A 72089-nucleotide genomic window follows, 5' to 3' on the forward strand; every position below is an offset into this window, starting at 1 on the left:
ATCATTTCTCCATCTATTTACCATGAAGTGATGGGACCAAATGCTGTGATCTTTGTTTTGTGAATGTTGAGTTTTAAACCAACTTTTTCACTTTCATCAAGAGGATCTTTAGTTCCTCTTCGCTTTCTGCCATAAGGGTGGTGTCATCTGCATATCTGAGGTTATTGATATTTCTCCTGGCAATCTTGATTCCAACTTGTACTTCATCAAGCATGGCATTCTGCATGATGCACTCTGCACATAAATTAAATAAGCAGGGTAACAATATACCACCTTGAAGTACTCCTTTCCTGATTAGGAACCAGTCTGTTGTTCCATGTCCAGTTCTACCTGTTGCTTCTTGACCTGCATACAGATTTCTCAGGAGGCAGATAAGGTGGGCTGGTATTCCCATCTCTTGAGAATTTTCCAGAGTTTTTTGTGATCCATACAGTCAAAAGCTTTGACATAGTCAGTAAAGCAGAAGCAGATGTTTTTCTGGAACTCTCTTGATTTTTCTATGATCCAAAGGACTTTTGTAATTTGATCTCTGGTTCCTCTGCCTTTTTAAAATCCAGCTTGAACATCTGGAAGTTTTTGGTTCACATACTGTTGAAGCCTGGCTTGGAGAATTTTGAGAATTACTTTGCTAGTGTGCCAGATGAGTGCAGTTGTTGGGAAGTTTGAACATTCTTTGGCATTGCCTTTCTTTGGGAATGGAATGAAAAGTGACTTTTTCCAGTCCTGTGGACTCTGTCCATGGGATGCTCTAAGTAACAATACTGCAGTGGATTGTCATGCCTTCCTCCAGGATCCTCCTGACCCAGGGATCAAAACCATACCTCCTACATCTCCTATAGTGCAGGCAGATTTTTTTTTTTTTTTTTACTACGTGGCACCAGGAAGCCCAAACTGTTGTGGTAGGGGCGGGAAATATTTGCATCTGGAGGCATGTGTCTTTGCTAAGTCCCTTCAGCTGTGTCTGACTCATTGCAACCTAATGGACTGTAGCCTGCCATCTCCTCTGTCCATCCAATTCTTCAGATAAAATACTGGAGTTTGTTGCCATTTCCTCCTCTGTGGCATCTTCCCAACCCAGGGATCAAACCCATGTCTCTTATGCCTCGTGCATTGGCAGGTGGGTTCTTTACCTCTAGTGCTACCTGGGATTCCTGGTACAGTTAAAAATCAACTACCTGTGGAGGAAGGAAGAAAATGGCCTCTACCCATAGAGAATACATAAAAATCTTATTATCTCAGGATACTGCTGTGGAGAAAAGAAATAAACTGCTCTTGTAGGTGAATGGGAGGAGAGTTTGGGAGCAATTTGGTTCCCAGAGGGAAGGAACAGGTGGCTGATAAAACCATACATCTGAAGGGCAGACTCCCTGGGTTAACTGATAGTTATAAACCAGAATTGAAAGCCCTCAGCTCTTCTGACCCAGGAACAAATCATAAGCATTAGCATCAATGGTGCTGAATGTCCTGAAGACAGGGCATGACCAGGAAAGGGATCCCTTCAACTCAGAGGGACTGCTGAACTGATCAGTTCCTTTATCCCTGAGCTTTGACGCTCAGGAAACACAAACTCAGTTCTTTTTTTTTTTTTTTTTTTCTTTTCCTTTTCTTACCACTCTTTGCTCTGCATTATCTGTTATTGAGTAGTAGAAATCATTTTCATTACATTTGGTCTAATTATTCTTTATGGTGAGGAGTGAAATATATCTCAGTAATTCCATCATGGCTAGAAGTGGAAATCACATTAATATTGTTTTCCTGTGTAATTAGCTTTTGGGGAGGGTGCATGTGTGCTAAATTTGGTACTGACCTGCAAGTATGGGTCAGTATATTGCAGAAAAAAACATTCCTGGAGCCAGAGGGGATCCTAAAAACAGAACAAAAGTCATTTGGAAGTATATTGCTTCTCATGGAATTAGAAATTGAGGGACTCTTATTTGATCTCAGGGGTAGGATTAAATTCAACTTGGAGTAAATAACTATTATCTATTTATCTATTCATCTGTCTATTAATCATATATTTATGTCTATGTACCTACTATCTTCTATCTTGGCTTCCCAGATTAAGAGCCTTCTTGCCAATGCAGGAGATGTAAGAGATGTGAATTCAATCCCTGGGTCAGGAAGATGTCCTGGAGGAGGGCATGACAACCCACTCTAGTATTCTTGCTTGGAGAATTCCATGGAGATGGAAGCCTGGTGGACTATGGTCCATAGGGTTGCAAAGAGTTGGACACAACTGAAGCGATTTGGCATGCATGTACATCTACTGTCTATCTATCTATGTATCCATCCAACTATCTTTCTATTTGTATTTATATAGGGATTTAGCATATTATAAAATGACAAGCATATTGCACATATTAATATTTAATATTACACACTGAAAAAACTAAGGTAATATTACACATAAGTAAGAGTTCAAATAATTACAACAAAGATAACAAGATAGCTAAAAATTGAACTGTAATATAAAAGCTTAAGTCAATTCATGTAATATATAATAATGGCAATCTAGAATCTAAAAATATATAACAATTTAAGTAATCCAATTAATGCTCAGTTTTTCCCATAATGTCAAGTAGAAGTATGAGTTTGAGGCTTGAAATAACTAGATGATTGTCCAAATTTCTATTTCTTTTTCTTTTTTGGCATACTGATACCATCAAAGGTTTGAATTATTAGATTGCTATACAAGAACCTAAACCAGGGAGAAGTAGTTGCTTAAAATGCAATTTATTTACATCTATATTTATTTACATCTATTTACATCTATTTACAGCTATAAAGTAACTGCAGATCATATTTCCAGCATAATTCTTAAGGCCAGGTGATGTGAACAAAATCCAGGGCCAGCTTCATGGGCTTGTGACCTGTATATATTGTCACAAGGATCCGCATGTCAAAGTTTTGCCCAACTGTTACCATTTTAAAATTCTTAATAACTTTTGATAAATGTGTCCCATATTTTCAATTTTTCACTGATTCCCACAAATTATGTACCTCTTCTTTACTAAACAGGGCTTCTCAGGCTATTGAATTTGCTAAGACAAGCACACATTGCTGCATACCCTACAAATGGAAAATGTTCTAAATAGTGAATATGTGATTTTGTTTCAACAGTTGGGGTCCTGAGTCTCATAACTCATCAGATGTCAAAAATGGCAGATTAAACAAACATTCTGACTAAACTGAATAATTCAGTATTTTCCAGGGCCAGTCTTGTTAAAATTTGTTGATACATTTTGTGAAGCCTCACTGGAACACAACAGGGTTTACTTTAAAGCAGATGCTAATTTATATTTCAGCCACAATGTTTCCATTTGCTCAAACTAAAGTAAAAATGTTAATTGCAATTTATGTGGAAAATTTTATTGCTACTGTCCATTAGATTCATGGATGTTGACAGTACACAAGGATCAATCTGAGGCTTGTTACAGGATGAATACAAACAGAAGCTAAATGTAATTTAATCCCATCATGAAGATTGTCCACTGAAGCTAAAGAGAGATGGATGGCTAAGTATAAATATCTGGAATGGTAAGCAGTTGAGATGAATGGAAAACTCTTTTCTCACTAGTAGTAGAAATTAAATTCTATTTTTTGTTCACATATTATTTAAGTAATTATTTTTCTTTTCTTCATTCTATTTCATGATTTTTGATTTTCTCCACTAACATAGATCTCTTTTCTTTTATTTCAAGACTAATTTTCTTTTAAATAGAGTTCCATAAAAGTAATTATGTACATTTCATAACTTAGGATGATTTTCTAGGGATCTATGCTCAAATGTACTATTTGTGTTTTCTTTGATGGTAAGGAGAGGGAGACATTTGCCTGCAATATCCTAACATTTTTGCATATTTAATAATATTCATAGTCATCCCAAGAACGCAATTTAACAATTTTATATATGTTCTTGCTGGATGATTTTGCTGTCTGTATACCACTCTTTGGTGCACTGCTAAAGAGAATGTTCTTATTTAAACACTTGTTTGAAAACATATCTGAAACTTATTTAGCTGATAAGTTTCAGATAATTCACTTATTTTATTTGCTGATATCAACTGAGTACTCAACATAATCCCTGTGAAGATTTCATATATATGGTTCAATGTGACAGTATTATCAATGTTTTAGAAATGATACGTTAATTTTGGGGAGATGACTTGTGTTTATATACCAGACAACTTAAGCAATTATTTAACCTTACAAAATTAGCAGTAGCAGAATAAAGACTTAGACTTGTGTCTGCTGTATTTCAAGCCTATGCCCTTTCTTTACTGTTATAAGAGAAGTGGAGATGGTTGGTCCATAATGAGCTAATTGGAATGCTATTGAGTTAAAGCCTCAAAGTGGTCAGCTTCAACATTTGGAGTCAGTAGAATGGAAACAAAATGAGTTTGCATCATAAAAAAAAGTTCATGGAATCAGAGTACTTCTAAATATAGTGTATATTGTCATGAAACTGTTCTTAATTGAATATGTTTGTTATGCGAGAAATGTCTATTTAAAAAATCTATCCATTTATCATCTAAAATTTTACTAGATATATACTGTCCAATGAATGATGTAACACAGTGTAGCTACAATCCAGTTCTCTTTGATAGTCATTATTAACTAATCTGGATATTTCTCACTCAATTATAGAAATGTTTGGTAAAATCTGAGGGCATACTATAATATAGAGGTTAAAATAGCATCCTCTTGGATTGAACCACCTGGGTTCAAACTCTTTCATTATTTGCAAGTTATTTGAGCAAGTAGTGTAATCTTGCTAAGCTTAGGTTTCCTTACCAAAAAAAAAAAAAAAAAAAAAGGCTTTCTAGTGGTAATTTTTGTGAGAATAAAAATGATGTAGTAAGAAGCTCTATTCTAAAACATAAGGTGAACTCAATATATTGGGTTGGTGAAAAGTTCATTTGGGTATTCTGTAACATCTTAAAGAAAAATCCAAATGAGCTTCTTGGCCAACCCAATATGTTAGCTATTATAATCAAAAGAGGCTTAAAATTCTTAAAATTTCTAATCATATTCTGCAAGTTTCAGTCCAGTTCAGTTCACTCAGTCGTGTCTGACTCTTTGCAACCTCATGGACTGCAGCAGGCCAGGCCTCCCTGTCCATCACCAACTCCTACAGCTTGCTCAAACTCATGTCCATTGAGTCGGGGATGCCATCCAACCATCTCATCCTCTGTTGTCCCCTTCTCCTCCCACCTTCAGTCTTTCCAAGCATCAGGGTCTTCTCCAGTGAGTCAGTTCTTTGCATCAAGTGACCAAAGGATTGGAGTTTCAGCTTCAGCATGAGTCCTTCCAATGAATATTCAGGACTGATTTCCTTTAGGATTGACTGGTTTGATTTCCTTGCAGTCCAAGGGACTCTTAAGAGTCTTCTCTAACACCACGTTGCCTGCAAGTTTAGACAACCAAAAAAGAGTTTAAGAAAACACCAAGTTTTCTGCAAGTTTAGACAACCGAAAAAGAGGTGGGATAAATTCCAATTGCAAAATTATTCCAAACCACCTGAAATAATCATAATAAATACAACTGAGTCACAAAAGTGTATAGATAGAAATCAAGTACAGTGGTGCAAGGTCAAGATACTTTTTACAATGAAATCTTGCATATAGAGAAATTATGTAGGTGTCAGAGGGCTAATGTATTTCATGTGCATTTTCTATGTGTCCTCTTCTCTGCCAAGGGCATTCTCAGAGTCAAAATATTGCTGTCAAAGCAAGAGTTCCACATCATTTAAGCGTAGACCTTAAATTACATGATATATTTACATAATATTCTAAATTTCCTTTACAGAACTACTAAAATATTGTAGTTTTAATAGAGTCCTGTGGATTAGGAAATGACAATCCACTCTGATATTCTTGCCTGGAGAATTCCATGAATGAAAGAACCTAGTGGGCTAAAGTCCATGGGTCTTAAGAGAGTTGGACTGACTTAGAGACTAAACAACAACAAATAGAATCCCTACTTGGCTCTTTGTTCCTTTTAAAGTCTCTAAAATTCTTTGGTATCAACTACTTAAAAAAAAGATTTTTAAAAAAGAAATGAATTATTCATAGAGTAATTGTTTTTTAGTTTAATTACTTGTAATACTAAAAATGCATTATAATGTATAATTATATTTTCCAACATAATTACTAAGTATAATGACAATGTATGATTCTTTATGAGACTACCTGAAGAAAATTGAACTGCTCATGCATAATATTATAATAGTTAAACTTCGTTATTCCAAAGACTTATTACAATTTGTTGTTTTAAACAGATCATCTGATCATTTCACAAATGGGAAAAAAAAATGATTTTCTGTTTAGGGTGAGTGAGATAGCCCTTTGAAAAGGAAAAATATTAGAAATCTCAGTATCATGGTGTACTTCAAGCTCACGAGTTTTTATTGATACTATAAGATAGTATGATATAAGAGCAAAATTTAGTTTGTATTGAAAGACATAATATAAAAATTTTTGATGAAGTAAAACTTCCTTGTATGAATCAACTACACTAAATGAGAATGCAATAGCATGAAATTACATTCTTGCAGGCCAAGTTTGGAGTAGGAAATGGCAACCCACTCCAGTATCCTTGCCTAGAAAATCTCATGGACAGAGGAGCTAGGTAGGCTACAGCTCTAGAGGGCTCAAAGAGTAGGACTGTAGTCAGCACACACATACATAGGACCAAAGTACATGTTGGTGTTATGTAAATACTTTGAGAAAATGGTATCTCCTCATTTTGGTGGTTAAAAATTCTTCACTAAGTGATTGCTCCAGTAAATTCAACTATACCAAATTATGCAAAATCCTCCAGACTATTTTATGGTTAGTTAACAAGCTAGGAAATATGAGCAATTCCAATATTTATGAGGTTTATAATTAAGAAACAGTTTCTCTCACCTTAGAATTCAAAACAATATCATCTCAACAGTAATCCCAAATTCATATCTTCCATATAACACAGTTCAACTGTGTCTAAAGATGAATGGCTTTGAATAGCTTTATCTCATTTTTTCTACATAATAAAAGTACAAATTCAAAGATAATTCTAGTTTAATAGACAGTTTAAAATTGTCAACTTTATCACATGTGTGCCAGAGAGCTATTGAATTATTTGTTAAGGACGCTGTCCACAGCTGTATCAAATATGCAGTTTTCTGGGGTTTTTTATTTGTTTCCAAGGGAAAAAAAAAAAACTCATTACAGATATATTAAAAGTACACAGTTAAAAGGAGGCTTGTGTAAATGGCTTGGAAAGAATCTCAGTCACATCATGCATGAAAAGCACAGAACACAGAAATAATCTAAAACCATCCATTATCTATTTATTTAGGCAAATCTATTTCCAGATTTATCTAAATGCCAAACTTGAACTTTTAAGATGATTTTTTTTTTGTTTTAATCTTTGGTTTTGGGTTCAGTTCTTTCTGCTAGCATACAACAACAAAATATTTCATACACAATGGATATTGGTTTGCAGTAGTAACAATACCACTAAAATTTCTCTTCAAGAGAGGACTTTTGCTGATTATTTGAAATAATATACAAGCAGCATTGAAAAACCGAATGAGTTTCCATGAAGGACTGGTTGGAGATTTCACCCATAGAATTAAGGAATTGGCACGAAGATAATTCAGAAGGTGGTAAAATCTTCATATAAGATTGCTATTAGAGTAAAATGTTCTCATTGTTGTTGTTCACTCAGTCATGTCTGACTTTTGTGACCCCATGGACTACAGTAGGCCAGGCTTCCCTGTCCTTCATCATCTCCCCAAGCTTGCTCAAACTCAGATCCCTTGGCTCAGTGATACCATCCAATCATCTCATCCTCTGCCGTCCCCTTCTCCTCCTGTCTTCTATCTCCTTCTGCCTTCTATTAGCATCATGGTTTTGTACTGAAAGGCCAAATTTGTCTTCTACTCCAGGTATCTTTTAACGTCCTACTTTTGTATTTCAGTCCCACATGATGAAAAGGACTTTTCTGGGTGTTAGTTCTAGAAGATCTTGTAGGTCTTCAGAGAACCATTCAACTTCAGCTGCTTCAGCATTACTGGTTGGGGCATAGACTTGGATTACTGTGATATTGAATGGTTTGCCTTAGAAAAGAACCAAGATCTTTCTTTCATTTTTTAGACTGCACACAAGTACTGCATTTCAGACTCTTTTGTTGACTATGAGGGCTACTTCATTTTTTCTAAGGGATTCGTGCCCACAGTAATAGATATAATGGTCATAAATATTCTCATAATTAAACAAATGAAATACCTGTTTCTAAATGTGAGGTGAAATTAAAATCAGTTACTGAAAAATATGGTGATTACACTGACCAGAACTTAAAAAGAAAAAAGAGAAAACTGAAATAAAAAAAATAGATATGCAGAGAGATTTTTTTCAATCAACAAATTAATAGTTAATCAGGCTTATACTTCACAAATTTTTGTTTTTCTTTTTAATATGTTTGTTTTAATACCTAGAGCTAAATATAACATCACAGAATATTATAATTTGGTAAAACTGTAGCTGATGTGTAGATAACTAAACAAGTTAATCTATATTTGTTTATATCTATGAACTCGAATTAGGTTAATTTAATTCACAGAGTCGGAAGCAACTTAGCATGTGACACTTTTGGGTCTTTTCAGGTGGCGCCTGTGATAAAGAATCTGCCTGCCAATGCAAGAGATGTAACAGATATGGGTTTGATCCCTGTGTCAGGGATATCCCCAGAGAAGGGCATGACAATCCACTCCAGTATTCTTGCCTGGATAATCCCACGGACAGAGGAGCCTGGTGGGCTACAGTCCATGGTGTCACGCAGAGTCAGACATGTCTGAAGCGAGTTAACATGTGAACTCGAATTACCTGGCTACCCAATGGTGAAGATAATTGAGTAAATACAATGTTGAGATTGTGTTTAGCTTCTATAAAATGTGATTAAGTGTTACATTAGACATTTAAGAAGTATGGCTGTGAAAGAACTCCCTGGAAGTATGCCTGGTGACAGATTAGAAGGGATCAAAGTTAATGGAGTAGTTGGAAATGATACTTACACAAGATGCAGGTTGCAAATGAAAGGAATATGTAAGAAAAAGATTATGTTAAGAAGTAAATGGGAAGAAAAGCCCTCAGTCAGGCACTGACGTTTTCATAGAATGTAAAAAGCAAAGAGTATTTAATAATGTACCTGTAGAATTAAGTGATTTTTCCCTCTGGGTACATTCAGATGTCATTAGTGTTTTCCAAACTAAGGATGTGAAATGTAGTATTTGGGAATTAATAGAATTTGTTTTAAAATTCATGTTTCAAAATAAGTTGCATTTCAACAATTTAATATGCTATACCATGGATAAATTTGAGTTTGTCTGTACTTATTCATATAATCACTGACTCATCCTTGTCATATACCTTCCTATCTCTTCATATGTTCTAAGGTAGCAATGGTGCTTTCAATGGGCTGCTTGAAATCTAACGTATTTGGTGAAAGTGCTAATAATAGCTTGCCTGAGTAGCTATTAAGCTTATAAATATATTTGAATTAAAATAGTTATAAAACTGTTATATATTATTCACAGTAGAACTATTAGCTATAGTGTTGAAAAATTGAGAATAATAAGTAAAGATTAAAAGCAAAATTCCGTTTGCAATAGGTACTGCTGTGGATATTTTAAAGCTGCTTTTCTCTGTTAACTCACAACACATGGAATAATGTTTGAATAAATAAAGCTTGAATAAACTTTGGAACTGTTCTTAATGAACTTTTCATACAAATGACATCAGTGAGCCTCGAGGAATATCTAACTCTGTTATAATTAAAGTTTAGTAAGAGTCAGAAAAGAGACTACCCAAATTGGTGAAATTCTGTATTCCTGTGTTTTCAAGATATTTTTGCCTCTTCAAAGAAACATGTTCCTCTATGCTAAGGTTTATTCAATATGATTTTTACTAGCAACATATTTCAACTGAGAGATATGTAATGACATATATTTTAAAGAAAAATACACTTCAGTCATTTCACTTCTCAAGTTGGCAGTGTCTGACTAACTCAGAGAGGAAAACCTTTAAAATAACATTAAGAAAAAATACATTCTCAGTCTTTATGGCAATTTTTCTATTCGTTTAAAAATATAACTCTGTGTAAATACATGATACATATACATGATACTTGCCAGGAATAGCCACAAGGGAAAGGTAATTTCACTGAAATTATATATGGAGATTCTCAGAGGATAGAAAAATATCAAAGAATGAATAATAAATTGAAGTTTCTAAGAACTACAGTTTGATTAGTGGAGACCGTTTTAAAGTGCACTTATCCAAGCTGGGAGGGTTTGGGGGCAGGAGGAGAAGGCGACGACAGAGGATGAGATGGCTGGATGGCATCACCGACTCAATGGACATGAGTTTGAGTGAACTCCGGGAGTTGGTGATGGACAGGGAGGCCTGGCGTGCTGCGATTCATAGGGTCGCAAAGAGCGACTGAGCGACTGAACTCATGACTCATGACTGAGCGACTGAACTGAACTTATCCAAGGTATGCACCACTATTTCTAACCATGACTTGTATAGCTCAGAGATTACTGTTCACTTCAAATATGGAAGTTAATGTTTTAATAAAAGAAAACAAAAGCTTTATATAGTCCTAGAATATGGAGAAAATGGTCAAAGTGGTTTTATTTTATTCTCCCTTATGGATTTAATTGCAATTGAATCACTGTTGTTGCTTTTGAGCTTTCTTTTGTTTCTGGAAAGAAAAATCGTATATGTGACAATAAAGTTTGCAAAGGAAAGTTGTCCTGCATTTCCACATTATCACAGAGCAGGGCCCCCCACCCCTGCTACTAAAAAACTGTCCAAAGCATGTTCTTTATCACTAGCGCCCCCTGAGAAGCCCAAAAGTGTCACACCTGGGCACAGTTCTTGAAGCGGGTTCCCATGGAAAAATAAAAATCTTCAATATGGAATGAGACTAAGAACGTGGACCTTAATATTTTGTAACTAGGGGGCTAGAGGAAGGATTTAACTCTTTGGTGTTCCATGAGTATTAAGTTGGAAACTTCTTCAAGCAATATGCTTTCTCCTCCTTCCTGAATGGGTCTTAGGCCTGCTGTTTAACCAAGACAGTCTTAGAAGTCAGGCTGGCCAGTTCCACTGTATCTAATGGACAGCTTGTCACTATGGAAACATTTTGACCACCAGACATGCATTGCTTGCCTGAATTTCTAGTGTGTCTGATTTTAACCTTAGCTCTCCACCAGTAGAGAAGCCAAGCACTAAACTGCAAACACTTTCAGTAAAGCATGTTCTCCTTGCATTATTTCTTCCAAACCCCTTTTTTCAAGTCCAGAGCTAATTTCTAACATAATGATAGTGACCTCAGTTATCCTTCATCCAGACTGTGGACTTACCCATAATGAAGAGAATAGCAACCTTATATAAACTTTTGGCCCTTCCTAATAGTGGTGATGATTCTTTGTGAACTTCACAGAAATTAACAGATTATATTCTTCCAGGAAGAGAAGATCAGACTATTTCAACACAGGATCCCATGTATTTGCTGCACACAGGACAGTTACAGAAAGAAGAAAAACTGGATTTGCTTGTTCAAATCCAGATTTTTGAGGCAAGAATAGTTTTTATGAACTAGAAACATGATGAAATAAGGTTCCTATTTTTCATTCATTTAGTTCTGTATTTAGAAAGAGAATAGAGAAGTTCCAAAGCTGTTCATATTCACTTAATACCTTTAAGAGCTTGCAATTAACACCATTTTTGTTCACAAAGAAGGAAGGATTTTACTGTTAGTTTCTGTCTTAGAGTTTTAAATTAACATACTCTAAGTATTTCATTAAGTAGAATAATACTGGAAATTAATAAGCATGAATAGGCAAACATTTATTTTGAGAGTTCCTGGACTTTAAATGTCCTTGACTGCTGATTTTTCTTCTTTCATCTACCCTGGACTGTCTGCCTGCCATTTTCTCTGAGAAGAATTCTGCCATTTATCACAACAGCTGTAGACTGCTGTTATAGTGAAAAAGAAAAAAAAAGAAAAAGAAAAATCAAGGGTGACCTAATATAGATAAGGGGAAATACAGAAGAAATAAAGTGTTGGGGCTAGAGTTAGCCAAAAAATATTGAGAAAATTTTTCTTTTCTTTAAGAAAGTGAAGTGAAAGAAAAAGATTGGACAGCAAAGTTTACAAAGTGTCATTCTGAACTCTATACCCATCCACACTATATGCTGCTTAAATAATACAAGGAAAATTTGGCATTTCTCAAATTTTTGGGTTATGTTTGGACAAAGCAATCACTCTGGAGTTAGATTATGTGAATTTTAACTTTAAAATGTTTAAAAACTCAGGTAGCTGTTAAGTAGCTTCAGTCGTGTCCGACTCTGTGCAACCCCAGAGACGGCAGCCCAGCGGGCTCCCTCGTCCCTGGGATTCTCCAGGCAAGAACACTGGAGTGGGTTGCCATTTCCTTCTCCAAAAGACTCAGGTAAGCACATAGTATATTAACATGTGCATTTATTTCTTTTATCTCTCAGGATCCCATTCAATGATATTAAGTACATTTTCTCAAATGATATTAACCTGTAGGGAAGGAAATAGCAGCCCCATTCCAGTACTCATGCCTGAAAAATTCCATGGACAGAGCAGCCTGGTAGGCTACAGTCCATAGAGTTGCAAAGAATTGAACATGACTGAGAACACACAGCATAACCTTCAGGAATAAGGTAATGAAGAGAAGAGAAAAGAGAAACAACATAGCATGTTGGGGTGGCAGAAATGAATCTGGGAATCTAAGTTATGAGGATTATGGTGAGTTTGATTTTGTTAATGTTTCATGATACCCAACTGCATACATGATACCCAACTGAATTTTCAAAAGTAAGCTAACTTATGTTTTTAAAATTAGGCTAAAAGAAAATAATTGTGCATAGCAGATTAACTCAGAATTGATGTGAATAAATAAAATGAGTATAAAAAGGCTGCTATAAACATTTGTATACTTGTTATTAAAAAAAAACAAAATATGATTTTCAGTTCATTTCAGTTGCTCAGTCTTGTCCAACTCTTTGTGAACCCATGACTGCAGGACTCCAAGGTTCCCTGTCCTTCAACTCCCCAACCATGTCTAAATTCAGGTCCGTTGATTTGGTGATGCCATCCAACCATCTCATCCTCTGTTGTCCCCTTCTCCTCCTGCCTTCAGTTTTTACAAGCATCTGAGTCTCCTCCAGTGAGTCAGTTCTTTGCATCAGGTGGCCAAAATATTGGAGGTTCAGCTTCAGCATCAGTCCTTCCAATGAATATTCAGTACTGATTTCCTTTAGGACTGACAGTTTGATCTCCTTTCTGTCCTAGGGACTCTTGAGAGTTTTCTCCAACACCACAGTTCAAAAGCGTCAACTTTTTGGTGCTCAGCTTTCTATAGAGTCTAACTTTTACATCCATACACGACTACTGGAAAAACCATAGCTTTGACTATACAGACTTTTGTTAGTAAAGTAATATCTCTGCTTTTTAATATGTTGTTTAGGTTGGTCATAACTTTTCTTCCAAAAAGCAAGTGTATTTTAATTTCATGGCTGCAGTCACCATCTGCAGCAACACTAGAGCCAAAAAAAGTAAATTCTCTGATTGTTCCCATTGTTTCACCATCTATTTGTCATGAAGTGATGGGACCAGATGCCATGATCTTAGTTTTCTGAATGTTGAGTTTTTAAGCCAACTTTTTCACTCTCCTCTTTCACTTGCATCAAGGGACTCTCTAGTTCTTTGTTTCTTTCTGCCATAAGTGTGGTGTCATCTGCATATCTGAGGTTATTGATATTTCTCCTGGCAATCTTGATTCCAGCTCGTGCTTCATCCGGTCCAGAGTTTCCCATGATGTGCTCTGCATATAAGTTAAATAAGCACAGTGACAATATACAACCTTGATGTACTCCTTTCCCAATTTGGAACCAATCTATTGTTCAATGTACAGTTCTAACTGTTTCTTCTTGACCTACATACAGATTTCTCAAGAGGCAGGTCAGGTGGTCTGGTATTCCCATCTCTTGAAGAACTTTCCACAGTTTGTTGTGATCCACTCAGTCAAAGGATGTGATGCAGTCAATAAAGCAGAAGTAGATATTTTTCTGGAATTCTCTTGCATTTTTGATGATCCTATAGATGTTGGAAAATTGATCTCTGGTACCTCTGCCTTTTCTAAATCCAACTTGAATATCTGGAAATTCATGGTTCACATACTATTGAAGCCTGGCTTGGAGAATTTTGCACACTACTTTGCTAGCACGTGAGATGAGTGCAATTGTGCAGTAGTTTAAGCATTCTTTGGCATTGCCTTTCTTTGGGATTGGAATGAAAACTAAGCTTTTCTAGTCCTGTGGCCATTGATGATTTTTCCAAAAATGCTGGCATATTGAGTGGTGAGCTTTCACAGCATCATCTTTTAGGATTTGAAATAGCTCAACTGGAATTCCATAACCTCCATTTGCTTTGTTCTTAGTGATGCTTCCTATGGCCCACTTGACTTTGCATTCCAGGATGTCTGGCTCTAGGTGGGTGATCACAGCATCGTGATTATCTGCGTCATTAAGATCTTTTTTCATAGTTCTGTGTATTCTTGCCACCTCTTATTAACATCTCTTGCTTCTGTTAGATCCATGCCATTTCTGTCCTTTATTGTGCTCATCTTTGCATGAAATGTTCCCTTGGTATCTCTAATTTCTTGACGAGATCTCTAGTCTTTCCCATTCTATTGTTTTCCTCTATTTCTTTGCATTGATCACTGAGGAAGTCTTTCTTATGCTATTCTTTGGAACTTTGCATTCAAATGGGTATGTCTTTCCTTGTCTCCTTTGCCTTAAGCTTCTCTTCTTTTCTTAGCTATTTGTATGGCCTTCTCAGACAACTATTTTGCTTTTTTGCATTTCCTTTCTTGGGAATGGTCTTGACCACTGCCTCCTCTACAATGTCATGAATCTCTGTCCATATTTCTTCAGGCACTCTATCAGATCTAATGTCTTGAATATATTTGTTACTTCCTCTGTATAATAGGGATTTGATTTAGGTCATACCTGAATGGTCTACTGGTTTTCCCTACTTTCTTCAATTTAAATCTGAATATGGCAATAAGTCGGAGAAGGCAATGGCACCCCACTCCAGTACTCTTGCCTGGAAAAGCCCATGAACAGAGGAGCCTGGTAGGCTGCAGTCCATGGGGTCGCTAAAAGTTGGACACGACTGAACGACTTCACTTTCACTTTTCACTTTCACATATTGGAGAAGGAAATGGCAATCCACTCCAGTGTTCTTGCCTGGAGAATCCCAGGGACGGGGGAGCCTGGTGGGCTGCTGTCTATGGGGTCACACAGAGTCGGACACAACTGAAGCGACTTAGCTGCAGCAGCACAGCAGCAGCATGGCAATAAGTTCATGATCTGAGACACAGTCAGCTCCCTGTCTCATTTTTGCTGACTGAATATAACTTCTCTATCTTCAGCTGCAAAGAATATAATCAAGCTAATTTAGTTATTGATTATCTGATGATGTCCATGTGTAGAGGCTTCTCTTTTGTTATTGGAATAGGTTGTTTTATGACTAATGTGTCTTCTTGGCAAAACTCTGTTAGCCATTTACCTGCTTTATTTTGTACTCCAAGGCCAAAATTGCCTGTTACTCCAGGTGTGTCTTGACTTCCTATTTTTGCATTCCAGTCCCCTATAATCAAAAGGGCATCTTCTTCGCTTGTTTGTTCTAGAAGATCTTGTAGTTCTTCATAGAACTATTTAACTTCAGCTTCCTCAGCATTGCTGATCGGGGCATAGACATGGATTACTGTGATATTGAATGGTTTGCCTTGGAAATGAACAGAGATCATTGTGTTGTTTTTGAGATTGCATCCCAGCACTGAATTTCAGAGTCTTTTGTTGACTATGAAGGCTGCTCCATTTCTGCTAAGGGATTCTTGCCCACAGTAGTCGATATAATGGTCATCTGAGTTAAATTCGCCCATTCTAGTCCATTTTAGTTCACTGATTCCTAGAATGTTGATGTTCACTCTTGCTATCTCTTGCCACTTCCAATTTACCTTGTTTCATGGACCTAACATTCCAGGGTCCTATGCAATATTGTTCTTTACAGCATCAGACTTTACTTCCATCACCAACATACATCAACAACTGGGTGTTGCTTTTGCTTTAGCTCCATCTCTTCATTCTTTCTGGAGTTATTTCTCCCTCTTCTCCAGTGGCATATTGGGCAGCTAGTGACCTGAGGAGTTCATCTTTAAATGTCCTATCTTTTTGCCTTTTTATACTGTTCATGGCATTCTCAAGTTAAAAATACTGAAGTGGCTTGCCATTCCCTTCTCCAGTGGACCACATTTTGTCAGACCTCTCCACCATGACCCGTCCATCTTGGGTGGCCCTATACAGCATGGCTCATACTTTTATTAAGTTAGATAAAGCTGTGGTCAATGTTATCAGATTGGTTAGTTTTCTGTGATTGTTGTTTTCATTCTACCTCCCCTCTGATGGATAAGGATAAGAGACTTGTGGAAGCTTCCTGATGGGGGAGACTGACTGAGGGGGAAACTGGGTCTTTTTTGATGTGCACCACCATGCTCAGTAAATCTTTAAACCAATTTTCTATTGTTGGGCCAGGCTGTGTTCCCTCCCTGTTGTTTGACCTGAGACCAAACTATGGTGGAGGTAATGAAGAAAACGGAGACCTCCTTCAAATGTTTCCATGCACACACTGCTGCACTCAGTGCCTTCAACCCTGCAGCAGGTCACCACCGACCTATGCCTCTGCTGGAAACTCCTGGACATCACAGGCAAGTCTGGGTCAGTCTCTTGTGGGGTCACTGCTCCTTTCTCCTGGGTCCTGGTGTGTACAAGGTTTTGTCTGTGCCCTCCAAGAATCTGTTTCCCCAGTCCTGTGTAAGTTCTGGTAGCTCTATGGTGGGGTAATGGTGACCTCCTGCAAGAGGGCTAATGCCACAACCAGGTCTGTGGCACCCAGGGCCCCTGCCCCTGCAGCAGGTCACTGCTGACCCATACCTCTGCAGGAGACACTCAAACACTCAAAGGCAGGTCTGGCTCAGTCTCTGATGAGCATGAGGTTTTGTTTCAGCCCTCTGAGCATTTCTGGTGGGTATGGGGAGAAAAGGAAAGATATAAGCTTCTGAATGCAGAGTTCCAAAGAATAGCAAGAAGAGATAAGAAAGCCTTCCTCAGCGATCAATGCAAAGAAATAGAGGAAAACAACAGAATGGTAAAGACTAGAGATCTCTTCAAGAAAATTAGAGATACCAAGGGAACATTTCATGCAAAGATGGACTCAATAAAGGGCAGAAAAGGTATGGACCTAACAGAAGCAGAAGATATTAAGAAGAGGTGGCAAGAATACACAGAAGAACTGTACAAAAAAGATCTTCAAGACCCAGATAATCACGATGGTGTCATCACTGACCTAGAGCCAGACATCCTGGAATGTGAAGTCAAGTGGGCCTTAGAAAGCATCACTACGAAAAAAGTTAGTGGAGGTGATCGAATTCCAGTGGAGCTATTTCAAATCCTGGAAGAAGATGCTGTGAAAGTGCTGCAATCAATATGCCAGCAAATTTGGAAAACTCAGCAGTGGCCACAGGACTGGAAAAGGTCAGTTTTCATTCCAATCCCAAAGAAAGGCAATGCCAAAGAATGCTTAAACTACTGCACAATTGTACTCATCTCACACGCTAGCAAAGTAGTGTGCACAATTCTCCAAGCCAGGCTTCAGCAATACGTGAACCGTGAACCTCAGATATCCAAGCTGGTTTTAGAAAAGGCAGCAGAACCAAAGATCAAATTGCCAACATCTGCTGGATCATTGAAAAAGCAAGAGAGTTCCAGAGAAACATCTATTTCTGCTTTATTGACAATGCCAAAGCCTTTGATTGTGTGGATCACAATAAACTGTGGAAAATTCTGAAAGAGATAGGAATACCAGACCACCTGATCTGCCTCTTGAGAAATCTGTATGCAGGTCAGGAAGCAACAGTTAGAACTGGACATGGGACAACAGACTGGTTCCAAATAGGAAAAGAAGTACGTCAAGGCTGTATATTGTCACCCTGCTTATTTAGATTATATGCAGAGTACATCATGAGAAATGCTGGGCTGGAAGAAGCACAAGCTGGAATCAAGATTGCTGGGAGAAATATCAATAACCTCAGGTATGCAGATGACACCACCCTTACGGCAGAAAGTGAAGAGGAACTAAAAAGCCTCTTGATGAAGGTGAAAGAGGAGAGTGAAAAAGTTGGCTTAAAACTCAACATTCAGAAAATGAAGATCATGGCATCTGGTCCCATCACTTCATGGAAATAGATGGGGAAACAGTGGAAACAGTGTCAGCCTTTATTTTGGGGGGCTCCAAAATCACTGCAGATGGTGATTTCAGCCATGAAATTAAAAGACGCTTACTCCTTGGAAGAAAAGTTATGACCAACCTAGATAGCATATTGAAAAGCAGAGACATTACTTTGCCAACAAAGGTCCATCTAGTCAAGGCTATGGTTTTTCCAGTGGTCGTGTGTGGATGTGAGAGTTGGACTGTGAAGAAAGCTGAGCGCCAAAGAATTGGTGCTTCTGAATTGTGGTGTTGGAGAAGACTCTTGAGAGTCCCTTGGAAAGCAAGGAGATCCAACCAGTCCATTCTGAAGGAGATCAGCCCTGGGATTTCTTTGGAAGGACTGATGCTAAAGGTGAAACTCCAGTACTTTGGCCACCTCATGCGAAGAGCTGACTCATTGTAAAAGACTCTGATGCTTGGAGGGATTGAGGGCAGGAGGAGAAGGGGACAATAGAGGATGAGATGGCTGGATGGCATCACTGACTGGATGGACATGAGTCTGGGTGAACTCTGGGAGTTGGTGATGGACAGGGAGGCCTGGTGTGCTGCGATTCATGGGGTCGCAAAGGGTCGGACGTGACTGAGCAACTGAACTGAACTGAACTGATGGGGTGATTCTAAACGTGATTTTGCCTCCTCCTACCATCTTGCTGTGGCTTCTACTTTGCCCTTGTACTTGGGGTATCTTTTTTTGGTGGGATCCAACATTCTCCTGTTGATGGTTGTTCAACAGTAAGCTATAATTTTGGAGTTCTTGCAGGAGAAGATGAGCACATGTCCTTCTACTCTGCCATCTTGTAGGCAAGATTTTCAGAATCCTTACATTGCTAATGGAGAAGACAATGGCACCCCACTTCAGTACTCTTGTCTGGAAAATCCCATGAATGGAGGAGCCTGGTAGGCTGCAGTCCATGGTGTCATTAAGAGTCAGACACGACTGAGCGACTTCACTTTCACTTTTCACTTTCTTGCATTGGAGAAGGAATTGGCAACCCACTCCAGTGTTCTTGACTGGAGAATCCCAGGGATGGGGGAGCCTGGTGGGCTGTTGTCTATGGGGTTTCACAGAGTCAGACACGACTGAAGTGACTTAGCAGCAACATTACTAAGGTTAGAAAAAAGTATTCCAATAAAAGAACAAAATGAAAGTGACTTTTAAATAATAGAAAGTGTAAACAAAAATATTTTCCTGATTTTATAAAATACTATATATTATAGAAAATTTCCTAAATTTTTTTTTTTACATATTTAATTTATTGTCTTAATATGTGCTTTATCTTCTTGGTGTGGAAATTTTTTACACTTTAATTTTGAAAAACATAAGTAATAGCTGTTTTTATCTATTTTATATATTTCTGTATTAGCATAGTCACTTTTTCTTATTCTTCATCATTTTATATTACCATATAGGAAAAATTACAATGGAAACATCAATAGATACTAAATTATTAAACAGTATTTGAATGATATTTTGAATAGTGCAGATTATAAATATGACTTGATCAAACAACGAATACAAAGGTCTAAGTCTTATTGAAGTCTCCTACCAAATCACCTAGGATATTTAAACAAAAACTTCAAATGGTTGTGGGATTTTATGAGGAAGTCCCTAATGGTTCAGATGGTAAAGAATCCACCAGCAATGCAGAAGACCTGGGTTAGATCCCTGGATTGGGAAGATCCCCGTTGAGGAGGGAATGGCAACCCACTCAAATATTCTTGCGTAGAATCCCCATGGAGAGAGGAGCCTGGTGGGCTACAGCCCATGGGGTCCCAAAGAGTTGGACATGACTTACCAACTAAGCATCTTAAGAAAGTCAGTGCCTACATTTTAAAAGATGATTTACTCCTATAGCAATTGCAGTTTAAAGGATTTATTACTCATTTGTTTAAAGAAAATTAAATTTCCTACACTTTTCAAGTGATAAAGAAATCAATAAAAAAATAATGCTTAAACATGCAAACTCCAACTGCTTAGTTAGTACTATAGAAAACAACAAAAGACAAAGATACTAACAAGCTCTGTGAATTTTTAACATGAAATTGAGATCATATTTAAAAAGCTAGTCTAATAAATATTTTACTTTAAAAAATAAATAAACTTCAATTTTTTTCTCCATATGCTATTAATCACTAAACTGCATTCTAAATTTAAGAAATGTTATCTGAAAAAAAACATAGAATTTGATATGTTGCATCCTTAAACATTTATAAGAATGCCAGTAGTGTATATATCTCTGTTTTTTCACTCCAGCATTTGTATTGACTATGTATATTTTATTGTTTTCAGTGTTGTTTTGTGAGTTCTTCTGTTTCTATAAACCATGTCTCTAAAGTATTTCAGGAATATGTATCTATTCTTTAATCATTTCTCCAAAGTATTTTCAGTCATGATTACTTACTCTACTTCATAAACAATTCTGTACTGTACTGATACTTTTATTTTGTATTTATCCTTCTTTCTTAAAGTTAGTTTCTGAGTATCCTTTATTTCTACCTAATCCTTGAAACCATGTATCTCTTTTGTGTGTAGCTTTTTAAAAACAAGATTATGCTTACTATAATTTACTTGAGAATATGGATAATTATTTATCTGAGATCACCCCATATTTCCTCAAGTAATTCTTTTTTCCTATATGTTCTAACTGTCTTCTGTGTTCATTTTCTCCTTTTCCCCATGCATCTATATCTATGCGGGCTTTCCTGGTGGCTCAGGCGATAAAGTGTCTGCCTGTAATGCAGAGACGTGGGTTCAATTCCTGGGTTGGGAAGATACCCTGGTGAAGGAAATGGCTGCTCACTCCAGTATTCTTGCCTGGGAAATTCCTTGGACTGAGGAGCCTGGTAGAATACAGTCCACGGGGTTGCAACAAGTCAGACATAACCGACTGACTTCACCTTCTTTCTTTCCGATATCTATGTGTGTGTGTGTGTGACTGAGTACACACACACACACATGCTCATGTCCAACTCTTTGCCACCACATGGACTGTAGCCCACCAGGATCCTTTGTCCTTGGAATTCTCTAAGCAAGAATACTTGAACAGGTTGCCATTTCCTACTCCAGGGGATCTTTTCAACCCAGAGATAGAAAGTGTGTCTCTTTTCTGCATTGGTGGGCAGATTCTTTACCACTGAGCCCCCTGGAAGTCCCTATGCATAGTTTTCATGAATTGCTCTGTTGACTAGTATTTCACTTTAGATGGAACAAATAGGATATAAATTTTTACAAGTAAGCTGGTGCCATTAGCATTTCTAAGCTGTGGCTGTTGTCTCTCCATGTACCTTTGTGTGTGTGCATATATATGAACACACATAGTTGTCATCTCAGTTTTTCAAACAACCTATATTCTTCCTTTCATTGCTACTGACCTTCCAGTTAGGATATTATAATCACTATATTCTTTTCCCTCTGCCCCACCTTCACCAAGCAGTATCTCAGAACAGAGGCTATAGTAAAGAATTAGGCCATCTACTTGCAATCTGGAGAAGTATTTGCAGCTCTTTAATCATCTCTCTCCCACTTGGTGAAGGTGTCACAGTTTTGGAAAATATGTTTTATAATTCTGACTGTTTCTATTTTTCTTTAATATGAAGTTTTTCTTGTATTTCATTGTTTTTTCCTAAAATAATAAAAGTAGATTTAAAAAGCTTATATGATTTCTAGGGCTCCAAAGTCACTGTAGATGGTAATTGAAGCCATGAACTTAAAAGACACTTGCTCCTTAGGAGAAAAGCTGTAACAAACCTAGACAGCATATTAAAAAGCAAAGACATTGCTTTACCAGTAAAGGTTCACATAGTCAAAGCCATGGTTTTCTCAGGTGTCATGTCCAACTGTGAGAGCTGGACCATACATAAGGCTGAGCACCAAAGAATTGATGCTTTTGAACTGTGGAGAGTCCCTTGGACAGAAAGGAGATCCAACCGGTCAATCCTAAAGAAAATCAAACCTGAATATTCATTGGAAGGACTGATACTGAAGCTGAAACTCCCATGCTTTGGCCACCTGATGCAAAGAACCAACTCACTGGAAAAAACCCTGAAGCTAGGAAAGATTGAAGGCAAAAGGAGAAGAGGGCAGCAGAGGATGAAATGGTTAGATGGCATCACCAACTCAATGGACATGATTTTGAGCAAACTTTGGGAAATAGTGAAGGACAGGGAAGCCTGGCATGCTGCAGGCCATGAGATCACAAAGAGTTAGACATGACTTAGCCACTAAACAGTAACCGTGTTCCTTGCCTCAGCAATGAGAATTGAGTTCTTTCCAGAAACTCTGGTATTTCGCTTAGTTCACTACTCACTTTTTGAAAATAAAGTTCAAGGCAGACTGCAGCATCAAGATATCTTAGCAGTGGAAGGAGAAATTATTTCAGTGTTAGTAGTCCTGTCACAAAAGTAAGCAGTGTCTGTAAAACTGGTTTCTTGAAATCTAGGTTTTCAATAATGACTTTTAAGTTTGAACAAAATATTAATATGTGCACACTCTGAGTTATTTGATTATCTGATAACCAAATATTGGATCTGTGCTTTCATCCAATATTTTTATTTGTATTCATTATTCATGCCTAATTTTCAATGGCATAATGAAATAAAGTAGTGATCTTAATGTAACTGATGCTTTCTTGCCAACCAGAAGCTAAATGATACCTCTGCCAAGCCATCTAATAATTCACAACTGACAAATATTGGTGTAACCAGTTTTCACTTTCATCTGAGTGGATTTTAGAAGTTATTAATGATTAGACTATTGATTTCAACTTTTATTAGTAAAAATGATTAATGTCACTTGCATATTTTCTCGTTAAAGTGAAAACAATGACAAACATTAAAACAGTGTATGTGCCCATAAATGTTGCATGTGTGTAGAACTGCCAGTATCCCTCTATGATAATGCTCAAACTTTCCTTCAGCCTGATCTGAAAGTCTTCAAATATTTTGACCTTTTCATTTTTCTATCCCACCTATTTTTTTTTTTCCATTCCTACTTAAGCTTTTCTTTAGTTAAGAATGGTGTACTTAACTATGTATTCGATTTGTTTTTCTTTTTCCTTCCTCTTATCAATGTTTTCTATTTGCCTAAAATAAACCTTCCTCACCAAAACAAATAAAAATGAAAACTGCAAAAATTATGTCTAAACCCAACAGAGACACACTTTATGAATATATTTCTTCTTTCTTTGCTACCATTCAATCTCTGTGAAAGATTTTGAGTGGCATCTGACTTGAATCACAAACACAAATATATAAGAGGATAGAGTGGGACAAATTGAAAGTGTAGTATTGACATACATACATTACCACGTGTAAAATAGCTAGCAGAAAGCCGCTGTATATCACAGGGAGCTCAGCCTGGTGCTCTGTGATGATGTAGAGGAGTGAGATGGGGGATGGGAGAGAGGCACAAGAGAGAGGGTATATATGTGTACAGGCTCAGGTGGTAAAGAATCTGCCTGCAAGGCAGGTTCAATCTGTGGGTCATGAAGATCCCCTGGAGAAGGGAATGGCAGCTCACTCTAGTATTCTTGGGTGGAGAATTCCATGGACAGGGGAGCCTGGCAGACTACAGTCAATGGATGGCAAAGAGTCAGACATGAGTGGGCAACCAACACTTTCACACTTTTCACTACATAGTCAATTCATTTTGTTTTACAGCAGAAACTAACACAACAGTATAAAGCAATTATATTCCAGTTCAAAAAAAAAAAGTATTGGAGAAAATAAATGAATATCGTAAGTAAAAGAGAACAGGGGCCTTCATGGTATGCAAAAAATTAATAAATTAAACAGAAAGGAAAATAAAAATACAGCATGGTCTCTTAGCTTATAAAGTATTTATCCTAAAGTTCACTCACTTTAACTGATCTCACTCAAATAGGAGACAACTGACTTATAACTGTATGCATAATTAAGCTTATTGATTTAACAAGACTGGTTTTCTGGTTTCTTGCTCTTGACAGCAGATTAAAAGAAGCTTCTCTGATAGCTTAAAGCATTGAGCTATAACAAAGAAGTAAGAGATAAGAGAGGCGGAACACCAATTAGAAATAAATCTGTGTACTGCTCTTAAATAGCTTACAAACTCCTGAGGAAATCATTCTATAGACTCTGATACCAAAATTAATAATAATTAAGATATAAGTATGAAGTATTTATAACAATATTTTTAATGTCTTATTTAGAAGTATGTAAAAGACATAATAAATACAAAATTAGAAAACTGTACACTATTTGCTGCTAAGTTGCTTCAGTCGTGTCTGATTCTGTGCGACCCCGTAGATGGCAGCCCACCAGGCTCCCCTGTCCCTGGGATTCTCCAGGCAAGAACACTGGAGTGGGTTGCCATTTCCTTCTCCAATGCATGAAAGTGAAAAGTGAAAGTGAAGATGCTCAGTCGTGTCCGACTCTTAATGACCCCATGGACTGCAGCCTACCAGGCTCCTCCATCCATGGGATTTTCCAGGCAAGAGTACTGGAGTGGGGTGCCATTGCCTTCTCTGTACACTGTTTAGATAGATTATAATACAACCTAGAACAGTAATTTCTTCTTTATCATTTATAACACCTTATATGTTCTTGACTGCTTCAGAAATCAGATTATTCCCTCTTTGGAAAGTCAAAATTGATAAAAAAAAAAATCATTCTCCATACTCATTTGAGCCTTGCTTGTCTCTACAAACTAATTGATCCTGCATCTTTTTTTCTTTTTTTCTTTTTATAAAACAACTCTGAATATATTTAATTTCTAAATGACAGCATTTTTAACTTTTAAATTAGTTATATCCAACTTAAGAAGTTTATTTCTTTAGTAGAGTTTATTAGTTTCTGTAACAATTATTCTATCTGCCTTCAATTGTTCCTATCAGATATTTCCCAGATTTATTTATTAATCTAGTTATTTTCTTCTGTATAAATTCTAGTGTTTAGGATCCTTTTCCAAAACATAACAAGATAATCTCAACATTACAGACCTCATCAGAAATAGCAGTAACACCCATTCATCTGATGAAGAGAGTTGTATAATGTAAACCTTATCTAGACTGACTTGTTTCTAGTCACTTAATTTTGTCAAGTGACATTTTTTTTTACTTCTTCACACAATTATGTTTTATATATTTTGATTTAGAGGATCAACTTTTTTGACAGAATCTATATTTTATTAATTTTTTAAGTACTTGGCATATAGTAGGAAGTTGAAAATATTGTTTGGGGAATGTGTGAAGAATATGTAAGTTCATTTTAGTCATCTCATTCCATTATTAATTTTTTATCTTGTCCATGAAATTTTTAATGTAGTTTTCAAACGTTTAAAGTTTGTCATGTTCTCTCTGATCCTGAATTTGTGAAATTTATTTTTAATCAGAATTCAAGTCTACATTTGTTCTTAATTAAATTTTGTGAGATATCAAAATTATTTAAATTCCATAGAACCTTGATTTGTCATCAGTTTTATAAAAAGGACTTGCCAGGTGGTATACAGTAGTATACAGATTTTTTTTTTCCATTACTATATTGATTACTGTTAAGTAAAAGTTGAAAATATTTGTTCATCGGGTACATAAATATCATCCTAAGTAGGTTGAAGATCCTTAAACACTGATATCAAGTTCTCCACTATATATATCTTAATCAGTCCATAAACATAGATTACTTAAGCTGAACTAAATTTAATTGTATGATTTGCAGGTGTGTGTTGCTAAGTCACTTCAGCTGTGTCTGACTTTGTTACCCACTGGTCTATAATCTGCCAGGCTCCTCTGCCCATGGGTTACTCCAGGTAAGAATACTGGAGTGGGTTGCCATGCCCTCCTCCAGGGAATCTTCCTGACCCAGGGATCGAACCCACGTCTCTTATATCCCCTGCATTGGCAAGCATCTTTACTACTAGAGACAACTGGGAAGCCCATGATTTGCACATTATGTATTTATTTTAGCAGAAGATTAATCACTTAACATATACCATATATTTAGGAATATATAACTGACATTCAAATAAGATGGATTATTTCATATAAAAGAGGAATAAAAAGGATAATAATTTATCCACTAATAGTTATAATTTTGGGGGGTGAAGATTACTTACTGAATTAATCTATGAAATTTCTATTCAGATTTATTTCTCAGAGCCTGAAAAAGCCTGGAAATTGTGAATAATTATTGGTACATATTTTCTGTTAAACTGGTATAGATTTAATAGACATTTTGTTCTAATACGTGGGTGAATGAATATATTACTATTTACTGGTAAGTAAAATTCTATAATTTACTTTAGTAAACATTACTTTCTATGTGAAAGATTTCTCTATACTCAACTTATTCTTGCTATAACGCCTTTCTTCTTAATCAAATCTGCACACTTACCTCTGGTGGAATGTTATTAATGCAATGCTTTGAGACTATTAACCAACATTTTAATACCTAACACTTAATGAAACTTTACTTTGAAAGACTACTGTAAATGTTGGTTCAGGCTTCAGACATAGAGAAAACAGACTTCAAATTGTCTTTTAAATACTCCACAGAAAAGGATTCCCTGAGATCAGAGGACATTAAAGGTTTCCTGGGACACTAAACAGACTCCAAATTGCTGTGCCCATGTTGTCTATTATCCCGCGGTCTCTCCATACCTGGGGGAGGAGCCGAGAACCAAGGAAGAAGGAAGTGAACACCTGGACCAGCAAACAGAGAACTGGAAACGGCAGAGCTGCTGATAACTGAATCGGAAACCCTTGAACCAGTCTGTATCTATTTTTAGGCTAATCTTCATATTCTGTGGAAGTCCTTTCTGTGCCTAACCTATAAATAAAGTAAAATTTCCATCTCCATACTCCATCTGGTTTCTTCCATCCACTATTAGAGAATAACACTCATAACAGCTTTTATTGTCTAGCCATCCACAATCTCCCTCAGTTTTTTTTTTTAATGTTGTAATTTTACAGAGTATCATTATTCAGACTAAGAAATGGCCCCCCATCCAGGAAGTCATGAATTACCTGCCATTTGTCAGAGTTCTAAGATCCTAGATACCTATAGCTGTATTCATAATCTGACTTTTCAAAAATCATCCATTAGGGAATAAAAGTACATTCAATTACACACACAAAAAGTATAAAAATCAATTTAACAAGATGACAAAGATACAATCAGATTATAAATTTTATAAAATGTGTAAATTTTCTATGAGATTTCATATTGAAGTATAGAATGCCTGTAAAGGAATATGTACTTGAGCCAGATATTAGAATTCAGACATAATTTCAATTGGAAGTGATTTGGAGTAAGGAAGGAACACTAATTATAATTCAGTTTTACCAGAGCCTAAGTTACATATAATGGACAATTATAAGACAAAACTAGAAAAGTTGGATTGTGATCACATAATAGCATTTTTAAAATTCTTGGTGGAGGAGTTCATAGTTAATTCCACAGGAAATTACCAAATATAAGGAGTGAGATTCTCTCAGAAAAATCCCCATAATACCAGGATCTGTTGTCCCACCCACAAAACAACTTAAGGATCCCATATCAGATCTAGGGTGTCAGGATATTTTCATTATGATTAAAAATTATCATATGGGAAGTTGGTAATCTGAGAGTAAATATGAAGTTTTGTATGTTGTTTAAAAGATAGAGGAAATCAAAAATAAATAAATGTTGATAAAGCATGTAGAGTGGTAGCAGGAAAGGAATATGACCAAAACATTCCAAAAGGACTATGGAAACTAAAGATTCAAAACAGAACCAGAGGTTAGTAATATGTAGAACTAATAAATAACAATATGAAAGCTCTCAAGGGGACTGAATTAAGAAAAGTGGGGAGGGAGGTTCTGAGGAAGATGGGGATAATTGATTTCCTCTCTGGTGGCCCCTTTCCCCTGACATCTATGTCAGGAACTCAGGTGAGCTGGGGGATAGAAAGTGAACAGAAACGCCAGGTGTCAGAGTTGTCAATTAAAGTAACAAGATAAAAATGAAAAAGTTAAGCCTTTGATCACTTATTGCTATGATATAAGCAAGAGACTGAAACAGAGGTAAATGCCAGGATGCCTGTTCCCTTTTCCCCATAGGGAAGGCATATCAGCTGGGGATAGGGTAGGCCAGTGGAGAATAGAGGATCCTCTCACTGTTGAGGGAACCCAGGACAAAAGGCTCTGGCAGTTTTCTGGATCCTAAAATGAAGTATTCATTGGAAGGATTGGTGTTAAAGCTGAAACTCCAGTGCTTCAGCTACCTGATGCAAGAGCCAACTCTTTGGTAAAGACATTGACACTGGGAAAGATTGAGGGCAGGAGAAGAAGGGTGTGACAGAGGATGAGATGGCTGGATGACATCATCAACTCAGTGGACATGAGTTTAAGCAAAACTAGGGGAAATGGTGAAGGACAGGGAAGCCTGGCATCCTGCAGTCTACGGGGTCGCAAAGAGTTGGACGTGACTGAGCAACTGAACAACAGCAACAGAGGTGGAAGGAGGGAGATGCGGGAGAGCTAGAAGTGGGAAATTACTGGCTTCCAAGTCCGAGGATGAAAGTGTCTTTATCCCCCTGCCAGGCCAGCATGTTCATTGTAAGGAGGTTTCAGCAGAGGAGTCTGGAGAGGACTTCTGCTAAAGGTCTCAGATCAAGGGACCTTGCAATGAGGGTTCCTAGGAATAGGATATATGAAGTGCATGACTAGCCAGAGGCCTGAATCCTCAATCAAAACTCCTCCAAGAAACTAAAGCCTTGGTTGTGCACCGAGTCAGCTGTGGGAGAACAGCCTTCCTCAGGAGGTCTGCCAGTTAAATTCTCTGTAATCATGTATGATGTCTGAAAAATCACACCTACAGGTTAAAAATCAATCATACTGATTAAAAACTCCTCACTGTGCCATTCAATGAGGGAGAAAAAATACTTTGACCAAATTATTCAAGGTTAGGGCAACTCCACAGACTCTTTCAAGAACCTACTGTCTGCTGTTCTAATGGACCAGCCCAGCTACCCAATGATTTAGTTTCCTTCTTTAAACAACCACATAAACACACACACACACAACCCCACCCTCTTTCCCCCTGCCCTTTTCTTCCTCCCAGTTCTCAAACTACAGGGATTTTAATAGAAATGAGATGTCAATAAAACCACTTTTGAGAGAGACTTAAGCCTATTTTATGGAGAAGGAAATGGTAACCCATTCCAATGTTCTTGCCTGGAGAATCCCAGGGACAGGGGAGCCTGGTGGGCTGCCATCTATGGGGTCACAGAGTCAGAGACGACTGAAGTGACTTAGTAGCAGTAAGCCTATTTTAAGGTTTTATATCTCCTTGGTTTTCTTCTTTTTAAAACAAAGAAATGTGAGGACCCTAATTAGTTGACCAGATTGCCTTTTGGGGCTGGTGCACTGGGATGACCCAGAGGGATGGTGTGGGGAGGGAGGAGGGAGGAGGGTTCAGGATGGGGAACACATGTATGCCTGTGGCAGATTCATTTTGATATTTGGCAAAACTAATACAATTATGTAAAGTTTAAAAATAAAATAAAATTTAAAAAAACAAAAAACAAAAAAAAAAAACAATAAGGGTTTTAATTAGGAAAAGATTTACCTTCAAAAAAAAAAAAAAAACAATCACCAACATTTTGTGTTATAACAAAATAGAAAAGAGTTTATCTTCTTGAATGAAAGTTTTTAATGTAGTTCTGAATGGATTGAAATAGAGAGACATTTAAAGTGCCTATCAATTAGGAGGCTACATTAGCAGTCAGGGATAGTTAAAAAAAGAGTTGAAATAAAGTTTCTTTAGTTGAAAGGAGAATGGACAAGAGCTGAAAAAAAAAATTGTATTAAAGGTCATTCAATAGGATTTGTGATCACAGGATGGTGTGATCACTCACCTAGAGCCAGATATCCTGGAATGTGAAGTCAAGTGGGCCTTAGAAAGCAACACTATGAACAAAGCAAGTGGAGGTGATGGAATTCCAGTTAAGCTATTTCAAATCCTGAAAGATGATGCTGTGAAAGTGCTGCACTCAATATGCCAGCACATTTGGAAACCTCAGCAGTGGCCACAGGACTGGAAAAGGTCAGTTTTCATTCCAATCCCGAAGAAAGGCAATGCCAAAGAATGCTAAAACTACTACACAATTGCACTCATCTCACACGCTAGTAAAGTAATGCTCAAAATTCTCCAAGCAAGGCTTCAGCAATACGTGAACCATGAATTTCCAGATGTTCAAGCTGGTTTTAGAAAAGGCAGAGGAACCAGAGACCAAAGTGCCAACATCCGCTGGATCATTGAAAAAGCAAGAGTTCCAGAAAAACATCTATTTCTGCTTGATTGACTATGCCAAAGTCTTTGACTGTATGGATCACAATAAACTGTGGAAAATTTTGAAAGAGCTGGGAATACCAGACCACCTGACCTACCTCTTGAGAAATTTGTATGCAGGTCAGGAAGCAACAGTTAGAACTGGACATGGAACAACAGACTGGTTCCAAATAGGAAAAGGAGTATGTCAAGGCTATATATTGTCACCCTGCTTATTCAACTTATATGCAGAGTACATCATGAGAAACGCTGGGTTGGAAGAAGCACAAGCTGGAATCAAGATTGCCAGGAGAAGTATCAATAACCTTAGATATGCAGATGACACCACCCTTATGGCAGAAAGTGAAGAAGAACTAAAAAGCCTCGATGAAGGTGAAAGAGGAGAGTGAAAAAGTTGGCTTAAAGCTCAATATTCAGAAAACGAAGATCATGGCATCTGGTCCCATCACTTCATGGGAAATAGATGGGGAAACAGTGGAAACAGTGTCAGACTTTATTTTTCTGGGCTCCAAAATCACTACAGATGGTGACTGCAGCCATGAAATTAAAAGACGCTTACTCCTTGGAAGGAAAGTTATGACCAACCTAGATAGCATATTGAAAAGCAGAGACATTACTTTGCCAACAAAGGTCCATCTAGTCAAGGCTATGGTTTTTCCTGTGGTCATGTATGGATGTGAGAGTTGGACTGTGAAGAAAGCTGAGCGCTGAAGAATTGATGCTTTTGAGCTGTGGTGTTGGAGAAGACTCTTGAGAGTCCCTTGGACTGCAAGGAGGTCCAACCAGTCCATTCTAAAGGAGATCAGCCCTGGGATTTCTTTGGAAGGACTGATGTTAAAGCTGAAACTCCAGTATTTTGGCTACCTCATGCGAAGAGTTGACTCATTGGAAAAGACTCTGATGCTGGGAGGGATTGGGGGCAGGAAGGGAAGGGGACGACAGAGGATGAGATGACTGGATGGCATCACTGACTGGATGGACGTGAGTCTGAGTGAACTCCAGGAGTTGGTGACAGACAGGGAGGCCTGGTGTGCTGAGATTCATGGGATCCCAAAGAGTCAGACAGGACTGAGAGACTGAACTGACTTGAATAGGATTTGCCACCCACTGGATATGAAGGAGCAGAGAGAAATGTTGCAAAAAGTAACTGAGAGAAATTACCCTGTCAACAAACAGAAAAACAGAAGTTTGCCTGAGGCCAGAGACTTTTTCTATTAAAATTTGCTTTATTTACAATATCATCTTAGTTTCAAGTGTGCAAAGTAGTGATTTTTGTATATTATACTAATTTAAAGTTATTATAAAATATTGACTATATTCCCTGTACTACATAATACACCCCTGTATCTCATTTATTTTACAACTCATAGTTTATATCTCTTTATCCCCTACTATTATGTACCTTCTCTAATCCCCCCACTGTTAACTCTAAGTTTATTCTCTGTATCTGTGAGGTTGTTTCTGTTATATTCATTTAATTTTTTTATATTTTAGATTCTACATATAAATTAAATATATAGCATTTGCTTTTCTCTGTCTGCCTTACTTCCTTAAACATATTAATAAATCTTCCAGGTTCATCCATGTTGCAAATGGCAAAATTTCATACTTTCTTATGGCTTAATAATACCATGTTCTAAATGTAAACAATGCATTCTTTATCCATTCATCTTTTGATAGCCATTTAGGTTGCTTTCATGACTTGGAAATTGTAAATAAAATTACTACTAACATTAGTGTGCATGTATGTTTCCAAATTAGTGTTTTAATTTTCTTTAGACATATACTCAGAAGTGAAATTGATGGATCTCTTTTTTTGTTTTGTTTTGTTTTATTGAAGAAACTCTATATTGTTTTCCTGAGTGGTGATGCCAATTTACATCCCCACCAGTGGTGAACTAAGGTTCCTTTTTACCCATATCCTCACCAAGGTGATACCTCATTGTGGTTTTTACTTATATTTCTGTGGTTAGCAATGTTCAGCATCTTTTCATGTGTGTTTTGGCCATCTGCATGTCTTCCTTGGGAAAATGTCCATTCATGTCTTCTGCCCAGTTGAATCAGGTTGTTTGTGTTTTATATTGAATTTTATGAGGTGTTTATATATTTTTAAATATTAACTCTTATCAATCATGGAGTTTGCAAAATTTTTCTTCCATTTAGTAGGCTGTCTTTTGGTTTTGTCAGTGTTTTCTTTTCCTCTGCAAAAGCTTCTAAATTTAATTGGGCCCTGCTTGCTTATTTTTGCTTTTGGTTCTTTTGCATGAGAAGACAGATTTAAAGAAGTATTGTTAAAATTGATGTTAAAGAGTGTACTGGTTATGTTGTCTTTTAAAAGTTTTATGACTTCCAGTCTTACATTGGGTCATTATTCTATTTTGAGTTGATCTTGTATATGGTTTGAGAAAAGGTTCTAATTTCATTCTTTTACATGTACTTTTCTGTTTACTCAGAACCACTTATTGAAGAGACTGTCTTTTCCTTATTGCATATTCTTGCCTCCTTCATAATAGATTAATTGACCAAATGTATCTGCACTTATTACGGGGCTCTCTATTATGCTTCATTGATCACTGTGTTTGTTTTTGTACACATACCATCATGTTTTGATTACGGTAGCTTTGTACAATAATCCGTCTAAAGTAATGATACATTTAGCTGTGTTCTTTTTTTTTTTTTTCCTCAGGTTTCTTCAGTTATTCAAGGTCCTTTGGGGTTTAATACAAATTTTAAAAATTATTTGGAGTTCAAAATAACCTCAGATATGCAGAGAACACTACCCTTATGCCAGAAAGTGAAGAGGAACTAAAGAACCTCTTGATGAAAGTGAAAAATGAGAGTGAAAAAGTTAAGTTAAAGCTGAACAGTCAAAAACTAAGCTCATGGCATCCAGTCCCATCACTTCATGGCAAATAGATGGGGAAACAATGGAAACAGTGACAGACTTTATTTTCTTGGGCTCCAAAATCACTGCATGGTGACTTGTAGCCATGAAATTAAAAGACACCTCCTCCTTGGAAGAAAAGCTATGACAAACCTAGACAACATATTAAAAAACAGAGACATTATTTTGCCAGCAAAGGTCTATCTAGTCAAATCTAGTAGTCAAATATGGATGTGAGAGTTCGACAAAAAAGATAGCTGAGCACTGAAGAATTGATGCTATGGACTGTGGTGTTGGAGAAGACTCTTAAGGGTCCCTTGGACTGAAAGGAAATCCAACCAGTCAATCCTAAACAAAATCAGTCCTGAATATTCATTACAAGGACTTATGATAAGGCTGAAGCTCCAACACTTTGGCCACCTGATGCGAAGAGCTGACTCATTAGAAAAGAGCTTGATGCTGGGAAAGATTGAAGGAAGGATGAGAAGGGGACAACAGAGGATGAGATGGTTGGATGGCATCACTGACTCAGTGGATATGAGTTTAAGTAATCTCTGGAAGTTGGTGATGGACAGGGAAATCTGGTGTGTTGCAGTCCTTGGGGTCTAGGACACAGAAGGAGCCTTAACAAATTTAAGAGGACAGAAGTTATATCAAGCATCTATTTTGATTACAGCAGTATGACACTAGAAATAAATTATAAGAAATAGGAAAAACACAGACACATGAATACTAAAAATGAAAGAAAAAAAGCACAGCTAAAAAGCTTGATGTAACTTCTGTCCTTTTAAATTTGCTAAGTTTTTTTTGTGGCCTAGTTTTTGGTATAACCAGGAGAATGTATTCTTTTGTTCTGATATGTAATGTCCTATGGGCATCTATTAAGTCCAACTAAACTAATATGCCATGTAAGACCACAGTTTTTGGTTATATAATTCATTTCTATGTCTTTTATTATAGATTAAGTTTTGCTACCCCAGCTTTCTTTTTATTTCTATTTACATGGAATGTCTTTTTCCTTCCTCTCTCTTTTAGTCTGTCTGTGTCTTTGGCTCTGTCTGAAGTGTCTCTTATAGGGAGCATATAGAGCTGTCATTTTTTTTTTTTAATCTTATCAACCACTCTATGTCTTTTGATTGGAGTATTTAGTCTGCTGACATTTTATAACTTGTTTTAAAGTTGTTTATGTAGTTTTTATATATTCTTTTCTTCTTCTTCTTAGTCTCTCCCTTTGTGGTTTGACTATTCTCTTTACTGTTATGTTTGTGTTTTTTTCTCTCTAAGATTTATGCATCCATTATAGGTTTTTGATTTGTGGCTACCATGGGTCTCATATGTGTTACTCATATTTGCTCAGTCATGTCTGCCTCTTTGCAACCCCATGGACTGTAGCCCACCAGGCTCCTTGTCCATGGGCTATCCTAGTCAAGAATACCAGAGTGGATTGCCATTTCCTTCTCCAGGGGACCTTCCCAACCCAGAGACCAAACCTGTGTCTCTCACATTGGCATGAGGATTCTTTACCACTGAGCCACCTGGGAAGCCCTATACTTATACCTACTTGTTTTAAACTTAAAGACACATTTTTACCTGTTTTGTACTGGTAGCCACCACCTTGGTGTGAACTAGTGCAGGAGATGGAAGGGAAAACGCCAGAGTCAGGTGTGAGCCAGGGCTTCTCCTATGCTCAATGGCAGTTATCTTCTTATCAGGGGTGAGTTAGGGTTGCAAAAGGCTAGACCAGAAGGCTAAGGGGATAGGCTCCTCTCCTGTGTAATGATAGCTTCCTCTTTGGGGAAGTGACAAGGGTCTTACAGCTTATGCACTTTTGTACTGGATTCACTTTTTCCCTCACTAAGTGCTCTTTTCTTAATTACTGGGTTAGGTGCTAGAGGGGTTGATGTCACACTGCTGAGCTGAGTTCACACCTATAGACAATATCAGCTTCCATCCTGGACATAGTTTTTCTCATCCTAAAAACGGTGCTCATGTACTCTCTGGCAATGGCTGCCTCTGCAATAATCTGAGGCTGGGTCAGGTCTGAGCTGGTTCAATTTCCTCTAAATGTGTGCACTCTTTTTAGCAATGGCAACCTCTTCCATGGTGTGGATCAGCACCAAAACAAGGCAGGCTAGGAAAGGTATCTGGTATGGTCTGGGGTGTGCATTAATGTGGTCCCAGAAAACTGACCAGAGTCCCAGATAATTTTTTATCTGCAGTCCACACTGGGATCAGGAGAAAGCAAGGATGTCTAGATAGTCCTCAAGAGCAAAGTCCTGGTTTCTTACAGGCCTCTGGTAACCCATACTGGTTTTCAGGCCAACTAAGAAGACTCATCTTCCTGACATCAGACCCCTGGTCTAGGGTACCTAATATGTGGCTTGAATCTCTCACTCTTCACTGAGGGTCCTTGGGCCCATTGTATCCCCTTCCTTTTCTGGGTTCCCCACAAGGGGTGAGGTTCTTGATCATACTGTAGATCACAGCTCCTCCGTTCCTACCGGACTCTGTGTGAATCTTTCTTTACTGCCTAAGTCATAGAAGAGACTGGAGTCTCTAGGTTGTTTCTGGTGAGAGTTGCTCCACATGTAGTTGTGCAGTTTGGACGTGTTCGTGGGGGAAGTGATCCCAGCATCCTCCTACTCTGTCTCTCCACTCTGACGTTTTTTAATTGTACATGCTAAATTTATGGCACTGGCAAGGTATCAATATGATATTCAGGATATTGTTAGAAGTTTCAGCTAATAAGAAAGTCAGAACTAAAAATAATTTAATAAACATTTAAACTAAAGTTTTGAACATAACATGAATTAAAGAAACATGAAAACAAAGGAAAGGGAACTCATTGTTTAAAAGATAAAGAGTACAGAAATCTTCATTTTTCCAAATTTAATATTAGACAATGAAATTCTTATCAAAATTTTAACCAGATTTTTTTAGACATAGGCATGATTATTATAAATGTTATATGATAAGACAAAATACATTGCAAATCTAAAACAATATTGAAAAAAAGGAGTCAATTTGAAGGAATGAATCTCCTCAGTGTTATTATATAGCTATAATAATGAAGACTGTTGTATTGGAGAAGGAGTCAAACATAGATCAATTGAACAGAATACTTTAAAAAATACAGTTAAAACAGCAATAAGATATCACTACAAACCTATTAGAATGGCTAAAATAAACTTTAAAAATAGTGTTAACAACAAATGCTGAAAAGGATATTGAAAACTGTATCATGTATATATACCCTGATGGTAGGAATATAAAATAAAACAACTGCTTTGGAAAATAGTGTGGCAATTTTATATAAAGCCTAACATATAACTATAATACTATCCAGTAATTTCATTCTTTGGCATTTATTCCAAGAAAGTGAAAGTTTATATTAATATAAAAATTAATTGAAAGGCTCAGTCACAGAAAAATAACCAATCTGATCATATGGACCACAGTCTTGTCTAACTCAATGAAACTAAGCCATGCCATGTGAGGCCACCCAAGACAGATGGGTTATGGTGGAGAATTCTGACAAAATGTGGTCCACTGGAGAAAGGAATGGCAAACTACTTCAGTATTCCTGCCTTGAGAACGCCATGAACAATATGAAACGGCAAAAAGATAGGACACTGAAGATAAACTCCCCAGGTCAGTAGGTGTCCAACATGCTACTGGAGATCAGTGGAGAAATAACGCCAGAAAGAATGAAGAGAAAGAGCCAAAGTAAAAACAACACCCAGTTGTGGATATGACTGGTGATGGAAGCAAGGTCCGATGCTTAAAGTGCAATATTGCATAAGAACCTGGAATGTTAGGTCCATGAATCAAGGCAAATTAGAAGTGATCAAACAGGAGATGGCAAGAGTGAACATCAACATTTTAGGAGTCAGTGAACTAAAATGGACTGGAATGGGTGAATTTAATTCAGATGACCATGATATCTACTACTGTGGGGAAGAATCCCTTAGAAGAAATAGAGTAGCCATCATAGTCAACAAAGTGTCCAAAATGCAGTACTTGGATGCAATCTCATAAACGACAGAAAGATCTCTGTTCATTTCCAAGGCAAACCATTCAGTATCATGGTAATCCAAGTCTGTGCCCTGACCAGTAACACCAGCAGAAGATGAAGTTGAATGGTACTATGAAGACCTACAAGATCTCCTAGAACTAACACCCCCAAAATATTTCCTTTTCATCATAGGGGACTGGAATGAAAAAGTAGGAAGTCAAGAAACACCTGGAGTAACAGGTAAATTTGGCATTGGAGTACAGAATGAAGCAAGGCAAAGGCTAATAGAGTTTTGCCAGAAGAACACACTGGTCATAGCAAACACCCTCTTCCAACAACACAAGAGGAGACTTTACACATGGATATCACCAGATGGTCAATAACTAAATCAGATTGATTATATTCTTTGCAGCCAAAGATAGAGAAGCTCTATACAGTCAGCAAAAACAAGACCAGGAGCTGACTGTGGCTCAGATCATGAACTCCTTAATGCCAAATTCAGAATTAAATTGAAAAAAGTAAGGAAATCAACTAGACCATTCAGGTATGACCTAAATCAAATCCCTTATGATTATACAGTGAAAGTGATAAATAGATTCAAGGTATTAGATCTGAGAGAGAGTCCCTGAAGAACTATGGATGGAGGTTCATGACAGGAGGCAGGGATCAACAATCCCCAAGGTAAAGAAATGCACAAAGGCAAAATGATTGTTGGAGGAGACCTTACAAATAGCTGTGAAACAAAGAGAAGTGAAAGGCAAGAGAAAAGGAAAGAGTTCCAAACAATAGCAAGGAGAGGTAAGAAAGCCTTCCTCTGTGATCAATGCAAAGAAATAGAGGAAAACAATGGAATGGGAAATACTAGAGATCTCTTCAAGAAAATTAGAGATACAAAGGATCATTTCATACAAAGATGGGCTCACTAAAGGACAGAAATGGTATGGACCTAAGAGAAGAAGAAGAGATTAGAAGAGGTGACAAGAATACAAGGAAGAACTATAAACAAAAGGTCTTCACGACCCAGATAAAAACAATAGTGTGAGGACTCACCTAGAAACAGACATCGTGGAATGTGAAGTCAAGTGGATCGTAGAAAGCATCACTATGGACAAAGCTAGTGGAGGTGATGGAATTCCAGTTTGAGCTATTTCAAATCATAAAAAATGTTTCTGTGCAAGTGCTGCATTCAATATACCAGCAAGTTTGGAAAACTCAGCAGTGGCCACAGGACTGGAAAAGGTCAGTTTTCATTCCAATCACAAAGAAAGGAATTGCCAAAGAATGCTCAAACTACCACACAATCACACTCATTTCACGTGCTAGCAAAGTAATGTTCAAAATTCTCCAAGCCAGGCTTCAACAGTATGTGAACTGTGAACTTCCAGATGTTGAAGCTGGATTTAGAAAAGACAGAGGAGTCAGAGATAAAATTGCCAACATCCGTTGGATTATCAAAAAAAGCAAGAGAGTTCCAGAAAAACATCTACTTCTTCTTTATTGACTACACCAAAGCCTTTGACCCTGTGGATAACAACACTGTGGAAAATTCTTCAAGAGATGGAAATACCAGACCACCTGACCTGCCTCTTGAGAAATCTGTATGCAGGTCAGAAAGCAACAGTTAAAACTGTACATGGATCAATAGACTGGTTCCAAATTAGGAAAGGAGTACATCAAGGCTGTATATTGTCACCCTGTTTATTTAACTTATATGCAGAGTACATCATGAGAAACACTGGGCTGGATGAAGCACAAACTTGAGTCAAGATTGCTGGGAGAAATATCAATAACCTCAGATATGCAGATGACCACCCTTATGGCAGAAAGCAAATAAGAACTAAAAAGCCTCTGTTGAAAGTGAAAGAAGAGAGTGAAAAAGTAGGCTTAAAACTCAACATAATATCATGTATGAAACGAGTCGCCAGTCCAGGTTCAATGCACGGTACTGGATGCTTGGGGCTGGTGAACTGGGACGACCCAGAAGGAGGGTAGGGGAGGGAGGAGGGAGGAGGGTTCAGGATGGGGAACGCGGGTATACCTGTGGCACATTCATTTCGATATTTGGCAAAACTAATACAATATTGTAAAGTTTAAAAATAAAATAAAATTAAAAAAAAAAAAACTCAACATTCAGAAAACTAAGATCATGGCATCAGGTCCCATCACTTCATGGAAAATATATGGGGAACCAATGGAAACAGTGAAAGACTTTTTTTTGGAGGGGGGTACTCCAATATCATGGCAGATGGTGACTGTAACCATGAAATTAAAAGATGCTTGCTCCTTGGAAGAAAAGCTATGACCAACCTAGACAGCACATTAAAAAGCAGAGACAGCAGTGGGATTGCTGGATCATAAGGCAGTTCTATTTCCAGTTTTTGGGGTTTTTTTTTCTAATTTTATTTTATTTTTAAACTTTACATAATTGTATTAGTTTTGCCAAATATCAAAATGAATCCGCCACAGGTATACATGTGTTCCCCATCCTGAACCCTCCTCCCTCCTCCCTCCCCATACCATCCCTCTGGGTCGTCCCAGTGCACTAGCCCCAAGCATACAGTTTCGTGCATCGAACCTGGACTGGCAACTTGTTTCTTACATGATATTTTACATGTTTCAATGCCATTCTCCCAAATCTTCCCACCCTCTCCCTCTCCCACAGAGTCCATAAGACTGTTCTATACATCAGTGTCTCTTTTGCTGTCTCGTACACCGGGTTATTGTTACCACCTTTCTAAATTCCATATATATGTGTTAGTATACTGTATTTATGTTTTTCCTTCTGGCTTACTTCACTCTGTATAATAGGCTCCAGTTACATCCACCTCATTAGAACTGATTCAAATGTATTCTTTTTAATGGCTGAGTAATACTCCATTGTGTATATGTACCACAGCTTTCTTATCCATTCATCTGCTGATGGACATCTAGGTTGCTTCCATTCCTGGCTATTATAAACAGTGCTGCAATGAACATTGGGGTACACGTGTCTCTTTCCCTTCTGGTTTCCTCAGTGTGCATGCCCAGCAGTGGGATTGCTGGATCATAAGGCAGTTCTATTTCCAGTTTTTTAAGGAATCTCCACACTGTTCTCCATAGTGGCTGTACTAGTTTGCATTCCCACCAACAGTGTAAGAGGGTTCCCTTTTCTCCACACCCTCTCCAGCATTTATTATTTGTAGACTTTTGGATCGCAGCCATTCTGACTGGTGTGAAATGGTACCTCATAGTGGTTTTGATTTGCATTTCTCTGATAATGAGTGATGTTGAGCATCTTTTCATGTGTCTGTTAGCCATCTGTATGTCTTCTTTGGAGAAATGTCTATTTAGTTCTTTGGCCCATTTTTTGATTGGGTCATTTATTTTTCTGAAGTTGAGCTGGAGGAGTTGCTTGTATATTTTTGAGATTAGTTGTTTGTCGGTTGTTTCATTTGCTATTATTTTCTCCCATTCTGAAGGCTGTCTTTTCACCTTGCTAATAGTTTCCTTTGATGTGCAGAAGCTTTTAAGGTTAATTAGGTCCCATTTGTTTATTTTTGCTTTTATTTCCAATATTCTGGGAGGTGGGTCATAGAGGATCCTGCTGTGATGTATGTCAGAGAGTGTTTTGCCTATGTTCTCCTCTAGGAGTTTTATAGTTTCTGGTCTTACATTGAGATCTTTAATCCATTTTGAGTTTATTTTTGTGTATGGTGTTAGAAAGTGGTCTAGTTTCATTCTTTTACAAGTGGTTGACCAGATTTCTCAGCACCACTTGTTAAAGAGATTGTCTTTAATCCATTGTATATTCTTGCCTCCTTTGTCAAAGATAAGGTGTCCATATGTGCGTGGATTTATCTCTGGGCTTTCTATTTTGTTCCATTGATCTATATTTCTGTCTTTGTGCCCGTACCATACTGTCTTGATAACTGTGGCTTTGTAGTAGAGCCTGAAGTCAGGTAGGTTGATTCCTCCAGTTCCATTCTTCTTTCTCAAGATCACTTTGGCTATTCAAGGTTTTCTGTATTTCCATACAAATTGTGAAATTATTTGTTCTAGCTCTGTGAAGAATACTGCTAGTAGCTTGATAGGGATTGCATTGAATCTATAAATTGCTTTGGGTAGTATACTCATTTTCACTATATTGATTCTTTTTTTAAGGACTCTCCACACTGTTCTCCATAGTGGCTGTACTAGATTGCATTCCCACCAACAGTGTAAGAGAGTTCCCTTTTCTCCACACCCTATCCAGCATTTATTGCTTGTAGACTTTTGGATCGCAGCCATTCTGACTGGCGTGAAATGGTACCTCATAGTGGTTTTGATTTGCATTTCTCTGATAATGAGTGATGTTGAGCATCTTTTCATGTGTTTGTTAGCCATCTGTATGTCTTCTTTGGATAAATGTCTATTTAGTTCTTTGGCCCATTTTTTGATTGGGTCATTTATTTTTCTGGAGTTGAGCTGTAGGAGTTGCTTGTATATTTTTGAGATTAGTTGTTTGTCCGTTGCTTCATTTGCTATTATTTTCTCCCATTCTGAAGGCTGCCTTTTCACCTTGCTAATAGTTTCCTTTGTTGAGCATACACACTGAGGAAACCAGAAGGGAAAGAGACACGTGTACCCCAATGTTCATCGCAGCACTGTTTATAATAGCCAGGACATGGAAGTAACCTAGATGTCCATCAGCAGATGAATGGATAAGAAAGCTGTGGTATATATACACAATGGAGTATTACTCAGCCATTAAAAAGAATACATTTGAATCAGTTCTAATGAGATGGATGAAACTGGAACCTATTATACAGAGTGAAGTAAGCCAGAAAGAAAAACACCAATACAGTATACTAATGCATATATATGGAATTTAGAAAGATGATAACAATAACCCTGTGTACGAGACAGCAAAAGAGACACCGATGTATAGATCAGTCTTATGGACTCTGTGGGAGAGGGAGAGGGTGGGGAGATTTGGGAGAATAGCATTGAAACATGTATAATATTATGTATGAAACGAGTCACCAGTCCAGGTTCGATGCACGGTACTGGATGCTTAGGGCTGGTGCACTGGGATGACCCAGAGGGAGGGGAGGGGAGGGAGGAGGGTGGAGGGTTCAGGATGGGGAACACGGGTATACCTGTGGCGGATTCATTTCAATACTTGGCAAAACTAATACAATATTGTAAAGTTTAAAAATAAAATAAAATTTAAAAAAAAAGCAGAGACATTATTTTGCCAACAATGGTCCGTCTAGTCAAAGCTATGGTTTTTCCACTAGTTATGTATGGGTGTGAGAGTTGGACTACAATGACAGCTGAGCACTGAAGAACTGATGCTTTTGAACTGTGGTGTTGGAGAAGACTCTTGAGAGTCCCTTGGAGTGAAAGGAGCTCTCGTCAGTCCATCCTAAAGGAAATCAATCCTGAATATTCATTGGAAGGATTGATGCTGAAGCTAAAACTCCAGTACTTTGGCCACCTGATGCCAAGAACTGACTCAATGGAAAAGACCCTGATGCTGGGACAGATTGAAGGCGAGAGGAGAAGGGGATGACAGAGTATGAGATGGATGGATCATCATCAACTCAATGGGCATGAGTTTGGGTAAACTCTGGGAGTTGGTAATGGACAGGGAGGCCTGGCATGCTGCATTCCATGGGGTAGCAAAGAGCTGGACATGAATGAGTGACTGAACTGAAGTGAACTATCACAATATCCCTAAACTGGAATGTTCTTTAGTGGGTGAGTGCTAAAGCAAACTGGCACATTGTAATGAACAATTGATATTTTTGACAACTTGGATGTGCCTCAAGGGGATTATACTGAATAAAGAAATCCAATATGAAAAAGCAGGCTACTTTTTGATCTACTTTATATAATTCTCAAAATTGCAAAATTATTGAAATGTAGAATAAATTAGTGCTTGCTAGATGTTAGAGGGAAAGGATGGAGAGACAAGTAGCTGTGGCTTTAAAAGGGTAGCCTGAGCAGTCCTTGTGATGGTAATACTCTATATCTTAATTTTCATAGTGGTTACAGTAATATACACATGAGATAAAATTTGCAGAAATGCAAATGATTATGAGAGTAAGATGAAAAATTACATGCCAAGGATTTGGATACCTTAAAAAAAAATAGATGAACTTAGAAACATATAATCTACCAGGACGAAATCCGAAAGAAGTGGAAAATCTCAGCAGATTTACTACTGGTAAGAAGACTGACTCAGTAGCTAACAATTTCCCAATGATAACTGCTCAGGACTAGACGACTTCATGGGTGAATTCTATTATTGTATAGTATTTATACCAATGTATACCATGTATAGGAGAAGGCAATGGCAGAAGGAAATGGCTACCCATTCCAGTATTCTTGCCTGGAGAATCCCAGGGACGGGGGAGCCTCGTGGGCTGTCATCTATGGGGTCGCACAGAGTCGGACATGACTGAAGTGACTTAGCAGCAGCAGCAGCATATGATGTATAGAGGAGGGTGTGACAGCCCATTCCAATATTCTTTCCTAGAGATCCCCTTGGACAGAGGATCCTGAGGGACTACAAGACATAGGGTCTCACAGAGTCAGACATGAATGAAGCAACTTAGTAAACACACATATATACCATGTATAATACAAAACATGTAAAGTAGATTTAACATCAATCTTTCTCAAATTTTTCCAAAAGTCTGAAGAAGCATGAACATTTCCAAATTTATTTTGTGAAGCAGGTATTACCATACTATTGGAGACAGAAAAAAGACATAACAAGAAAAGAAAACTGTTGCCAATATCTCTGATAAATTTAGATGCAAAATCCTCAACAAAATACTGGAAAACTAAATTTACAGTGCATTGAAATAATCATGAGCTATTACCAAATGGAATTTGTCTCTGAGATAACAAGAATGGCTCAATATTAAAAAATTGATGGATGTGATATACCACATTAACAGAAAGAAGTATTAAAATCACATGATCACTGTAAAAGTTACAGAGAAGGCATTTGATAAAATTCAGTGCACTTTCATGATAAAAAATATTCAGTAAACTAGGAGGGAAGGACATTAACGTTTTGCTCAATGGTGAAAACTGAAGCATTGCCTCTAAGGTAATGCACCAAATATCTATTAACGGATAAATGCATAAAGAAATGTGGTATATACTTTCAATGGAATATTATCCCGTCATAAGAAAGAAGGGAATCTTGTCATATGCCTCAGAATTGCTATGCCTTGAGGACATTACACTAAGTGAAATAAGCAAGAAATATTATGATAAACTGCACCTATATGGATGGCACCCCACTCCAGAACTGTTGCCTGGAAAATCCCATGGACGGAGCAGCCTGGTAGGCTGCAGTCCATGGGGTCACTAAGAGTCGGACACGACTGAAGCAACTTAGCAGCAGCAACAGCACCTGTATGGTACATCTAATATATTAAAATTCAAAGGAATATAAAGTAGAATGTTGATTACTCAGGGCTGGAGTGTTGGGAAAATGAAAAGTTACTGCTCAAAGTGTATTGAATACCAGTAATTCAAGATGAAAAAGTTCTAGAAATTTGCTGTACAACATTGTAATGCATGATGCACTTATAAAATTAAGTATATATCATATTTTCTATAATAAAAAATAAAAACTTCATAGATACAGTATAGTATAAAATGATACAAAAACTTCTATTTATCATTAACCAGATTAGACAAATATATAGTTTTAATTTTTATAATTTTTTTAGAGAAATACATTATTATTTTTTTTGCACTTATTGTACAGCAAGGTAACTATAGCCTTATCAAAGGCAATTGTGATAGTTTCTGACATGTAAGGAATTTACACTTCCCATTGTCATTCCAAGAACCCATGGAAGTCAGAGACCAGAGTTTTATAATATCATAGCTCATCTTCATCCCAGTCTAAAGAAAATAATCACGTCAAAGTTTTTCGAAGACTCTTCTTTTCCTCCAAAGAGTTAATATTAGTTTTCAAGGAAGTTTTAGCATCTCAGATTTATTAACTGGGAGGTCATATTTTTTAAATACCTTATGATTATTCTTTAAATAATTTTAGGTTCACAGCAATATTAAGAGAAAAGTACAGAAATTTCCCATTTACCCCCTGGCCTCCAGACATACAGAGCCTCTCCCATTATAGACTACTCCCACAAAATAGTACATTTGCTACAATTGATGAACCTACATTAGCACATTATTATTATCCAAAGTCCATAGGTTATATTAGGATTCACTCTTGGTGTTGTGCACTATATGGGTTCAGATAAATGACATGTAACCACTGCTGTAGTATCATAGAGTATTTTCACTGCTCAAAAGATCCTCTCTGCCCTACCTCTTCATCTCTTTTTCATCCACATCCCTGACAACTACTGATCTTTTTACTGTCTCCAGAAAAGTGAAAGTGAAGTTGCTCAATTGTGTCCAGCTGTTTTCGACCCCATGGACTGTAGCCTACCAGGCTCCTCTGTCCATGGAATTCTCCAGAGTTTTGCATTTTCTAGAATGTTGTATATTTGGAATCATACAGGAAGTACATTTTCAAATTATTTTTATTAATATGCACCTTAGCTTTCTTCATGTCTTTTAGTCACTGTATATCTCATTTCTATTTAGTGTTGTATAATAGTCCATTGTCTTCATTTATCAGAGTTTGTCTGTTCACCTACTGAAGGACCTCTTGGTTGCTCCAAAAATGGGACAATTTTAAATAAAGCTGCTATAAACATTCCTGTGCAGGATTGTACATGGACAAAAACTTTCATCTCCTTTGGGTGAATACCAAGGAATTAGACTGCTATATGGTAAGAGTATTAATTTTGTAAGAAACTGACAAACTGCCTTTCAAAACGGCTATACCATTTTCTATTCCCACCAACAAGGAATAGAGTTGCTGTTGCTCCAAATACTTTAGAGGGCCACTTTTGAATCCAAGCCTCAATTAAATAAAAAGTAAACTGTTAGGGTCATTCTCACTTTTTATCCCTTAAATTCCAAATCCAGGCTGTTTGTCTCACCCACTCTTATATTTAATTTTCTTGGGTCTAATATGTATAAATGACTTCCCAGGTGGCTTAGCAGCAAAGAATCCACCTACAATACAGAAGACACAAGACACGTAGATTTGATCCCTGGGTTGGGAAGATCCCCTGAAGAAGGAAATGACAACCCACTCCATATTCTTGCCTAGGAAGTCCCATAGACAGAGAATCATGGCAGGCTACAATTGATTGGGTCACAAAAGAGGCAACACAACTTAGCAACTAAACAATAACAACGATGCCTATAAAACTTATTTCCATACTAGAATCCTATTGAAATAAACTGTCAAGATCCTATAAGTTGTGGAATAATCTACCTCCTCCTAGAGCTGACATTGCAGGTTTCCTCTGAATAATGCTGAGATTAACCATCATGAGGGTCTTTGAGGCAATAAGTTTGTTCCTTTGCTCCTTGGATATAATACTATTGTATTTGTTTTCTTTGCTTTTAGGTACAACAATATGCCTCGAGCATATCTTGTATATTCATTGACTGGAGCTAGAATCAAATCATTCTCCAAAAAGATCTTAATTTATTTCATGGGAAATAATGTTTATAAGCCACAAGCTGGACCTCATATAGAATAATACAAGAATTATTAAATTATATCTTTTATCTAGCCTTTCCCAAACTTAGACAATTTTTATGGTAACAATTTCTTAAGAATAGCTACTGTAATTATAGAAGGCAGAACATCAGAAGTCTCTAGATTTCACTTGTATTTATGAAGCATCTATCCTGAAAATTTTCATACATTATTATATTCCCACTTTTAATATTTAATTTTGAAAGCAGTTTTAGGTTTACAGAAAAAGTGAGAAGCTAGAATAGAGAGTTTCCGTCTGTCCTGCATTCAGTTATTATTATTATTAGCATCTTACTTTAATATATTTTGGTACAATTATAAGCTAATGTTAATACCTCATTACTAACTGAAGCAATTATTTTACTTATATTCTTTTGGTTTTTACCTAATTTCATTTTTCTGTTCTGCAGTCCCAATCAGGATACCACATTACATTTAGTCGTCATGTCTCCTTAGGCCCTTCTTTACTGTAGAAATTTCTCAGACTTTCCTCATTTTTGCTGACTTTAGCAGGTTTGAGGAGTAACAGTCAAGCATTTTGTAAGATGTTCCACTACTGGAATTTGGTTGATGTTTTTCTCTTGATAAAATTGAGGATGCAGGTTTTAGGGAAGAAATCAACAAGATAAAGCACCATTTTCATCATACAGTATCATGGCTATGTACATGATTTTTGACAATGGATATTAAATAAGGGAGTGTTGTCAGGTTTTTTCACTGTAAAATCATTTTTATTTATCTCCCTCTTTTCTCTACTATATTCATTGGAAGTCTCTAAGTGAAAGGATCCTCTTCTCCTTGAGGGTGGAGTAGCAACATAAATGCGTGGAGGATTTATCTCTTCTCTCCCATCAATTAATTTATTCAACCTTAATTTTTATCACAATGAACTCATGGATATGTAGTTTATAATTTGGATTATAATCCAGTACCATATTTTTTATTTTGTTTCACACAACCTTCAGCTTTATCTATTGATAGCGATTCAGTTGAAGCATGTGCTCTTCTGACATACCTTCATCTACTTGTTTGTTTTTAGCACATTTTTACTTTATGGCACAACAAAATGTTGCACACTGTTGTATTATATATATTTATTGCCCCAGTCTAGAAATGGCCACTACTCCAAAGACTCCCTGTTCCTTTTGCTGGATAATGATATTAGAAACCAAGGTCTGGTTGCTAGTCGTGTCCATTGTCGTTGGATTGTCATTTACTTTAAGACTTCAGAGCTAGCAGAATACATCAATATATGACAAAGTATTTGTTATCTGATTGTGGAAATCTGTGTCTATGAGAGATAATTTAAATATTTCTGATTATTTTGGTTACAACTGACACAAATATTCCTTAAATTTTGGCACTCAATTTTGGTATGAAATAGCATTAAGTCAGCTTGATTGTATCATTCTAAACTTAGGCTGAGTTATTGCTGTTGTTCAGTCACTCAGTCATGTCTGACTCTGGGATCCCATGACTGCAGCACGCTAGACTTTCTTACTCTTCACCAACTCCCGGAGCTGAGTTGTTGCATAGTAATACTCATTCTAGCTTCATAAACTTCGGTCATAACCATCATTTTCAGTTTCTTGTTCTATAAGTCCTTTAGTGGGCTTTCCCCAAAACTGTAAAATTTGACTTGGCCAGAGAGATCTGCTTCAAAATGAGGTCTGCCTCAAAAAATCAAAGAATTTCACAAAAAAATTAGAGTCATAGTTTTATAGGTTTTTAAAAGTGAAATTGAAATGCAACTTTTCATGTTAAAATTTCTATTATTGTTTTTGTTTAATTGTTAACTGATTAATTACTATTTCCAAACCCCCCAAACAGCTATTAGAATCAGAAATGTTTAAAATTGTGCTTCTGATAATACCTATAAAAATATAACTTAAAATTGTTATTGATGAATTTCAGTGACCGGATTTGTTATATAATTTTCATGATGAATATTAGATTCTAAATTATCAAGAACTCCATTTCCTTTACATTAGAAATTGTAGAATTCTAGATTAGTGAATTACTACAGGTGTGTGTATGTGTTAAAAATAAGTTTTTGTTCGATATAGATGAATATACTATATAAGTTGAAAATGATAAGCAGTTCTTAAACTGTACTTTTTTTTGTACAGGTTAAATTAAAAGACAGGATGGTCTTGAATATCTACTTATGAGGCTACAAGGTCACTGAAATTATTTTAATCCAATATCCTTGAAATGTCTTCCTCATTCTTATAAGATGCATGTAGTACACACCCATTTAGCACTTGTGTGATAGACACATAATGATCGTGATCATCCATTTCAGATAATTCTTTGTAAGTTGTCAAATCTTGCTGAAAACGCATACCCTGGAGAAGTGGCTTTTTTTGCTTGCCTTGCACTTCACTGACTTTGATAGGGATTTACTAGAAATCGTAATTGTCTCTTCTGATCAACAATGAAGAGCACATTTCTTACTGCTCTGACTATGTCTGTGGGTTGATAAATGCTGTGAAATATGGTAGTATACCCATGTGAAGTTGGCTAATGTGAAAGGAACGTGAGCTAATGACTTACCAAGCTCTCCAGGGTGGCAGTAGATTGAATTTTTTGCCGACTTCTTTACTTCTTCATTTTGTCCTTGTCTGGAAAGGTTTTTAATTTTTCCAGCTCAATCAACAAAATAAGAACTGTATTTACCTAATGTATGATACATGGCTTTGCTGTAATGGGCCATTTCTGATTGCAAAAGGCAGTAACATTTGTTAAATGAGACTCTTGGATCCTGGAAAAAGTTAAAAAAATTTCCCTCAAACACCTCATCTCCTTCAAATGAATCATTTATATACTGATAAAAACGGTCTTAATGATTATCAAAACTAGGCCTAACACTTTACAAAACTGATACATGTACCAAATTATTTCATTAACTATCCAAAATCTCTAGAAAAAAATTTTATGACAGACCTGTCTTAAGTTAATTTAAAATAGTGGATTCCAAATATGGTACAGAATGATTCTTGTTTAATAGCATTATTTTTTTTCAAAGAAACATCTTCTGCAGAGTAAACATTTTTATGATAAGACTTTAGGTCTACTAATTAGCTTTAATTTGTAAATGTTCATAAGCTATAATTACTGATTAGTTCTAACCTCCTTTTTTCTTGTAAGTATACTCTTTAATCCCCATTCTCTCAGTAGGAATCCAAAATGCCAAAGTGATTTTTTTTTTTCCCCCAAAGGCTTACTTTCATCAATAATACAATTAGGGATAAACCTCACAAATACCAGGAGTAACTTGCCTACTTATCCCTAGTCCATAATTATGTACACAGAGACAGAAGGCACATGCATAAAAATATAGAGAGAGATCTATGAATTTTTCCTTCTCTTTTTCTTTCTTCCTTTTTCTCTTTCCTTCCTTCCTTCCTTGTCCCTACAATGTCTATCTTTACTGTATATAAAATATGCAGATATTGTATGGCAATTCATAGTAAATACTAGTGTATTTTTTAAAGTAAAGCATATTCATTTTAATATACCAAAAGTCTAAATTACGTTTGCAATAAATATTATTTGACTTTCCTTGATTATAAAAGAATAGAAGGTGTTTCACTGCAACAAAAAGCTCTGCTATCAACTAAATCAAACACCAAAGATAATGTGACAGGTTGAAGTAAGCTTACATCAGAAACTATTTTAAGTTCCATAATATAAATGTGAGAACAATTTGTTACTATTACAGTAATTGTTTATGTCCTGAAATTCAAGTTCTCCTTTTCACTATAAAGGGAAAAGGCAGTCCAAGACCAGAAAAATAACCAATTTAATGCTTCTCTCTAGAGTGAATTCACTCTACTTACATTATCTAATTTAATCTTATAGCAGTCTATGAAGTAGAGAATATTATTGCCATTAACAGATGATAAAAATACATTTTGTAAAATTTAAATCAATAGTCTAAAAACACAGAAATAGCAAAAATGTGTTAAAAATCTTGTTAACACCATCTTTGACCACAATTATTATCTTGTTATAAATATTGTTGACTCTACTGTAAAAACAGGGGTGTAGTGATATAAAATATTCTGACTATTAAATAATGAAAGGTGCACAGAATTTTCTCAAGTAGTTACAAAACATGCTCGTTATTACTTTTTCTTTTACCAAAGTATTTTTATATTACATGCCTCAACTTTTTAATAGAAAAATATTAAAATAAGACCACACAGGATAGATACAATTACATTTCAATAGTAATATTCCATAATTCCTTATAAAAGCTCAATCAGTGATTATAATTATATTGCATTTTCTCCTTAACAGATCTGGGAGCTAAAGATTTGTGAGCTGGCAAGGAATGACTCTACTTTAAAGGCTGTGGTAGGAAACGAGTTGCCAGTCCAGGTTCGATGCATGATGCTGGATGCTTGGGGCTGGTGCACTGGGACGGCCCAGAGGGATGGTATGGGGAGGGAGGAGGGAGGAGGGTTCGGGATGGGGAACACACGTATACCTGTGGCGGATTCATTTTGATATTTGGCAAAACTAATACAATTATGTAAAGTTTAAAAATAAAATAAAATTGGAAGAATAAAAAAATAAATAAATAAAATGTGCTTCTTTCATGTCTTTCCAATGGTTAATACTCGATCAATTGTATAAGTACATCTGGAGAAAGCACTGTTTTCTTTTTTATGTGGCAAGAGAGTAACTGCATTTTCTCTAATCAAAGAGAAATAAGAAAAATTTAAAGCCATTATTATTTAACATTTACATTATATTTTCCCCTAAGGTACATTTGCAATTTTTGTTACATAAAATTATATCAAATATAGAAACTACTATTAATAAACAGACACACACAATTCTTTTGAAAGAATTGCAAAATTTTTGTTTCTGTTTTGTTTTCAATAGGCCATGTTTTAAATAATATATTTGTTACATATAGCTGATTCAATACATTGTACAACAGAAAACTATATTTTAAAGCAATTATACTCCAATTTATAAAAAGGATATATTAGATTTCCAGTGTTGTCAAGTTGTGAAGTACAGAAAGTTTATATGGACCCCATACCTGATTTCCCTACTATGAATATCTTACACCAGAGTGTTACCTTTGTCATAACCCATGGACTTATATTATTAAGTTATTAAATAAAAGTTGAAACTGAAACAGTTAGGTACTCAGTCATGTCCAACTCTTTGAGACCCATGGACTGTAGCCCGCCAGGACCCTTTATCCATGGAATTCTCCAGGCAAGAATAATGGAGTGGGTAGCCATTCCTTCCTCCAATTATTAAATAAAATGCACAGTTTATTCAAATTATCAGTTTTTAGTTAACATCCTTTTTCTGTTATGGTATTCTTGAGGATACCATATTACTTTGAATCCTTATGTCTACTACTCTGATAATTTTGATTCTCCCTTAGCAAACTAACACTAAATTTATTTTCACACCCAAACAGAACCACTAGATGCAGATTATTTGCCAAAACAATTGCATCACATCTAGCAAGGCGATCCCCTAAGTTATTCTGATAGTTATGTATTTCAGCAGAGTTCTGTTTACATTATCACTTGTTGCTATAAATGAATAATGTTTAGCACAGTCTTAACACACTTGCATTAGCTTTACTAGAAAGTAAAATATTACATATATGAACAAATATGTCTTGGGTGTTGGCATGAAGTAAAAGGAAATTATATTATTATATGTATAAATTGGTAGATTGTTTTAGCATTTCAACATACAATTTATGAGGAGAAAATTTTGAAAAATAATATTTATTGATGGAAAAGATGGAACTTTCTATCAGTTAGGCTGTTTTGATCACTTTTTTCAGGTCATTGGTCCAGGTGATTGTCTTGCCTCCAACAATTAAGACTCACTTGAATATAGCATTTTATTTTTCTCAAGGGTTAATCTCTCTTGCTGAAAAAATTCAAGATATCCCACATTCAATGAATTATTTTGTTTGTTTCTTGTCATTTTGGATACTTTCTTTGTAATTGTTCTGTTCATAGGAATCCTAGTGACTAAAGAATATGTAATATTGTATGTTATGTCCAACTTGAGTGGACATCAGATTGGCAGTATATGATGTTGTTAAACAAAAGTCATATCCTTTTGCTTTAAAACTCTGGTTTCTTTCTTAAATATTCAGCATATTTGAATAAAATTGAAGTGAAGATCACAAATATATAATGACTAACAAGCATTTCTAATCCTCACATGCCACTGTAATTTTATAAATTAGATTAATTCTTTATAATCAGCCTGATTCCTTCCATCACCTATCTTTGAATCTCATCAAAGGTTCAGTAGTCCAGAGAAGATGAGAGTTCCCATTCAGATAAAGCAAGCTTTGAACAAGAAGTGAGGAAACTTGCTTGGAAGAGTGAAGACAGATGTATGGCTTTCTACTCTTTATTTACTTGTGGCCAGTTAAAATCTCTGTTCCCTCATATGTAAAGTGGACTTGATATATATCTTTGAAGGTATTAATAATTAGAAATTACATAATGCTTGTGAAGTACATTATTCTTTGATATGTGACAGAGATTTAAAATAACTATTATATTATTTTAGAATATATAAAAATAAACTTATTATAATAATACTATGGTGCTCTTACTATTTGGGGCTTCCCTGGTGGCTCAGCTGGTAAAGAATCCACCTGCAATGTGGGAAACCTGTGTTCAATTCCTGGGTTGGGAAGATCCCCGGGGGAAGGGAACGACTACCCACTCCAGTATTCTGGCCTGCAGAATTCCATGGACTATATAGTCCATGGGGTCACAAAGAGTTGTATATTACTGAGAAACAGACTTTAATATCAGCATGCACTAATTCAATGAATATTTACTAGGCACCTTCTAAATACCAGGTGCTGTTAAAAAGCAGAGACATTATTTTGTCAACAAAGGTCCATCTAGTCAAGGCTATGGTTTTTCCAGTGGTCATGTATGGATGTAAGAGTTGGACTATAAAGAAAGCTGAGCGCTGAAGAATTGATGCTTTTGAACTGTGGTGTTGGAGAAGACTCTTGAGAGTCCCTTGGACTGCAAGGAGATCCAACCAGTCCATCCTAAAGGAGATCAGTCCTGGGTGTTCATTGGAAGGACTGATGCTAAAGCTGAAACTCCAGTACTTTGGCCACCTCATGCAGAGCTGACTCATTTGAAAAGACCCTGATGCTGGGAAAGATTGAGGGCAGGAGGAGAAGGGGACGACAGAGGATGAGATGGTTGGATGGCATCACTGACTCGATGGACATGGGTTTGGGTGAACTCCGGTAGTTGGTGATGGACAGGGAGGCCTGGCGTGCTGCGATTCACGGGGCCACAAAGAGTCGGACACGACTGAGCGGACTGAACTGAACTGAAGTTCTAGGAATTTACCAAATAACAAAACACAAAAATCTCTCTTTTTATGCGTTTGTGACCTAGCAAGAGCGAGATCAGAGTGAGCAATGGAAAGTGAGGGAGGACTGGGTTATACAGACAGTATATCAGTGGGAGGTAAATAGATACCACCATAATAGCACTATTGACAAAGGAGATAGAATATGCAATGGAGAAAAGATAATCTCTTCAATAAATGGTGCTGGGAAAACTGGAGAGCTACATGTAAAAGAATGAAATTAGAGCACTTCATAACACCATACACAAAGATAAACTCAAAATGCATTAAAGACCTAAATGTAAGATCAGAAACTATAAAACCCTTAGAGAAAAACATAGGCAGAACACTCTATGACATAAACTGTAGTACTATCCTCTTGACTCACCTCCTAAAGTAATGAAAATAAAAACAAAAAAATTTTAAAATGTGACCTAATTAAACTTAAAACCTTTTGCACAGCAAAGGAAACCATAAACAAGATGAAAAGACAACTTTCTGAGTAGGAGAAAACAATTGCAAATGAAGCAATTGACAAAGAATTAATCCCCAAAATATATAAGCAGTTCATGTAGCTCAGTATCAGAAAAGCAAACTCAATCAAAAACTGGACAGATGTTCTCCGAAGACCTAAACAGACAGTCTCCAAACAGGACATATAGATGGCCAACAATCACATGAAAAATGTTCAACATCACCAATTATTAATGAAATGAAACTCAAAACTACAATGAGTGTCACCTCACACTGGTCAGAATGGCCCATCATCAAAAAATCCACAAATACTAAATGCTGGAGAGGACATGAAGAAAAGGGAACACTTTTGCACAATTAATGTAAATGTAAATTTTTATAACCACTATGGAGAACAGAATAGAGATTTCCTTTAAAAAAAAAATAGCAACTAGGAATAAAATAAGAAATGACCCAGCAATCTCACTACTGGGCATATACCTGAGAAAACTGTAATTGAAAAGACACATGCACCCCAATGTTCATTGCAGCAATATTTACGATAGCTAGGACATGGAAGCAATGTAGATGTCCATCAACAAATGAATCAATAAAGAAGTTGTAGTACATATATACTATGGAATATTACTCAGCCATAAAAATGAATGAATTTGAGTCAGTTCTAGTGAGGTGGATGGATGTAGAGCCTGTTATGCAGAGTGAAATAAGTCAGAAAGAGAAAAACAAATATCATAATGCATATATATGGAATGTAGAAAAATAATACTGATGAACCTGTTTGCAACGCAGATACAGAGACTCTGACATAGAGAACAGGCTTGTAGATCCAGTGCAGGAAGGAGGAGGTGGGACTAACTGAGAGAGTAGCATTGAAACTTATACAGTACCATGTGTAAAATAAATAGCTAGTGAAAAGTTGCTGTATAACACAGAGAGCTCAACCTAGTGCTCCATAACAACCTAGAGAGATGGGGGTGGGAGTGAAAGAGAGGTTCAGGAAGGGGACACATATGTATACAGACAGCTAAATAATGTTGTTGAATGCAAAAACCAACACAATATTGTAAAGTGATTATCCTCCAATTATTTTTTTAATGTAAGTTGTCATATATATATAAAACAATTTTATATTTGAAAAATCAACCAGGGAAAAAGAATAGGAAATGCTTCAGTTCAGTTCACTTAGTCGTGTCCAACTCTTTTTGACTACATAGACTGCAGCACACCAGGCTTCCCTGTCCATCACCAACTCCCAGAGCTTACTCAAACTCATATCCATCAAGCTAGTGATACCATCCAACCATCTCATCCTCTGTCGTTTCCTTCTCCTCCTACCTTCAATCTTTCCCAGCATCAAGGTCTTTTCCATTGAGTCAGTTCTTCGCATCAAATGGCCGAAGTACTGGAGCTTTAGCTTCCGCAGCAGTCCTTCCAATGAATATTCAGGATTGATTTCCTTTAGGATGTACTGGCTGGATCTGCTTGCAGTCCAAGAGACTCTCAAAAATCTTCTCAAACACCATAGTTCAAAATCATCAATTCTTCGGTGCTCAGCTTTCTTTACAGTCCAACTCTCACATCCATATATGACTACTGGAAAAACTGTAGCTTTGAATAGATGGATGATTGTTGGCAAAATAGTCTCCATTTTTAATATGCTGTCTATGTTTGTCATAGCTTTTCTTCCAAGGAGCAAATGTCTTTTAATTTCATGGCTGCAGTCACCATCTGCAGTGATTTTGGAGCCCAAGTAAATAAAGTCTCTGTTTCCATTGTTCCTCCATCTATTTGCTATGCAGTGATGGGACCAGATGCCATGTTCTTCGTTTTTTGAATGTTGAGTTTTAAGTCAGTTGTTTCACTCCTCTCCACTTTTATTGAGAGGTTCTTTAGTTCCTCTTCCATTTCTGCTATAGGGGTGGTGTCATCTGCATAACTGAGGTTACTGATATTTCACCCAGGGCTCTTGATTCCAGCTTGTGCTTCATTCAACCCAGCATTTTGCATGATGTACTATGCATATAAGTTAAATAAGCAGCATGACAATGTACAGCCTTGGCATACTCCTTTCCCAATTTGGAATCAGTCTGCTGTTCCATGTCCAATTCTAGCTGTTGCTTCTTAACCTGTAACAAATTTCTCAGGAGGCAGGTCAGGTGGTCTGGTATTCCCATCTGTTTCAGAATTTTCTCCAATTTATTGTGATCCACACAGTCAAATACTTTTGCATAGACAATAATGGAGAAGTAGATTTTTTCTGGAATTTGCTTGATTTTTCTATGATCCAATGGATGTTGAGAATTTGATCTCTGTTTCCTCTGCCTTTTCTAAATCCAGCTTGAATACCTGGGATTTCTTGGTCCATGTTCTATTGAAGCCTGGCTTGGAGAATTTTGAGCATTACTTTGCTAGTGTGTGAGATAAGTGCAATTGTGCAGTAGTTTGAAAATTATTTGTCATCGTCTTTCTTTGGGATTGGAATAAAAAATGAATTTTTCCAGTCTTGTGGTCTCTGCTGAGTTTTCCAAATTTGCTGGCATATTGAGTGCAGTACTTTCACAGCATTATCTTTTAGGATTTGAAATAGCTCATCTGGAATTGCATCACCTCCACTAACTTTGTTTGTAGTAGTACTTCCTAAGGCCCACTTGACTTCTCATTCCAGAATGTCTGGCTCTAGGTGAATGATTACATGACTGTGGTTATCTGTGTCATGAAGGTATTTTTTATATAGTTCTGTTTTTTTTTGCCACCTCTTCTTAATATCCTCTGCTTCTCTTAGGTCCATACTGTTTCTGTCCTTTATTGTGCCCATCTTTGCATGAAATGTTTCCTTGGTATCTCTAATTTTCTTGAAGAGATCTCTAGTCTTTCTTATTCCATTGTTTTCCTCTATTGCATTGCACTGATCACTGAGGAAGCCTTTCTTATCTCTCCTTGTTATTCTTTGGAATTCTGCATTCAGGTGGGTATATCTTTCCTTTTCTCCTCTGCCTTTCACTTCTCTCTCTCTCTTTTTTTTAATTTTTTTTTTTGCAGCTATTTGTAAGGCCTCCTCATGTAAAGATTTTGCCTTTTTGCATTTCTTTTTCTTGGGGATGATTTTGATCACTGCCTGCTTTATGATGTCTTGAACCTTCCTCCACAGTTCTTCATATACTCTGTCTATCAGATTTAATCCTTTGAATCTATTGTAACTTCCACTGTATGTGTAAGGGATTTGATTTAGGTCATGCCTGAATGGTATGGTGGCTTTCCCTACTTTCTTCAATTTGAGTCTGTCACAGTCCCTGGTCAAGACAGCTCCCAGTCTTGTTTTTTGGTGATTGTAGAGAGATTCTCCATCTTTGGCTGCAAAGAATATAATCAATCTGGTTTCGGTATTGGCCATCTGGCAAAGTCCATATGTAGAGTGGCCCTACACAGCATGGCTTAGAGCTTCATTGAGTTAGACAAGACTGTGATCCATGTGACCAGTTGGGATAGTTTTCTGTGATTGTTGCTTTCATTCTATCTGCCCTCTGATGGATAAGGATAAGAGGCTTGTGGAAGCTTCCTGATGGGAGGGACTGGCTGTGGGGGAATCTGGGTCTTGCTCTGATGGGTGGTGCCATGCTCGGTAAATCTTTAATCTAATTTTCTGTGTATGGGTGGGACTGTGTTCCCTGGCTGTTGTTTTTCCTAAGTGCAAACTATGGTGAGTGTAATGGAAGTAATGGTGACCTCCTTCCAAAGGACTTATGCCAGCACGGTTGTATTCAGTGCCCCTGACACTGCAACAGGCCAATGTCAACCCATGCCTCAGCCCAAGACTCCTGGACACTCTAGGGCCAATCTGGCTCAGTCTCTTGCAGGGTCACTGCTCCTTTCTTGTGGGTCCTGGTGTGCACAAGGTTTTGTTTGTGCTTTCCAAGAGTCTGCTTCCCGAGTCCTGTAGAAATTCTGTGATTAAATCCCACTGGCCTCAAAAGTCAAATTCTCTGGGATGCCCAGGTTGGTAAACCCACTCAAGTATTCTTGCCTGGAGAATCCCAGGGACGGGGGAGCCTGGTGGGCTGTCATCTGTGGGGTCGCACAGAGTCAGACACGACTAAAGCGACTTAGCAGTAGCAGCAGGAAGTTGGTAAATCTGTTGTGGGCCCTAGAACTTTCATACAGTGTGAGAACTTCTTTGATATAATTGTTCTCCAGTTTGTGGGTTGTCTGCTTGGTGGCTCTATGGTGGGGTAATGGCAACCTACTCCAAGAACACTTGGAGTATGGCAATATATGCCACATATTGCCATGCCTCCCAGGTCTGCTGCAGCCAAAGCCCCTGTCCCCAGGGCAGGCCACTGCTGACCCATGCCTCTGCAGGAGACACTCAAAGGCAGGTCTGGCTATGTCTATAAGGGGGGTCTCTGGGCCCTGGGCAGACAAGGTTTTGTTTGAGCCCTTCCAGTGTCTTTGATGGGTATGGGTTTGATTCTAAACTTGATTCACCTTTCCTACCATCTTTTTTGGGCTTCTCATTTGTTTTTGGACGTGGGGTATCTTTTTTTGTGTGTGTGGGATCCAACATTCTTCTGTCAATGGTTATTCAGCAACGAGTTGCAATTTTGGAGTTATTGCAGGAGAAGATGAGCACATGTCCTTCTACTCTGTCATCTAACCATTAGGGTAATGCTTGGTGAGAATCATATACAAATTTAAGAGAGCTATGAGGACGCACTGAGAAAGGCACTCCCTAACATTACAGTATATTCATGTACTAACACACACACACACACACACACACACACAACCCCAAAAAACCTTAAGAATAAGTTAGTTGAAAGAATAGCAAAATGAATAATCTCACAGTCTACCAAGAAGCATCAATTTTAAAACTTTTGCCACATTTGCTTTCTTGTAACATTGTTTTTGCTTTGTTTGTTGATACAGGGTATCACAAAACATTGCATTATCTCTTGCTCTACTGAAGCATTTTAATCACTTAAAATAATAATTATTCATTATTTCACGTGACTCTGTTGGTCTGAGACCTGGGCAGATTCAACTGGTTTTTGCATTTGCTGTACATAGTTCTGGCTGAGTTCACTCATGACTGCATTCAGCTAAGAGTTAGCTGAGTCTGAGTTATCCAAAATGGACTCTCACCTCATAGGACCTTTCTCCATGTGGTCATCAATCGCTTGGGAGTGCAGCCTGAACGTTCTTATAGTACAGTAGTTGGGATCCAAGAACAAAGGCTGAAGTTTCTTGGATGAGGAAACTGAAAGTCAAGCCAAAAGCCTTACCTGAAAATAGATACTGCTTTGTTTCTGCTTCAGTTGATTGTTCAGAGCAATTCATAAGGCCAGCTGAGTTCAGGGAAAGAGAATAGACTTTACTTCATGATGGAAGAAGAGGTGAAGAATTTGTGGCCATTTAAATTCTATTACATCAGAGATCAGCCATTTCAGTAAGTTGCAGCTTTGCTTTATCTAACTTTAATCTAGAACAGCAATGTTCTTCTTTTTTTTTTTTTTTTTTCATTTTCAGTCAATGTATGTCAATCAGTTGTATTCATTAGTTTTTCTGATACTCAAATGATCTCACAATTGGCCAATAGGCTTTCCTTTGAATTCTATGTCCATTAAATATATATCGACTTCTAGGATCATTAAACACATAGTTAAATATACGCACACTAAAAGAAGATGTTCTGCACATGCCTTGCATTGTTTTTTAATTGCTTTTTAAAGCGTTTAACATGAGTAGTTTTTCACATTATGTGAATATTAGCTCATTTTTATTTATAGACAAAGGCAATGCCAAAGTTTTTATATGTATAGATATATTATTCTCTTCAGCTATTTCTTTTATTGACTACATATTAATTTTAGTGTATTTATGATTAGACAAATGAAAAGTACAGTATTATAATTTCTCATCAATTTTATTTCTTAGAAACTTGGAAATTAATTATGTATTTAAATTATTTGTATGCTTGAGATAGCCTTATACAATGCATATCTTACTTCTGTGTGCTACATGGAAGATTTTGCTCTAATATAGCCACAATTAACTTTGAGCATTTAGTCTAAGAAGAATTAGAAGGTAATACTGATCAATTACTGCTGGTATATTGGCACATTTTTCAATAAATATTAAAAATAGTGGCATTTAACAGTAAAGATTATCATTTAATAATAAATACAGAAAAACTCACAAACTCAACCATCCACCTTTTTTGTTTGTATACCTATAAAGAATGAAGTACTAAAGTGCATCTTAATCTTCCAAATATATATCAAAATTATACAGTTATCTAAACATAATAAAGATGTCTTTTCACAGAAATGAAGATTTAAATGAAAGTAGGAAAAGCTATAACCAACCTAGATAGCATATTGAAAAGCAGAGACATTACTTTGCCAACAAAGGTCTGTCTAGTCAAGGTTATGGTTTTTCCTGTGGTCCTGTATGGATGTGAGAGTTGGACTGTGAAGAAAGCTGAGCGCCAAAGAGTTGATGCTTTTGAACTGTGGTGTTGGAGAAGACTTTTGAGAGTCCCTTGGACTGCAAGGAGATCCAACCAGTCCATCCTAAAGGAGATCAGCCCTAGGTGTTCTTTGGAAGGAATGATCCTAAAACTGTAACTCTGGTACTTTGGCCACCTCATGCGAAGAGCTGACTCATTGGAAAAGACTTTGATGCTGGGAGGGATTGGGGGCAGGAGGAGAAGGGGACTACAGAGGATGAGGTGGCTGAATGGCATAACTGACTCAATGGACGTGAGTTTGAGTGAACTCCTCCGGGAGATGGTGACGGACAGGGAGCCCTGGCTGCTACGATTCATGGGGTCGCAAAGAGTTGGACATGACTGAGTGACTGAACTGAACTGAACTGAAAAGTAATTTAGCTCCTTTTTTCTTGTTGATTTTATGGAAAAAAAAAATTTTTTTTTTGTTTTCCCCCCAAATGAGCACTACTCATTTGATGGAGGATGTTGTAAAGCTTTCATTGATATAGTCCCTCAGGCACCCACTTTTAGACTGCAGGTAAGTACCAGGCATAGCAATCAAACCATCTAAGTGTACATCAAGATTACATTTAAAAGGATTGGACACCTAATGGTCAAGAACAGAAGGAAGAAAGAAAGAGGAAAGGAAAAGGAACCAAAAGGAACCAAGGGGAACCTACTATTTCCCTCACCTTACCTAAACTTTAGAGAGCCTCCTTCCGTACCCTAGGCCACTGACATCCCTCTTCTTAGAGTATTTTCTTTAGAAAAAAAAAAAAATAACAGTAAACCCTCCCTCTGCTCCTTTGAGGCTTAAATGTTTTAGAAGGCCTCTTGCCTGCTTTACTGTTCAGGACTCTCTAGGACCTGGGAACCATGTCTTTACCATGTAATCATCAAGGAGGATCTGACTATATCCCCCAGATTCTGTGGGAAGGTAGGAGCTTAACCTCCTTGGCTTCTTGATCCTATTTGTAAAACCAAGTCTTGTCAGGAAAGCAAGGCAAATTTACCTTTCTTTTGGGTAAGGCTGATTACCAAATGCAGAAGCCTAAGATCCTCCCATTGTGTTTTTAAACTCTCCAGCTTTTTGTTTCAGGGGAGATGATCCTTCTTCCTTATTACAGTAGCCTTGAATAAAGTCTGCCTAGTTTTTTAACACAGGCAGGTACAGTTTTTGCTTTGTCATTTGGAAGGAAATAGTAAAGAAGAGACAGAGAGAAAGAAAAATACATATTTTTTAACCATGAGAACAAATCTTCCTAAGTGTGACTTAAATTCTGAAGCAAAAAAGCAAAAAATTGATATACTTCAACACATAGGATTATTTTCTATCTCAATGAACAAACAAAAAAGCAAATGTAAGCAAAGATACAGATCAAATAAATGGGTGAAAAATTGCACTTCATATCACAGAGAAGGAAAATACCCCTAATGTAAAGAGAACACCTAAAAATAAAAAAGGCCTCTACATGGCAGAAGAATTGGCAAAAGGAACAATCACATCACACTAGAAAAACATTAAAACACTTATATATATGAGAAAATGATTGACTTTTCCTTAATAGCAGAAATGCAAAATAAAATTCCATTAATATACTTTTATAAAACTATTAATTTTTTAAGTGTCCAAATTTGGTAGCACTCTATTGTCTTTCTCTGTGTGTTTGTCTATATTTCCTTTGATACATTTTTTTGAGTATGTAAAATAAGCATAAATTATTAAAATAAAGACTGTGTAAAAAGATTATTATGAGGGTTCTCAATTCTGTCTCTGTCCCCCCCACCCTTCTCTCTTCTTACTTCCATTGTAATCACTTGCATTAATTTTTATACACCCTTCTAACTTTTCTTTTAACAAATATGTGTGTGTGTGTATTTATGTATAGATACATATGTGTATACATATATACACATCTTCCTCCCTCTATTTTGCATAAAAAGTAGCAAAATTATTTCTTACTCTGCACTTTTCACTTTGCAATCTTACCTGGAGATCACTCCAAGTCACTGTAGAGCCTTTTAAGGGTATGGAGTGTTTACATATGCTGAACCATGAATTTTTTAGCTATTCTAGCATTCAGATGCATTTGGATTATCTCCAATAATTTATAATTATTTTTGTATAATTACAAATTATACCACAATAAAAAATCAAATTCATGAGCTTTTTCATAATTTTGGCAAAGTTTCCTAGAAATGGACTTGCTGGGTCAACAGCTGTATTCATATATGATTTTTCTAGAATCTTCTAAGTTCCTCTCCATCAGGATTGTACTACGTTTCACTCTGACTGGCAATATACTGGAGAGCTTGTCTCCCTCATGGCCTCCACCAACATAGTATACTGTCAAACATTTGCGTTTGGGCCCATCTGTTAAATGCTGAGTTGTCATCTTTGAATAGTGTTATTTGCACTGCTCCTATTGTGAGTGAGATTGACTCCAAACGCTGCTCAACTTTCATACCAATTCTTAGATGAAGAATGCTTCTCATTCGCTGAGATAACAGACAAAAGAGAATGATACTTTCTCCCACTCCTAATGTCTTCTTATATCTGTGTTTATACACTATAGCTACACACTCTACCTTCAGATAATGCAGACAATGGCTTATTCTAATCTCAAAAGCAAGCAAACAAACAAACAAACAAAAAATCCCCTTCTTGGCCTTACTATCTCTTCTACATATATCTCTGCTTTTCTTCTTTACAAACTGATTTTCAAAAATTGTCCTCATTCCCTGCCTGCACATCCTCTCCCTCTTGTCTGTTCTTTGGACCTTATCTTGTCAATGTTCTCGCTGTCCTCCATGTTGCTAAATCCCAAAATCAATCTGAGGTTTTTCTTGTTTGGTCTATCAGCAATTTTTGACATAATTGATCACACCCTTCTCCTTGGTCACTGTCTCTGCTTCCAAGACTGCACAACTTACTCACTTTCTTTTATACGATGCTATTTTTCCACTCCCTGGAATGATATATATATATTCTTAATCAATTCCCTTAATTCTAGGGTTTTCTAAGCCTCAGTCTGAGAAAATCTTCCATTTTCTCCTGACTTTTGGAGATCTCATTCAGTTTTATGGCTTCCAAGACTAATTATGTGATGATTAGTTACCAAGAAAATCAATAAGCATGGTTAATAGATCCACAGACTCACTATCCATTACTAGCCTTTTGTCCTTGAAACAAATACTTTGTTTTTCAGCTTCTTCATTGTAAAATGTTGATAATTATTGTATCTTTTTTCATGGAAATCTTGTATGGGATAAATGACTCATAAGTAGAAAAAATAATTCCTGGCACATAATCAGTACAAAATAAACATCAATTCATACAAGTTACTATAGTTTTTGTGTTCCCTGGTGGCTCAGAGGATAAAGCACTTGCCTGCCATGTGGGAGACCTGGGTTCGATCCCTACGTTGGGAAGATCCCCTGGAGAAGGAAACAGCAACCCACTCCAGTATTCTTGCCTGGACAATCCCATGGACAGAGGAGCCTGGCGGGCTACAGTTCACGGGGTCACAAGGAGTCGGACACGACTGAGCGAGTTCACTCACTCATTCTCACTATAAGTTCAGGGTGATTCTCTCCTCCAATATGGCAGACTAGTGCATTTAGATGCTTATTGAACACCTACATGTGATTTGAAAAGCAGAGACATTACTTTGCCAACAAAGATCCGTCCAGTCAAGGCTATGGTTTTTCCAGTGGTCATGTATGGATGTGAGAGTTGGACTGTGAAGAAAGCTGAGCACCGAAGAATTGCTGCTTTTGAACTGTGGTGTTGGAGAAGACGGAGAAGGCAATGGAAAGCCACTCCAGTACTCTTGCCTAGAAAATCCCATGGATGGAGGAGCCTGGTGGGCTGCTGTCTATGGGGTCGCACAGAGTCAGACACAACTGAAGCGACTTAGCAGCAGCAGCAGTTGGAGAAGACTCTTGAGAGTCCCTTGGACTGCAAGGAGATACAACCAGTCCATTCTGAAGGAGATCAGCCCTGGGATTTCTTTGGAAGGAATGATGCTAAAGCTGAAACTCCAGTACTTTGGCCACCTCATGAGAAGAGTTGACTCATTGGAAAAGACTCTGATGCTGGGAGGGATTGGGAGCAGGAGGAGAAGGGGACGACAGAGGATGAGATGGCTGGATGGCATCACTGACTCGATGGATGTGAGTCTGAGTGAACTCCGGGAGTTGGCGATGGACAGCGAGGCCTGGCATGCTGTGATTCATCAGGTCGCAAAGAGTCTGACATGACTGAGCAACTGAACTGAACTGACGTGATTAATTTATTAAGGATTTCAAAATTAATACATATAGAGTGCTCTTGATTTATGCCTCATACCTGTCCTAGCAGTCATCCCCCTTCTTCACAGAATTCCCTAAAAGGGAATTCTATTTTTCAGGTAAACAAGTCTTTCTCTCACATTCCAAATCTGGTAAGTCAGCAAATCCTTTCTGAATTTGCCTTGAAAATGAATCGACAATCTGACCATTTCTTAGCATCTCCATTGCTAGTACTCTATCTGGAGAGAGCTCACCTCTTACCCCTTGTTCCTCTTTAAAATATGTTTCCACACAGCAGTCTAGAATATATATGATTGTTTCTTCCTCTGCTTAAAATGAGTTTCCAACTCAAAAAGTCAGTTTCATTGTCTTGGCTCAGAAGATTGCAGAGACTTTGCTATCACTTGCCTGATCCCTTTCACTCCTGACTCTGATTTCCCTCCTCCACCCTCCAGGCATTCTGTCTCAGGGTATTTTTTTCCTGTCAGTCTCACTGGCAAGCTCCTTCCATAGACATCCACATGGTCTGAGTTTCTCATCATCTTAAATTTCTTACTCAGACATCGGTTTAATGAAGAGGACTTCCTTCATTGTACAACTTAACCTTGAGTTTCCTCCCTCTACCACCTCTGGACTTCTATCTCTGTTACTTGTTTTATGTCTTTCATTAGCACTTTTAACATATTATATATTTTACTGATTTTTCTCATTTATTTTAAGTCTTCTCTAACTAGAATGTAAATTCCATTGAGACTCTTAATTTTCCCTCCAAGTTTAAATCCTCAGTATCAGAACTGTGCCTGGCACAAGGATATTTTAAATATTAACTGAACAAATCAATTAAGTAGACCACTGATTGCAAAAAATCATAATTTTTGTAGACCTTTATGTATATGAAAGGCAATTTTCAGAAAAAGAACAAATAAAGGTATGCAGAGATTTTTCAAATTTAATAAATTAATAACATATGTTTAATATTTTACTTCTAAATCAACATTTAATACATTGAATTCATATTTAATGAATTTGTAGTCACATTTAATAAATTAATCAAATAGAAGAATATAAAAGGGTGCTTTCATTCTCTATATATACTATATATAATATGATTATATACATATTCTAACTATGTGTGTCAACTTACATATGTTTATGATAGAAAAAATAAAAAAATACTATATCAAAATAGCTCAAAAATATGTCAAAAAAATCCCTCCATATAGAAATCACTGTATCATTGTTGATATTTTAGCACATTTATAGGGGCTTCTATGCTGGCTTAGTCAGTAAAGAATCTACCTGCAATGTGGGAGACCCAGGTTCAATCCCTGGGTCGGGAAGATCCTCTGGAGAAGGGAATGGCAACCCACTTCAGTATTCTTGCCTGGAGAATGCCATGGACAAAGGAGCCTTGTGGGCTTCAGTCCAAGGGATCACAAAGAGTCGGACATGACTGCATGACTCACACACATACATACCCCTCCCCCCCACACACATATATGGGAAATTTGAAACATAAATACATAAATCCTCAGTATAATTAGATATACCCCATTTTGACAGACATTATGCTGGATACTTGCCAAAAATTATTTCATATTTATCCATTTTTTACACAAAAAACTGTATTTTATCACCTTCTTTAGTATAGATGAGGCCACCTGATTATATCTGGCTAGTGAAATGTGAGCAGAAAAAATGAACTTCATATCCATGATGAAAAAGGAAAACGCCCTTCAGATTCCCTGCTTTGGGCTTTATGGAGTCAGTGCAGCCACAGAAGAAGCAGCCTGATCTCTGAGTCAGCATATAGAGACCAGAAACCCAGGAGTTGCCCAGAATGCTGTAAGGTCCAATAAATGAGAAATAAACATTATTTTATTAAGAATTGCAGATTGCTTGTTATTTCAGCAGAGTTTATTCCTTTATGATTAATACACCCATGATGATATTTTTCCCAATTGTCAGTTATTTTTCTACATAATTATCTTTTATTTTTATTATTTTTTTACTTTACAATATTGTATTGGTTTTGCCATACATCAACATGCATCCTCCATGGGTGTACACGTGTTCCCAATCCTGAACCCCTCTCCCACCTCCCTCCCCATACCATCCCTCTGGGTCATCCCAGTGCACCAGCCCCATGCTTCCTGTATCCTGCATCAAACCTGGACTGGCGATTCGTTTCTTATATGATATATACATGTTTTAATGCCGTTCTCCCAAATCATCTCCCCCCCCCTCCGCACAGAGCCCAAAAGAGTGCTCTATACATCTGTGTCTCTTTTGCTGTCTCGTATACAGGGTTGTCATTACCATCTTTCTAAATTCCATATATATGCATTAGTATACTGTATTGATGTTTTTCTTTCTGGCTTACTTCACTCTGTACAATAGGCTCCAGTTTCATCCACCTCATTAGAACTGATTCAAATTAGTTCTTTTTAGTGGCTGAGTAATACTCCATTGTGTATCTGTACCACAGTTTTCTTATCTGTTCATCTGCTGATGAACATCTAGGTTGCTTCCATGTTCTGGCTATTATAAACAGTGCTGTGATGAACATTGGGGTACACGTGTCTCTTTCAATTCTGGTTTCCTCAGTGTGTATGCCCAGCAGTGGGATTGCTGGGTCATACGGCAGTTCTATTTCCAGTTTCTTAAGGAATCTGCACACTGTTCTCCATAGTGGCTGTACTAGTTTGCATTCCCACCAACAGTGTAAGAAGGTTCTCTTTTCTCCACATCCTCTCCAGCATTTATTGCTTTTAGACTTTTGGATCACAGCCATTCTGACTGGTGTGAAATGGTACCTCCTTAATTTTCACATATCATTCTCTCATAGATGCTTTAAAATCTAAAAGTTAATAAAGTCATAAAAACAAATGATGAAACTTACCAGCTTAAGCTTGTTTTGGGTTTGTGTAAGTTTGGTCTTATGCTAGAGAAGTTACTAGCTCTCATTCCTAATTCTCATTTATTGTCCATTGTATGAAATATACGTTGCATTCTCAGGTAGAATACAAATTTTTTAGTCCACCTCTCTATATGACCATAATGAGAAATCTCCTTGAATATGAAGTAGCTTTCTTAGTTCCATTTACAACTAAAGGAGAATACACTAGTTTAGAGCAATCATTATTAATGGCTTATACCATCCACTTGCAATGAATGTACCTTAATTTTGAGGCAGATGTTTTCCAATGAAACAAGACTTTTCTAGAATTTTGGTACAAAATCAACAGAAGAAGGAGATGAAGTAAAAAGCCAAAGAAATATACTGGACCACGGCTAGAGTACTGATTTTGAAGCATGTAGAGTATGACAGAAATGTTAGCTTATCGAAACTGAATAAAGGAAACAATTGTAGAAGAATGGGGGGAAAAGAATGATATATATACTCACACTTACATCTCTATCTCTCACTGGTGGAATTTGATTAATTCAAATAAATTATTAACTATTTTGGAATTAATATTGAGTTCCTGATTAGATCTTTTGATCAAGACACAGGCTTGAAAACTGGCTAAATTATGTATAATATGAGTCTCCTACTCTTTTTCCTCTATTAATGATTCAGACCAACTTTTGATTATCTATGCCTTTGTTTCATTTGTCTTGCTCAAAATAGTTTTGCAAATACATTTACAGTTTCCCAAATTGACATTAATTTTCTCTTTCTTTTCTCAAACTCACATTTTTTTTTATTTCAAATTATATCCATAGATAGAAAAAGAATCAGATAATTATCACTTGGAATTCTAAAATTCATTGCTACAAATCAGATGGTCTGATAATTGATTTGATCCTATGCTTACTGGTATAGTGAAAATAAGCTGCTTTCCAGTTTATCAAATGACACTGTTGAAGTTTTATATTTGTAGTTCTGTTTTTTACAGAGAAAATAGTTTGACATTACTAAAATTCAATTATAAAAAACTAAAACAAATCAAACGTGTCACACAGAGTTCAAACAAATTCAGTTTGCTTTGATAAATTTGATCTAAGTTTGATCAAATAAAAATGTGACACTACTTTGCCAGCGATCACAAAAATGTAAACGAGTTTTGTCTTCAGAAAATCTCTTGGAGATAGTTAAAAGATATCTTAGTGAAAACACAATTTATATTGTATCTTAATTTTATAGCCTAAAGGGAGAAGTTGACTATCAACATACAGATTATATGATTAACTATCTTCACTTCCAGAGTAGCTCAATATTTTCTTTCTCAAAGGAAGAAAGCATTCTTCTTACAGCCTCACCCTAGGAAGATGGTGATAAACACTATTACACTTGCCAAAACATAACACGCATGTCTAGAGTTTTATCACACCTAGTAAACAAAACACAAAACAAATGAGAAACAAAAATGCAAATATGCGTCTACTAAGCCAGTATATGCATGCTGGTGTGAATGTGTTGGACATAACTTAGCAACTGAACACCAACAAAATCAATACTTAAACAAATACAAATAGATTAAACAGTTTAAAACTATTTCATTAGTAAAACTGGGAATAGTAAAAGAAAAAGTGATCCCGGTTTTTAGTAAGAATGTAGAAAAAATCTCAGGCAGGTAGTACAAGGGCAGCATTTTAGCTATTCAAAAATGTTGTGTTTGCATATAAGAAACATCATTATACACACGTATTGACTCAGAAATTCTACATAGAGAAATTTATTCTCAGAGGAAATAATTAAGTATTGTAGAAATATTCTGAAGCTAGGATGCTTAACAAAGTTGCTTATTATCAGAAATGTTTGAAAAAAACAAAATAGACAAACAAAAACCATGAATAAATAATCATTAAAATCTAAGAGAATATATTCATAAAATTCCTTACTTTATTAATGTTGCATTCTAAAAACATATTTTCTTCCTTGGAAAGATGTTCCTATTAAGTCAAAGAGCAAGTCATTATGCTATTATTCTTTGTATGGGATATGTGTGTGAATATATATACATATATATATGTATGCACACAAAGAAATTGTATAACTATGAAGGTTATATCATCTATTATTGATAATGATTATCTCTGGTGTTTGCTTTATGAGTTATTTCAATGTTATTTTTGTTTTTTAGTGTTTATCTTGATTTTTTAAGAATTGCAGTTTAATTTGAGCCATTGCTCCAAGTCATCTTAATTACTCCATAGCTTAAATTCATGAAAATGCTACCATTTTCAATGTTTCTATTCCCTGTTGCATTAACAAAGAAAAAGATTATATAAAACATGATCACATTGGCTCTTCAAGGTATACCCAGAATTAGACATGGCCAAGGCAGGTCTCAGAGCCACTGCTAAGTTTAAAGGACATGGAGATCATCCTTTCTACCCTGCATTTGCCTGTAAGAATGAACACTGGAGCTATTGTGAACAGCATTAAGGACTCCCATACTGATAAGGTAAACAACAGAGACAGAGGAAGGCAGGCAATGAGATATTTTGATTACAGCAACTTTTGTTTTGTTTTCTAACATTCAGAAAACGAAGATCATGGCATCTGGTCCATCACTTCATGGGAAATGGATGGGAAACAGTGGAAACAGTGTCAGACTTTATATTTTTGGGCTCGAAAATCACTACAGATGGTGACTGCAGCCATGAAATTAAAAGACGCTTACTCCTTGGAAGAAAAGTTATGACCAACCTAGATAGCATATTGAAAAACAGAGACATTACTTTGCCAACAAAGGTCTGTCTAGTCAAGGCTATGTTTCCAGTGGTCATGTATGGATGCGAGAGTTGGACTGTGAAGAAGGCTGAGTGCCGAAGAACTGATGCTTTTGCTTTTTTTTATTTTTTTTTAAATTTTATTTTATTTTTAAACTTTACAGTATTAGTTTTGCCAAATATCGAAATGAATCTGCCACAGGTGTACATGTGCTCCCCATCCTGAACCCTCCTCCCTCCTCCCTCCCCATACCATCCCTCTGGGTCGTCCCAGTGCACCAGCCCCAAACATCCAGTATCGTGCACCGAACCTGGACTGGTGACTCGTTTCATGCATGATATTATACATGTTTCAATGCCATTCTCCCAAATCTCCCCACCCTCTCCCTCTCCCACAGAGTCCATAAGGCTGGTGCTTTTGAACTGTGGTGTTGGAGAAGACTCTTGAGAGTCCCTTGGACTGCAAGGAGATCCAACCAGTCCATTCTGAAGGAGATCAGCCCTGGGTGTTCTTTGGAAGAAATGATGC

Source organism: Bos grunniens, chromosome 12 (assembly GCF_055505025.1).
Source record: "Bos grunniens cultivar Pamir isolate PY7600 chromosome 12, Bosgru_T2T1.0, whole genome shotgun sequence".
In the NCBI taxonomy this organism is placed as follows: domain Eukaryota; kingdom Metazoa; phylum Chordata; class Mammalia; order Artiodactyla; family Bovidae; genus Bos; species Bos grunniens.